Below are 72,089 nucleotides of genomic sequence, written 5' to 3' on the forward strand. Positions count from 1 at the left end.
ACCAGTTTCCCTCAGCTGATGAATCCGTGCTTCGCCATGTTGAGCACCAATTGGAGGAAGCACTGAGGGGAGCAAGGACACAGAATGTACTCTAGTTAGGGGAAGTTCAACGTCCATCGCCAAGAGTTGCTCGGTAGCACTGATCTGGCGGAGTCCAAAGGGCATAGCTGCTAGACTAGGATTGTGACAGGTGGTGAGGCAACCAACAAGAGGGCAAAACATATTTGACCTCGTGATCACTAATCTGACGTCACCAATCCAACACCTCGTTGGTTAGAGTCATACCCAGCGCAAAGGAAGATGGTTGTGATTGTTGGAGGTCAATCATATGAGCACATGGACATCACTGCAGGCGTTCCTCAAGGTCTGACCATCTTCAGCTGCTTCATTAATGACCTTCCTTCAATCATAATCTCAGAAGCGGCGATGTTTGCTGATGATTGCACAGTGTTCAGCATGATTCACGACTCCTCAGATACTGATGCAGTCCATGTAGAACTGCAGCAAGACCTGGGCAATATCCAGAGTTCGGCAGATAAGTGGCAAGTAACATTCGCGGCACACAAATGCCAGGCACCGACCATCTCCAACACGAGCGAATCTAAAAATCCCCTTGATTTTCAATGCTATTATTATCGCTGAATCCCCCACTATCAGCATCCTAGGGTCTACGATTGACCAGAAACTGAACTGGAGTAGTCAAATAAGTACCTGTGGCTACAAGTGCAGGTCAGAGGCTAGGAATTCTGCGGCGAGTAGCTCACCTCCTGATTCCCCAAAGCTTGTCCACCATCTACAAGGCACAAACCAGGAGTGTGATGGGATATTCTCCACATGCCTGGATTGGTGCAGCTCTAACAATACCCCAGAAGATCAACACCATCCAAGACAAAGCAGCCTGCTTGATTATCACCCCATCGACAAACATTCACTCCCTCCACCACATCCATCCACAGTGGCCACATTGTCTACCATCTACAAGATGCAGTGCAGCAACTCACCAAGGCTCCTTCGACAGCACCTTCCAAACCCGCGACCTCTACCAACTTGACAGGCAAGGGCAGCAGATGCATGGAAACACCACCACCTGCAAGTTCCCCTCCAAGCCACAAACCGTTGCTTCACTGTCACTGGGTCAAGAACGTGGAACTCCCTTACTAACAGCACTGTGAGTGTACATACCCCACATGGACTGCAGCGGTTCAAGAAGGTAGCTCACCACCACCTTCTCAAGGGCAATTGGGGATGGGCAATAAATGCTGGCCGAGCCAGTGGTTCCCACATCTCGCGAATGAGTGAATAAAAAGAAAACTGTGTTCAACTATAACTCTACAGCCTCAGACAGAATCAGTCAACAATGGGCAGTAGTGACTGCTGTCTCCAAACACAAAGCTGGATATCCCTGTTCTTGTTGGGATAAAATTGTAGGATTGAGTTTATTTTATTAAAGGACTATTAGAATTTCGTTATCATATCCTTCATTATAACGGTGAAAATAGTACTCTGCATATGATATAACCACAAAGCATTATGTTAGATAAACTTCTGGACAAATCATCAACTGCTGAGACATGTTATTTAAAAGTCGTTAAACTGTGGATTATCCCATGGAGTCTGTTATATCTTTAACTGGTATAAAACTGTAAGCAATGCCTTTGTGACCAGGAAGCTGTGAAATGAGATAAGCACATATCAATCCCATTAAGTGGTCACTGTGGTTGAAGAGACACAGCAGGATGTCACCGGGTCAAGATATGACCTTTGTAAAGGAATTCATAGAGTCAAGGCAGCTCGAATCTGGAGTCCCCTCCCCCCGACCCTCACTGAATGACAGTGACTTAAACCAAGCTCGAAATACCATCATGGAAGCGTAGCTAGCTGATGACTGAACAGTCCAATTAAAAGAAGCGGGCTTTTACCTAATCTGGCACATAACCAAGCTGGGAAAGGTGTATAACGTAAGAAATTGTAACACCCCAAAGGCACACATCATCATCAGGAAGAAGGCAGAAGATAGACTTCAATGAAGAGACAATGTTCCACAGTTAACCGGAGGTTAAAGACTGTGTTCTATTGTGAACACAACTGCTGGCCACTGCCCTTTGCTAAATATCAACATTTTGTGTTGATTGTGGAGAATTTCATTAAGTCTGTGAAGCTTGTGAAAGCAGCCTCGTACCCATGTGGTTTTATGGCTACTCTGAGCTGGAAGTCCCTTTTAGATCTAGTCTCCCAACATGGACTGTAATTGGATTTGACCTCAGTCTGACGATTAAAATAAATCAAACACCAGACCTTACAAGTGGGGCTGAAACCCAGGACTGTGACTTCTACCTAAACCAAGGGTGTTGGAGAAAGTTTCACATACATAAGAACATTCGTTTGACCAGCGAAAATTCTTGCAGGATAAACTCTGCTGAGGGGCAGCAGATTATACTGACCCAGTGGTGTCTCTTTAAATTGCATATTATGTCACAAAAAGAGAATTGGAAGAAGGGTCTCTGGGAAACATATGAGGAACAATTAAGCACTAAATGTAATATGGACAGCATCCAATCCCTGTTCGGAGAGTGTGTACGGAAGCATGAACACGTTCCATTTAAAAAGATAGTTCAGTTTATCCAGGCACAGGTCTTGGCTAAACATCGGAAGGGTGAAAAGGTTTTAAATCTGACTGCATGTGCAGCATCATACCGTGCACAGTGCGATGAGGAAGTGATACAATCACAGGTGAGAGAAATGGTAGCTCAAAGTGAACAGAACCAGCAGCAGCAAACACAGCTACATGAGTTACACACGAAGCTAGTGTCCTTTACTGATACTATAAAACAACAGACATTTAATGCAGTACAGGCTGGTGCCTTTCAGCAGCAGTTAGAGTTAGCAGAGAAACATATTGTCATTGTCACGCAGAATAATGTCCAGCTGACCCAGAAGTTAGAGGATTCTAGAGGTGCCCTTACGGAGTGACCCCACCGGGAGGCAGACCATGCACAGTACAGGTCAACCATTAAGTGACTGCAAACCCAGAGGGAAAACAGCACCCAGGCGGCTGCAGCAGCCATAACAAAAAACAGAGGATCATGCTGATGGCACTGAAACGGGGCAGGAGGCCTCGCAGGAGGACGATGATGGGGAGGAAGAAACCTTGCCAGTCTCTCCAGTTCAGGTAGCGCCCTTGCCTCTCTGTCCCGTTTAGGATGCCCACTTGCCTCTCTGTCCCGTTAAGGTAGCAACAACGCAGAAAAGAACAATTTGTTACTCCCAATCCCACAAAGTCACGACTGAGGTTGCGAAATAAAGGGAAAGGAAATGTTTAGGAGCCGCAGTGAGGCTAAAACACTGTGTGAGGAAAACAGGAGGAAAAAAATAACTAGCGTGTGAGTAAGTTTCTGTTTGTGTGTTTTAAGTTTCTTGTTTTATTTAATTGTATGTCGCAAGCCAGTGTCTAGTAAGGGTAAGTTAACACTCTATTGTCCTGTCCTGCATGTTATCTTAAAATCATTAGTAGTTTAACATGCGTGTATAGTTGGATTTTTAAGTTATGATAAAATGGATGTTGGAGTGTTAAAAAGCAATTGCTTTGTGCGGGGGGAGAGAGCGAGAGAGAGAGAGAACAGATCAAAACCACTGAAGTAAAGTATTTCCTTTGTTTTCCTTCTTTTAAAAGCAGATGTTATTTTATTAACTTAAGTTTTAAATTGTTAAGATCAGTGTTGTGAATGGAGAATACAAAGTACGGTATGCAATACTTCCAGTGGCAATTCTGACTGAAGATTGTTCCACATGCTTCTGCCTTATCTTTCGCTCTGATCTGCTGGGCTCCCTCATCAATGAGGATGGGGATATTTGTGAAGCCTCCTCCCCCTGTTAGTTGTTGAATTGTCCACCACCATTCACGACTGGATGTGGCAGGACTGCAGAGCTTAGATCTGATCCGTTGGGTATGGGATCGCTTAACTCTGTCGATCGCAGGCTGCTAACGCTGTTTGGTACACAAGAAGTCCTGGGTTGTAGTTTCACCAGGTTGACACCTCATTTTAAGGTTTGCCTGATACTGCTTCTGGCATGCCCTCCTGAACTCTTCATTGAACAGTATATGAAAGCATTAGTAATAGTATTCCCCTGTCAGTGATTCATTACAGCACTGAAGGTGTCCACTCGACCCATCGAATCCATGCCAGCTCTCTGTAGAGCAACCCAGTCAGTCTCATTCCTTGTTTTGTCCCCGTATTCCTGGAAGTTTATTCCCCTCACCTGTCCGGAGAAAATCCTTTTGAAGTCGTTCATTGTCTCTGCTTCCACCACCTCTGTGGGCAGATTTCCACGCCATTACCACCTGGTACATAGAAAGGTTCTTCCTCACATTCCCCCTGAATCACTTGTCCGAACCTAAACTCTAGTCCTTCTAATAACAGCGAATGGGAACAGTATTTCTTTCTGTTCCTTATCTAAACCTATTAACTTGTGCACCTCTATCAAATCTCCCTTCAATCTCCTTTTCTCCAAGGAAAACAACTCGAGGTTTCTGACCATACCTTGTAATCCTCCATCCCTGAAACTATTCTGGTAAATCTCCTCTGCAACCTATCAAGGAACCTCCTAAAATGCGGTGACCAGAACTGGAAGCCATATTGCAGTTGAGGTCGATCCAGAGCTTTAATAATGTCAGTAAAACTTTACTACTTTTGAACTCAATGGTTCTAATTAAGAATCCCAAGATCCCATATGCTTTACTAATGACTCTCTGAAGATATTCTTCCAACTTCCACCTTCTAAGGTCTATATGTATGAACCCCCAGGTCCCTCTATCCCTCCATAAACATTTGAACTCTGTTGGATTTGGTGCTTGGCAACCAACCAGGCCAGGTGGCAGATCTCTCGGTGGGAGAGCATTTCGGTAATAGTGATCACAACTCCCTAACCTTTCCTATAGTCATGGAGAGGGATAGGAGCAGACGGGATGGGAAAATATTTAATTGGGGGAGGGGGAATTAAAATGCTATTAGGCAAGTAATGGGGAGCTTAAATTGGGAACAGATGTTCTCAGGGAAATGCATTACAGAAATGTGGAGGTTGTTTAGGGAGCACTTGCTGCGACTGCTGGACAGGTTTGTCCCAATGAGGCAAGGAAGGAATGGTAGGGTGAAGGAACCTTCGATGACAAGAGATGTGGAACAGCTATTCAAGAGGAAGAAGGAAGCTTACTTAAGGTTGAGGAAGCAAGGATCAGACAGGGCTCTAGAAGGTTACAAGGTAGCCAGGAAGGAACTGAAGAATGGACTTAGGAGAGCTAGAAGGGGACATGAAAAAGTCTTGGCGGGTAGGATTAAGGAAAATCCCAAGGCGTTCTACATTTATGTGAGCAACAAGAGGATGGCCAGAGTGAGGGTAGGGCCGATCAGGGATAGTGGAGGGAACTTGTGCCTGGAGTCGGAGGAGGTAGGGGAGGTCCTTAATGAATACTTTGCTTCAGTATTCACTAGTGAGAGGGACCTGGTCGTTTGTGAGGACAGCGTGAAACAGGCTGATATGCTCGAGCAAGTTGATGTTAAGAAGGAAGATGTGCTGGAAATTTTGAAAGACATGAGGGTAGATAAGTCCCCGGGGCCTGACGGGATATACCCAAGGTTATTGCGGGAAGCGAGGGAAGAGTTTGCCGCGCCTTTGGCGATGATCTTTGCGTCCTCACTGTCCACTGGAGAAGTACCAGATGATGGGAGGGTGGCAAATGTTATTCCCTTGTTCAAGAAAGGGAATAGAGATAACCCTGGGAATTACTGACCAGTTAGTCTTACTTCGGTGGTGGCAAATTATAGGAGAGGATTCTGAGAGACAGGATTTATGATTATTCGGAAAAGCATGGTTTTATTAGAGATAGTCAGCATGGCTTTGTCAGGGGCAGGACATGCCTCACAAGCCTTATTGAATTCTTCGAGGATGTGACAAAACACATTGATGAAGGAAGAGCAGTGGATGTGGTGTATATGGATTTTTAGCAAGGCGTATGATGAAGTTCCCCATGTTAGGCTCATTCAGAAATAAGGAGGCATGCGATACAGGGAAATGTGGCTGTCTGGATACAGAATTGGCTGGCCCATAGAATTCAGAGGGTGGTAGTCGATGGAAAGTATTCAGCATGGAGCTCGGGGACCAGTGGTTTTCCACAAGGACCTGATCTGGGACCTCTGCTCTCTGTGATTTTTATAAATGACTTGGATGAGGAAGTAGAAGGCTGGGTTAGTAAGTTTGCCGACGACACACAGTTTGCTGGGGTTGTGGATGGTGTGGAGGGCTGTTGTAGGCTGCAACGGGACATTGACAGGATTCAGAACTGGGCTGAGAAGTGGCAGATGGGGTTTAACCTGGAAAAGTGTGAAGTGATTCATTTTTGAAGGTCGAATTTGAATGCAGAATACAGGCTTAAAGACAGGATTATTGGCAGTGTGGAGGAACAGAGGGATCTTGGGGTCCACGTCCATAGATCCTTCAAAGTTGCCACCCAAGCTGATAGGGTTGCTAAGAAGGCGTATGGTGTGTTGGCTTTCATTAACAGGGGGATTGAGTTTAAGAGCCACGTGGTTATACTGCAGCTCAATATAGCCCTGGTTAGACAACACTTGGAATATTGTGTTCAGTTCTGGTCGCCTCATTATAGGAAGGATGTGGAAGCTTTAGAGAGGGTGCAGAGGAGATTTACCAGGATGCTGCCTGGACTGGAGGGCATGTCTTAAGAAGAAAGGTTGAGGGAGCTAGGGCTTTTCTCATTGGAGCGAAGAAGGATGAGAGGTGACTTGATAGAGGTGTACAAGATGATGAGAGGCATAGATAGAGTGGATAGCCAGAGACTTTTTCCCAGGGCGGAAAGGGCTATCACCAGGGGGCATAATTTTAACGTGATTGGAGGAAGGTTTTGGGCAGATGTCAGAGGTAGGTTCTTTACACAGAGAGTGGTGGGTGCGTGGAATGCAATGCCAGCGGTGGTAGTAGAAGCAGATACACTAGGGACATTTAAGCGACTCTTGGATAGTTACATGGATGATAGTAGAATGAAGGGTATGTAGGTAGTTGGATCTTAGAGTAGGTTAAAGGTTCGGCACAACATCGTGGGCCGAAGGGCCTGTACTTTGCTGTACTGTTCTATGTTCTGTTGTTATGTCTATATTGCCTCTTCTCTGGCTTCTGCCAAAGTGCATCACCTCACAGTTCTCTGATTTAAATTGAAACCGTCACTGGTCTGCCTATTCTGTTTGTCTACTTATGTTTTGTTTCAGTTGGCATATAAAAGCAGTGTTCCCAGCACTGACCCTTCGGGAACACCACTATCTATTGCCCTCAGTCTGAAAACCTACGATTTCCTATGACTCGCTGTTTTCTGACCATAAGCGATTTTTTAGTCCAAGCTGACACAGATCATCAATTAACATGGACTTCATGAGTGTCTGTGGGCCATCAGCCGCAGCAGAATTGAATTCAACCACAATCTGTTACCTCAAGGTCCGACATGTCCCCCACTCTATCATTAACATCAAACCAGGAGACCAACCATGGTTCAATGAAGAGTGCAGGAGGGCATGCCAGGAGTAGCACCAGGCATAACTCAAAATGACGTGGCAACCTGGTGAAGCTACAACAGAGGACTACTTGCGTGCCAAACTGCCTAAGCAGCATGCGACAAACCGAGCAAAGCGATCCCATAATCAACGGATCAGACCTAAGCTCTGCAGTCCTGCCACATCCAGCCGTGAATGGTGATGGACAATTAAACAACCAACTGGAGGAGGTGTCTCCACAAATATCCCCAATCTCAATGATGGGGGAGTTCATCACATCCTTGCGAAGGATAAGGCTGAAGCATTTGCAACAATCTTCAGCCAGAAGAGCCGAGTTGATGATCCATCTCAGCCTCCCCTGAAGTCCCCAGAATCAGTGATGCCACATACCCCCTGCATCTCTTGTCCGGACCTAAACTCTAGGCCTTCTAACATCAGCGAATGGGAACAGACCCAGCCTCCAGTCTGTCACCACGGTGAACTGACCCGCCCTCCTCTATCACCACAGCTGCAGGTTCTGTCCCCGTTCTGACAACATAGCGACAGGCCCTCCCCCACCCCAACATCAGTCACTGCGGGGATGGGCTCCGCCCATGCTTAGTCACATCAGCGACAGGCCTGTCATCACTCTGTCAACACAGCGAAAAGACCCACCCTGCTCTATCACTATAGCGACAGGCCCCGCACCTGATTTGTCAGCAGTGTGGCAGGCTCTGTCCCCGGCTGCTGGAAATAGTCAGTGATTCAGTTGCTCACCACATCGAATACATTTAACAATTGCAGTAAAGGGATATTTCATCGCATTCTTCAACTGCTCTCTGAACTGTGTCTGGGTCACAGCATAAATCGCTGTGTTTGTGCAGCAACTCAGAAGCTACAGCATGAAGCCCACTTCTACCAGATAATCAGGTAGATAAACAGACCAAAACCCAGGCCCATACCCAAAATTCCACATCCGCCTCCATATTGCATACATGATTAACACTGCCCATAACAGGATGAAATTCCCCGAGATAACTAACAGTAAAATAATGGATTTCCTTCGGCTCTCCATCTCTGGGTCTCTGCGACTCTCCCCACTGCTGTGAGCCCGGAGTCTTCTGCGCGCACTGCTGCTCACTAAAATGTATCGGACAGTGAGGGCATTGAGCAATAGCATCAGCACAAATGGGACACATGGGGTTACAATATAATGGAGGAACTCGATTGTTGCCCAGAACGGAGAGAGCAGCACACCTGCTGATACATCACAAAACCCGGGGACGTTTTTCAGCCAATACCGACCTGTTAACATAAAATACCAGATGATGTTATTTAATCGGCTCAACACAGTCGCTGTTCCCAGAACCACAGCCGCTGTTTTTTCGCTGCAATATTTTCTTTTCAGCTTCTGGTAACAAATGGCCACAAATTGATCAAAGGTGAAAGTGATGGTGAACCAGACAGAACAGTCTGTGGCTGCGTAAAGCAGGATGGCGTGGATGTTACACAAGGGAATTGATTCCAGGAATTGAAAATGTTTCTGATAAACAATGGGAATGTGCCTCAATATCAGGTCGAGGATAATGACCAGTAGATCCGCCGCTGCCATGGCCACCAGGTAACGAGTGACACATTTGGAGAGACCACACTTTCCCCGGGACAGGATCCGAATCGTCAGCAGGTTAACTGTGAGGAAGGGAAATTATACATCAGGCTGGGAGAAAAGTTACCAGTTTGATTGAGGAATTATTGAGAATTATAAATGTGTTCCTGTATCCAGTGATGTACTGAAATGATTGGACCTGAAAGAACAAATGGGAAGGTCTGCGATACAGTAATAAACAGGAGAGATTAAATGACAAAAGGATGATACTGAAATTGTTAAAATCAACGTTGACCATAATCCCCCCCTCCCCTTATTTTGCCCAGTTTATAAACTGTTCCATCTCTAATCTCTCCCGGTTCTGATGAAGTGTCACCGACCTGAAACATTAACTCCGTTTCTCTGTCCACAGATGCTGCCAGACCTGTTGAATATTTCCTGCATTTCCTGTTTTATGTCATATGTATCGCATCTGCACCACTTTCCTCTTGTATAGAAAGTTAAATGTTGGACGACTGAGTGATTCCCTCACCTGTGAGAGGCTGCACTGAATTCTATTATTTCAAAGCAATAATGGGGAATGAGTCCACTGAGAAATCAATGAAACAAATAATCCCAATCGCCACTATGTTAACATCACCATTGGAAATTACTAAGGCATTTATACATCAGTTTGCAAATAAAAACAACAGATTGAAGGAGTTTAGAGTGACATTTGAACAATTGTTCATGCATTTATAATGGATCTAGTTGTTGTACCAGTGACAGGGATTTCTGCTGGAGACAGGGAGCTGAATTTAATGGAGCCAGCGGAATTCCTGACGGTGGGCTGAAAAGTTAGGGAAACCAATCAAAATTCGGAGCCCCCACCCAGCGCAATTCAGTGGTGCTCGGGCAATAAACTACCTGGCGCTCTGATCCCAGGCATTTTATGGATGGGTATTCCACCTGCCAAAGTTGCTGAACCTTGTTAGGACCTTGGCAGGAGGAGTGGACTGTAACTTCATTCCCACTTCTCCAGCGGTCACAGCATATCAATAAATCTTGCCAACCACAGAACAACAGCCAAGTTTCTCCTCTCTTTGTCCCCCAGAGTAAAGCACACCAGCCAGGTTTGTTTAATCAACTAAAAAAGTAACTATTTATTTAAATAAATCCTAAATCTTAACCAATAATGAGCCCTCCTGGTGGGAATGGAGGTGCAGATCGATTGGACATCCATAGTGAAGAGTTGGGGCCAGGAAACTGGAAATTGTCAAAATGACTAGGGCGACAGAAGAGTCATAGAAGTAGGTGGATGGTTTGAAGGTTCTCCGCTTCTTCCTTGAACAGAGGCCCAACCAGTCCCCATCACCACCACCCTCCTCCGCCTGGCTGAACTTGTTCTCACATTGAACAACTTCTTCTTCAACTCCACTCCCTTCCTTCAAGTAAAAGGTGTTGCTATGGGTACCCGCATGGGTCCGAGTTATGCCTGTCCTTTTGTGGGAAATGTCAAACATTCCTTGTTCCACTCCTACTCAGGCCCCCTCCCCAACTTTTTTCCGATACATTGATGACTGTATCGATGGCGTTTCCTGCTCCCGCCCCGAACTGGAAAACTTTGTCAACTTTGCTTCAAAAATCCACCCTTCTCTCACCTTTACATGGTCCATCTCCGACACTCCACTTCCCTTCCTCGACTTCTCTATCTGCATCTCTGGGGATAGGCTGTCTACCAATATCCATGATAAGCCCACCGACTCCCACAGCTACCTCGACGACATTTCTTCAAACATTGCCTCCTGTAAGGACTCTAATCCAGTCTCCCAGATTCTCCTTCTCCCACGCATCTGCTCTGATGAGGCTACCTGCCATGATAGCACTTCTGATATGTCTTACTTTTTCGTCAACCGAGGAATCCCCCAACACCCCCACTGTGGTTGACAGGGCCCTCAACCGTGTTCGGCCCATTTCCCGCACCTCTACCCTCACCCGTTACCCTCCTTCCCTGAACTGCGATAGCGTTCCCCTTGTCCTCACTTTCCACCCACCAGCCTCCATATCCAAAGGATCATTCTCCAGCAATTCCGCCACCTCCAGCGTGATGCCACTACCAAATGTAGCTTCCACTCCCTTCCGCTGTCAGCATTCCAAAGGGATCATTCCCTCCGCGACATCCTGGTCCACTCTTCCATTATCCCCACCACCTCCCCAGGGCACCTTTCCCTGCAATCGCATGAGCTGTAATACCTGCCCATTTACCTCCTCTCTCCTCACTATCCCAGGTGCCAAACACTCCTTTCAGGTGAAGCAGCGATTTGCTTGTACTTCCATACCTTATTCGCTGCTCACAACGTGGTTTCCTCGACATTGTAGAGACCAAACGCAGACTGGTTAATCGCTTTGCAGAACACCTCTGCTCAGTTCGAAAGCATGACCCCGAACTCCTTGCCATTTCAACACTCTCCGCTGCTCTTATGCTCACATTTCTGTCCGGGGATTGCAGCAGTGTTTCAGTGAAGATTAATGCAAGCTCGAGAAACAGCATCTCATTTACCGATTGGGCACACTACATCCTAACGGACTGAACATTGAGTTCAATAATTTCAGAGCATGACGGGTTCCGCTATTTACTTTTCTTATTAGTTATTAATTATTTTCTCTTTTATATTTGTTGTGTTTACTTAATCATATTTCATCTTAGTTTGTTCAGTTTGCTTCCTCGTTTTTTTCATCTTCCGACTTGTGGCTGTTCAGTTTTCAATCCGTTAACACCCTATCTGTGCTAATGCTGTATATTTCAACACACCATTAACATATTGTTTGCCTTTGCTCCATGACCTTCAGGTTGGTTATTCTCTGTGACCTTGCCCTATCTACACCTTCTCCTTTCTTATCTCTTGCTCCACCTCCGCGTTACTTGATTAAAACCTTTCAAATGTTTAATATTTGCCAGTTCCGAAGAAGGGTTACTGATGTGAAACTTTAACTCTGCTTGTCTCTCCACAGATGCTGCCAGACCTGCTGAGTATTCCCAGCATTTCTTGTTTTTATTATCTAAGATTTTAGTACAAGAATAAAACCCTTGTAACAGCAATCATAGGGCCAGCAGCTCAATAGTATCTGCAATTCCTTCGGGAACAATGGAACTTCCAGGACTACACCAGTTCTGGGAACAGGACTTCACTAGGGTTCGGGCTTCAGGTATGTCTGGTGGGGTAGCCGTGATCAGTCGGGGACGAAGGGTCACAGCTGGTGACCCATAGTTCACATAAGTGTGGCAGGGTCACCTGGGCCCGTAAGGAAACGTGGGTCACTGCCCATCGCTGGAAACCAGGTCCCCAAGTAAGTGATATGGGGTAGCTTCGGTCAGTCATGAACCGGAGGCCATTGTTGGTACGATACCAGCCCTGGGACCAGGAGCAGTCTTGGAGTTCCAGTGCCCAGGTAACTGTGGTAGAGTCGCCGGTTCAAGTCCAGTAACCCCTGGAAGGTAGGTCAGAGTGATTGTTGAGTGAGGGAGTGTTTAGCATAGAAGCGGTCTTTGCTGCCGTGTGTCCACCCATGGGTCACAGATTACCCACGGAGGAAGCCTCCCCAGATCCTATCCAGAGGCTGTATTGCTTTACTGGGCGGCCTGAACAAGTAGCGGGGCTCCCACCAACCGCTCGTGCGGTTTAATTGGCTTTAATTGGCTTCTTGACAGCAAGGTCGTCATATTCGCCATTTTATGGGCCCCTCCACCTTCTATCCCATCTCCTGTGGGCCCAGTAAATTCCACACAGGTTTTAAATTAAATATTCATGGTTGGATTTCGAAATATAATCAGAAAACAGGGATTTCAGCTGGAAAGAGCGGTGGATTGAGCAGCTAATAAAACAAGAGTAACTATTTCATGACTAATAGCTTTATAATATATCAGCTCCCCACGATTTACTGATGTGGACATCAACACAAATTATGAGGTATTTTATCAACATTGTGGTGAATGGCCGTTTTCTGAACTGGTGAGAAGTATACAGTACTGATCTGCATGGTTCAGCACCAGGACCACTGCTGTTTCTGACATACATTAAACACATAGACTTCGGGATTCAGGCAAAACATTTCAAAATGTGCAGAAGTCATGAAGGGTGTAAGTGCAGTGAAGATCGTTACATAATTCAACAGGGCATGGACAGGGGTTGTGGAATGGGCAGAATCACAGAAATCTTATCTCGCAGAAGGATGTAATTCGGTCCATCGTGCCCGTACTGGCTCTCTGAAATAGCATTCCCAGAAACAATAATATTTCCACAGCGCCTTTAATGTATTGCAGCCTACCAAGGTGCATTGCATGCGAAAATAAGAGATTGACTCACATAAGAATATTGTAGGTAAGATGGGTGAAGGGGCTAAGTTTTAAGCAGTGTTTTCAAAGGCAGACAGCGTGGTACAGAGTTGTGGAGAGGGTATCACAGAGCTTATGGGCCAGGCAACTGCAGGTACCGCCACCAATGGTGAAGATTATAAAATCGGAGTAGCACAAGAGGACAGTATTGGATGAGCTTGCGGGGTTGTGGGCCGGGGGTGATTACAGAGTTAAGGAGCTGGAGCTCTGTAAGAGGCGGGGCTCACAGCGCCAAGATGAACACCACCTCAGGCTTTTCATGCCAAACCCTCCCCGCCCCCAATGCCGAGTGATCCTGCGTTTTCTTTGTATAGATGTCCCGAGCCAGACTCCCTGTCTCTTTAAAAATGAGGGCCTGCCTCGAAGAGCCACCGGCCCAGCACAGGGCCAGCGGCTCAACAGTAGCAGCATTGTCACTGGCAGCGATGGCCACTGGTGAGATCCCAGCGGCGGCGGTAAGGAGCCCTTAAGCTGATCTTAATATGCCACTTAAAGGCTTCAAATGGATTCTGGGGAGGAAGGAAGTCAACGAGATGGTGACGAGCCGTTTGCACCCGCCAACTGTCGCAATTCTACAGGCCCCCGCCTCAGATATTGACTCAGGAGTGTCCAAAAAAGCCAGCCCAGGGAGTGCTGATACCATAGAGGAATTTGAAAAAAAGAAAGACATTTTAAAATCAAGGCATTTGTTAATGACTAGTCATTGTAGGTGAGTGAGCACAGGACAGATAGGTGAAGGGGAGCAGCTGTGAGTTGGTTAAGACGTCAGAAGCAGAGTTTTTTGATGAACTGATGTTTACTGATAGTAGAATGTGGGAGATGCGCAGGAGGGCATTGAATGGTCAAGTCCAGAGGTAACACATGCATGAATGAGGGATTTCAGCGGAGGAGCTGAGATATGGGCAGAGTGGAGTGATGTTACAGAGGTGGAATAAGCCATTTTAGTGAAGGTGTGTATATGTGGTCGGAAGCTCATCTCAGGGTCAAACAGCACACGATCCAGGGCTTCAGTTACGTGGAGAGATTGGAAAAGCTGAGATTTTTCTCTTTCGAGCGGTGCATGTTAGGGGGAGATTTAATATAGAAGGTCAAAATCGTGAAGGGTTTTGATGAGGTAATTAAAGCAAAACTGCACGCAGTGCCAGAAAGTTCCACTTTGAGAAGACACAGATTGACGGTATTTGGCAAAGAACCAAAGGGGGAGTGAGGAGAAATTTCTTATACAGTGAGATGTTGGGACCTGCAATTCATTGCCTGGAAAAAGGGTGGAAGCAGATTCAATAATACCTTTCAAAAGTGATTGTAATAAATATATGAAAAGAAAAAAAATGTAGGCGTCTAGGAAAACAGGAGGGGATTGAAACTAATTAGATAGCTCTTTCAAAGAGACAGCACTGACACTCTATGTCTCTATGACACAGTAGGCCAAATAGTCTCCTTCTGTGATGCATCCATCTCTGATTCTATGAACAAGAGAGAGAGAGAGAGAGACAGAGGTGAAAGAGAGGGAGGAAAATAGAGACAGAGAGTAACAGAAGTTTGCAGCAATTTTCAGGCACAGGGATTTTGATACGTGATCTGTCTGCGCCTATACTGTTGAGGCAAGCAGCATACAAACTCGTGCTGCTTCCTCATTTCTGCCTGCACTCTTAGCAGGGCCGAACTGCAAGGCTGGCCCACGATTCAGCGAGCTTCCAACTCTGACGATACAGCATTTACACCAAAGACCAAATCATTCTCTGATTCTATAAGCGAGAGAGAGCATGGAGAGAGAGAGAGATTTGTGCTGCTTTTTGAACGTCGGGTTGGCAATTTCTGATCTGCCTGTGCCCGTTCCTGTTGAGGCAGGTGACACACAAACTTCATGCTGCCTCCTCATTTCCATGAATTCTACGTGCCGCCCAGCGTGACCCGTGCTTCTGTCTGTCTGCACGCTTACCAGTGGCTTAACTGTGTGTGCGGTTGGCTCGTGTTTCAGCCAGGATCAAGCTCTTAAAGGTAGTCAGTCCCTCTTGTCGGGAAGCTGCACTGAAACACAGGAGGCTGCTGCTGCTGACTGTGAATGATGCAAATGTAGAAAAGGTTCAATGAATACCTGTGCAAATACAGGGCTCTTCGGTTTATGGATGAGGCACTGGAGGCCTTTGTCATGGACGTTGACAGAAGGAGAGAGGCAATGTTTCTGGGCAGGGGCAGAGGCCCTCAAGCAACGCTCTCCAAAGGGAATGGGAACAGGTGGCGAAGGCCCTCAATGCAAGATGTCTGGTCCAGAGGACCTGGCAGCAGTGCCAGAAGATTAATGAGGTCACACGGGTGGTCAATGTCAGTGATTGTATCTCCACCCATCAACAGTCCCTCACACTCAAGACGCACTTCTAACATTCATATGTTTCACATTGCCATCACAGAGCTTCCACTGTTGCCATCGTCTCACGGACATCTCACTGCCTCCACATACCGCCAGCTATTCAGTTATAGCAGGCACAGCACGCAAACACAGTGCAACACAATCACTGGTATCCTGCAACAAAAACAAGAAATGCTGGAATCACTCAGCAGGTCTGTCAGCATCTGTGGGAAGAGAAGCAGAGTTAACGTTTCGGGTCACTGACCCGAAACGTTAAATCTGCTTCTCATTCCACAGATGCTGCCAGACCTGCTGAGTGATTCCAGCATTTCTTGTTTTTGTTTCAGATTTCCAGCAGCCGCAGTATTTTGCTTTTATTTTACTGGTATCCTGCTCTGTGTTTTGCAGAACAAGGTGGCCCATCGTCGCTGGGAGCAGCAGTTAACTGGCGGGGGCCAGACATACCTTCATTCACTTAGCCTGAGGGAGGAGATGATTCTCCGCATTATGGGGCCGGCTGTGACTGAGCGAATATGGGCCAGAGTCACTGAGAGCATTCAGGATGATACTATGTTCCTGTTTTATGCTCCTTAGCTCCCACCACCCCTCATCCTGTTGCCTGGGATGATGTACAAGCTGCAGTTGTTGGGACCATGGATCTCCTGCTTTCCATCTCACCCCTAATCGCTCGAACCAATCGGTCCCTTCTGATTTTATACTTTCCAAAGTTGGCCAAAACATCTGACTTTCCAGTCACCGGACCTCCAGGCCACAGAGAGAGAACAACTGTGTAACAGTAATGATGAAACATGGTCACTTGGTCTGACATTCCCAAACACCAGATCAAACACTTGCACTGCATGTACCTCAGGGAGTGAGAAATGTGTATGTTACACAGGACTCTGATCGGCAATCTGATGGGGCAGCTTACAGGGAAATGCTCGTAAGAATGTATCCTGATATGCTTTTTGCAATGGCAGGCCTCTCAGGAAGTCTTAGATTAGATTAGAGATACAGCACTGAAACAGGCCCTTCGGCCCACCGAGTCTGCACCGAACATCAACCACCCATTTAGACTAATCCTACATTCCCAACAAACATCCCCACTTGTCCCTATATTTCCCGACCACCTACCTATACTGGTGACAATTTATAATGGCCAATTTACCTGTCAACCTGCAAGTCTTTTGGCTTGTGGGAGGAAACCGGAGCACCCGGAGAAAACCCACACAGACACAGGGAGAACTTGCAAACTCCACACAGACAGTACCCGGAATCGAACCCGGGTCCCTGGAGCTGTGAGGCTGCGGTGCTAACCACTGCACCACTGTGCCGCCCAGTCGATTGTCACTGTCAAGAAGCATGAGGTGTCTGGATAAAATGTGCAAGGCTGAAAGGGAATGTGTGATGGCCAGGCATAGTAGAAGAGCCAGGTAGGTAGTGCAGGAGTCCCCTGTGTCCATCTCCCTCTCGAACAGATATTCTGCTTCGATTAGCTTTGTGGGAGATAACGTCTCAGGGGACTGCAGCAAGGGCCTGGTCTGTGGCACCACTGGTCGCTCAGCTGCACTTCAGAGGAGGAGAACGAGTGGGAGAGCTATACTGATAGGGAATTCTATCGACAGGAATGCACATAGGCGTTTCTGTGGCTGCAAACGTGACTACAGGATGATATGTTGCCTGCCTGGTGCTGGGATCAAGGATGTACGAAGCGGCTGTAGGATATTCTGAAGAGGAAGGGTAAACAGCCAGAGGCCGAGGTACACATTGGTAGCAACGACAAAAGTAGACAGAAAGAGGAGGTCCTGCAACAAAAATTTCGGGAGCTAGGTCGCAGATTAAAAAGCACGATTACTCCCGGTGCCACGTGCCAGTCAGTATAGGAATAGGAGGATGTAGCAGATGAATGCTTGGCCTCGGAGATGGTGGAGGAGGCAAGGCTTTAGTATCATCCATCACTGGGTCTGTTTCTGGCGAAAGTGGGACCTGTACAAGTCGGACGGTTTCCACCTGAACCTGAACGGGACCAAAGTCCTTGCAGGGAGGTGGCGGAGCAGGGGGATGGGATATAGAGTGGAGGTACAATTTGCGGTCATTCACAGCCAAATATAGAAGAGAAACTAAGTCAGTCTGGAAGACAGAGCAAATGTTGAGTTGTTAAGGCACACACGAATAATGCAAGGCTGGATTACTTCTATTTTAAGGCAAGGAGTCTTAAAAGTAAGGCAAATCAATTGAGGACGTTGATTAACACATGGCAATATGATATTTTGCTATCAGGGAGAGACGGTTGAGGGAAGGGCAGGACTGGCAGCTGAATATTCCAGGGTATAGAATCTTCAGGTGGAACGGGGTGGGCTGGGGGTGGGGGTGTAAAATAGGAGGTGGCATTGCATTGTTGGTCAAGGAGTCAATTACTGCAGAAAGGAGGGATGATATCTTCGAAGGTTACTCAAATGAGGCCATATGGGTAGAAGACAAAAACAAATAGGGCCATCACTTTGCAGGGATTGTACTGCAGGCCTCCAAACAGGCAGGGAGAGATAGAGGAGCAGATATGTAGGCAAATCGCAGAGAGGTGTAAAAATAATTGGGTACTGATAGTAGGGGATTTCAACTTCCCCAATATCAACTGGGATAGTCTTAGTGTAAAAGGCTCAAAGCGGGCGGAATTCCACCTCTTTGCTCTCCGAAGGAGAGTTTTTTGAATCAGCACGTAGAATGACCGACAAGAGAAGGGGCCCAATCTCAGCAAATGAAGCCGGACAAGTGGCAGAAGTGTCAGTTGGGACGCATTTTTGGGATAGTGAACAAACCTCTTTAAGATTTAAGGTAGTTATGGTAAAGGACAAAGATAGACCGGAAATAAAGGTCCTGAATTGTGGGAAGGCCGATTTCAATATGATAAAACAGGATCTGGACAAAATGGAGCAGCTACTTGCAGGAAACTCGACATCAGACAAGTCATTTAAAAATAAAATAGTGATAATTCAGGGCCAACATGTTCCCGTAAAGGTTAAAGGTGGCACTAATAAGTCCATGGAACCCTGGATGTCAAGGGATATAGGGGATTAGATGAGGGGAAAAAGAGGCTTATGGCATATTCAGAGGGCTGAAAAGAGCAGAGGCCCGAGAGGAATATAGCAAGTGTAAGGGGGTACTGAATGAAGTAATTAGGAGAGCGAAGATGAGGCATGAAAAAACACCAGTGGGCAAGACAAAGGAAAATCCCAAGGAATTTCATAAGTATGTAAAGGGTAAGAGGATACCGAGGGAAAGGGTTGGGCCTATTAAGGGGCAAAGTGGCAATCTGTGTGTGGAGCTGGAGGACGTCGGTGAGGTTTTAAAGGATTACTTTTCATCTGTGTTCACTATGAAGATGGACGATATAGGTGTAGAGGTCAGGGTGGGGGATTGTGATATACGTGAACAAATTAGATTTGAAAGGGCGGTGGTATTACCAGTTTTAGCGGGCTTAAAATGGTTAAATCCCCAGGCCCAGATTAGAAGTATCCCAGGCTGCTATGTATCAGGCAAGCGAGGAGACAGCAAGGGCTATGGAAAAAAATCAAGTCCTCTCTGGCCATAGGATAAGTGCCAGTGTACTGGAGGACAGCGAATGTGGTACCATTATTCAAGAAGGGTATCAGGGATCAGCCAGGTAATGACATACCAGTGAGACTAACATGAGTGATCGGGAATCGATTGGGAAAACAGTTCTGAGGGACAGGATTAATCTCAAGTTGGAGAGGCAAGGATTAATCAAGGATATTTAGCATGGCTTTGTTAGGGTGAGATCATGTATAACCAATTTGATTGATTTTTTCGAGGAGGTGACGAGGTGTGTCGATAAGGGTATGACAGTTGATGCAGCCGACATGGACTTCAGTAAGGCTTTTGATAAGGTTCCGCATGGGAGATTGGTCAAGAATGTAAGAGCCCATGGGATCCAGGGCAATTTGACAAATTGGATCCAAAATTGGCTTAGTGGCAGGAGGCAGAGGGTAATGGTTGACGGTTGTTTTGGCGATTGGAAACCTGTGACCAGTGGTGTTCTGCAGGAATCGCTGCTGGGACCCTTGCTGTTTTAAGTGTCCATTTAATGATTTAAATATGAATATCGGAGGTATGATCAGTAATTTCGCAGATGACACGGAAATTGATGGTGTCGCAAACAGCGAGGAGGAAAGTCTAAGGTTACAGGACGATATAGATGGGCTGGTAAGATGGGCAGAGCAGTGGAAAATGCAATTCAAGCATGAGAATGTGATGTGATGCATTCTGGGAGGACGAACAAGGCAAGGGAATACACAATGAATGGTCGGACCATAAGAAATACAGAGGGTCAGAGGGAATTTGATGTATTTGTCCATAGATCACTGAAGGCAGCAGCACAGGTATATAAGGTGGTTAGGAAGGCCTGGAAGTGAGCAGAACGACATGGCACTATGCTAGATGGGAAATCTAGGCAAGTTAGGAGTAGTCACTTTGTTGAGCTCTGATGAAATGATTTAATGATTTAAAGCTTGAGAAACTGCAATGAAATAGTTAAAAGTAAAGGCTGAGAGTGTGATATCGTATAAACTTACAGGCACTGGTAATTGCAAGGACATTTGTTCATTCATGACTTGATTGTGTAACTCCTTGTGGTTTGGAACAAATGGATTCCTGTGAGACATGCTGGCCATCCCTGTGTGAGTGATGATAAGGAATGAAAGGCCACACTATCACTGTATACTGTTGCTGCTTGGTGTTAGTTCATGATGTGACTTGATAGAGATTACAGGATCCCAGGACTTATGACAATTGTGGGAAGCAAAAGCAGTATCTGTGGGAATCAAAATCAGTATCTTGTTTCTAACTCTTCTTCCTTTGCTAATTGTCTTAATGTCTGTTTTCTTTTAATCTTGCTGGTACAAAACGATATTTTATTAGTAACAAGTATGTATTGAGAATGGAGTGTATTGTAACCTCAATAACAGATGTACTGCATGTCACCACGTGGGTGAAGTCGAATTGTACCGCACTGATTGGTTAAACAAGGAGGTGCAGCATGAATCTTAATGTATAAACAGTAGTACCTGTATCACAAACTTCACTTACTCTGGGGGGGGGGGGGGGGGACCCGACAGACTCTGGTGGAGTCAGTGCCGCTGTTCTCAGAGTAAGTCCGCTGGCGACTGCGCAAATAAAGTAATCGATTTTACCTACACATCCGACTCGGTATATTTACTGAACCAGACTGAAGGCAAAAAGAACTCAGATTTACATTTTGGTGTCAGAAGTGGGATCTCAACAGACGACCGCCGATCATCAGCGAAATCAGAATCAGACTAGTAGAGGACGGAGAGAGAGGAAATGGGCCCCCGACGTGAGTAGTTGATGTGTGACTACGCCGGTTTTCCCCTGTCTCGTAGTCCGATAAAAGTTTGATCACTCGCTTATGGTCAGGTAAGATCGTCTGGACGAGATCAATGATCAGTCTGGTGGATTAGAAAAGATAAGGGTCAGTCGATGTAGGTACGACTGAGGTTAAGGTTAAAGTAGGTCGTATTAAGCTACGGCTGAAGGTTGATTAAAGTCAGTGTCGTTTTAGAACGACTGACGCTCAGGTTCAGTCTGTTTCTTTAGAGGACGGCTGATGGGGACTGAGGTAGAATTAAAGTAGGTTGTATTGACTACGACTGAAGGGTGATTAAAGTCAGTGTCGTTTTAGAACGGCTGACACTCAGGTTTAGTCTGTTTCTTTAGAGGACGGCCGATGGGGACTGAGGTAGAATTAAAGTAGGTCGTATTGACTACGACTGAAGGTTAAAGTCGGTCGCGACTGAAGGTTATGCGAGGTTGTTTTAGAACGACTGAGATTATGGTTTTATTTTTTTATTGTGAGTAACTGTTTAGATAATTTGTAAGTAATAATAGTTTGTAATAATAGTTGTAATTATAGTTTGTGATAATAGTTGTGAATATGGGAAACTGTTTAGATAATCCAAGTGATCCATCCTGCCCATTACAAGTACTGTGTGATAAATATCCGGAGAAAGGGAAAGACTTCAGACAATTATCGGCAGCCTTAAATAAGAAATTAATAGACCAATGGCCCTTAGGGGGGACAAAAGATTTGGAAGTGACTAAAAAAAACCCAAGAAAAAATCTGGAAACAAAATAAAGGCAATAGGGCCAAAGAATTAATTGGATTATGGATACAATATTGTCAGGAGAAAAAAAATAGAATCCTCCTATCAAGTTGGCACGAAAACGCCCTCAAATTAGGAATACCGATTAGTGAAGGGGGAAACCAAAAGACTCTAAAAATTCCCTGTCCCATGTTCGTCTCCTTGTGTGTGGTTCGTCCTTTGTTTGTGTTACTGTGTCTATTCGTTTTCTTGTGTCATTTGTTTTCTTTCGTTTTAATGCTGCTTGATTCATAGAAAAGAACTAGGGTTTGAGAAAGTAGAGGAAGAATGGGCTTGACGGCTTGTAAGGAGGAAGGGTTGCCCCCGGGGACAAGTAAATCATGTCCTCTGGAGAAAGGCGACCCACGTCCGTTTGCCCCCTTGAGAAAGACGCAGAAGTGCCACGGTAACTATGTGTTTTAAAGATAGGTATGTTTTTGAGTAAAAACAAGTTACTGTGTCTTTGTTCTGTACAACTTGTGTTCTGTAAAACTGACTGTCGTTAACTCTTTGTTGTCTGGCCTTAATGATGAGAGAATGAGTCTGTTACTTTTTCTATTTTTACAAGTGTATATTTTGTGGGAACCTTGAGTCATGTTTTGGTTGTGAATTAGTTGAATCTGTGTGTGTTCCTTGACATCGGGACAAGGGAATTTTGAAAGAGATTTGGTATTTTGAATTCGTAACCCATTACAGAAATCAATTTTCAAAGTTGTTTGGTATTGAATGAGTGTGAAAAGTGATTGTTGAGTGTGTTCATTTCGATTTAGTGTTGTGCACCCAGGAATGGGATATAAAATTGAATTATATTTTAAGTTAAAATTTTATTTTGATTTTAAAAGCTGGTTTTGCAACTGTGAAAAGGCAATGAACAATTTTCTAAGAGATAAGCTTCAGCCTTGAAGGTCTGAAGATGTTTGGCAGAAATCCAATTTGAAGTTTACAACTCCTGCTTTAATTGGAGTTCCAGTTTAAAATCTGTTCTAGTTTTTTTGGAGTTTAAATTAAAGACATGTTTTACTGACTGTTTTAAGTAGCAAATGTTAGGAATTGGATATTGGTCTAATGGAGAGAAGGATAAACAAAGGAGATATAGGAAAGAAGAAGCTGATGTTAAATATTTTGTGTTAAGAATGTTAAATAACTTTTACTTTAGTTTTTGGTTTTATTACAGTCATTTGAAAAGGCGCCTGAAGAACAAGAAAATGACGTAATTTACCTATCTTTTAAAATAAGCACGTGCTATGCTGTTCTGTGTGTAGTTAATAAGTAGTATAAGTTAATAAGTCTGAATTGAATTAATACTATTAAGGTTAATTGACCTGTTTAAGTTGAAGAGCAGGAAATTTCATTTGTTGCCACAATGAACTTTCAAGTTTATTATTTCATGTTTTGGAGGAGTCTTCGGTTCCGGACAGAGGACTCACTCATATAACATTGGCAGTTTTGATTTTAAATATTATTGCAGTGAATTGGAATTTGGAATCATCTTTGTTAAAAAAAAATCATCCTTGGATTAGAAACCTCTTATAAAAGATGCCAAAAAAATCAGTTTGGAAACAATTGAAGTTTAATCTAAAATGCTGTCTATCCTGATGGAGATGGTTTCCTTTGAAGTTGATAATGTTACTAAAGATTTTGTTGTTTGAAAATCCTAAGGATAAAAAAAAACATTTAAAAAGGTGTTTAGTTCTTTTCCATTAAAAAAAGGGTTACGTAAAGCGACACAGCGGAGAATGCTTTGCTCCGCCCCCTTGGAGACAAGCAAGAAATTAACCCTGCTGCAACCATCCTTATCAATGAGACAAAGTGCTTGAGAAGGAGAGATAGTTGCAAGCACTTCTGTCTTTAACGTACAAAACGTACAACCAAGTATGGGCATAAGAAATTGGAATCGATAAACTAAATTAAATTGATATGAGTGGTTATTTAAAGCATTCAAAGGGAAATTTACTGTTATTTGAATTTGGAATAATCTGAGATGTCAAAAATCCAGTTTAATTTGGCAAGTTATTTAAGGAATTAAAATGTCATCGAAGGTAAAAAAAAAACATAAACAATATACACTAATGTCTGGAATCAAATGGGAATGTTTGATTTCTGTTTTAAGGAATTATTAATATTAATTGTAAAGGTTCTCCAGGGCTCAAAATGAAATAGAATTATAATTAATGGGAATTGGCAATCAGATCTGGCTGATGCAAGCGCTAATAAAGGAATTCTGGGGATAAACAAATATTGAAATAAACAGCTAATTTCCAAGAAACCTCGAATTTTACAGTGAATATCAGGAAAGTGTAGATAAGACTAGCAATTGATAGTTTTCTCTTGGAGCTATGAGTTTTTAAGAGAGCTACATTTGAAAGTCTGGCCATAACCAGAGACATCAGGACCCTGCAGGGGGAGGTAAGCAAAGATCTCAGATAGACACCACCAGCCGCCCCCCTTTTTATCACCGCTGATATTTGATCTTTTGATAAGATCACCTGAGAGTTCAGAATATGTGGCATGACAGTGGAATACCAGTATAAGTGTGCAGATGTGATTTGTTATTTTGAAAGCAGCGGAAGCATTTGTGGCATTTTCAACTTCAAAGGCGAGCAACCCTAAGGATACCAAAAGGATTGAAAAAAAAATAGATTAAAATGGAGTGTGGTTTTTTCCGATCACAGAAGGAAAAGGTTTTGTAACGTGACGCAGCTGAGACGATTTTGCTCCACCCCTTGAAAAAAAAAGCCCCGCTGCAGCTGCTGTTTTTCCATTTAATCCACCACACAATTTTGCATTGCTGAGAGTAAAATTTATACATATTGGACATTGTTAAATTTTAAATTTCTAAATTGACAGATAGAATTGGACAAATTAACCCATTGGGCTCAGGGGCAGAGCCACAGTGGATTCTTTGTGGGTTGTTTTTAAGCAGGTGACGGCAGGCCATGTGAGAAATAAATGCCACGGCAAAAGATCCAGCAGCTTTGAGAATTTAAGACCTTAATTGCAGACATCAAATATCGCAGCATCTTTATCAATGAGACAATTTTCAGCATCTGCAGTATTTTGCTTTTATTTTAGTGGACAATTTAATCTACCAGGTGTGTCAGCTTTTGACAGCAAAGGCCCTCAAGGGACCTTTTGTGTCAAAATCATTGGGGGGGTGAACAAGGGAAAGAGCCAACAATCAAACCAGCATTCAAAATTTATCAAACGGACAACAAGCTCCAATCACCCCGATTACCCCCACATTTTAATTACTAACAAGTAAGGTTACGACCCAACAGCCACAAGTGACTGGTCTCCCTTGCCCAGCCTTGACTACAGAATGGACTTGCGATAATAAAAACTAATAAAATTGTATATGATAACATAAAACTTGAGTTGGTACTGGTAATATTGAATATCTCAGATATCCAGCTACCTGGCTGGTGCCCTAAGAACCGAGAGTTGTACAAGGTTACTGTAACAATTGCTGAAACAGGGGTTTGGTAATGAGGGAATAATAAAGTTAAAGAGACATAAACATAGCTTAGTGAATAACGCAGCCACTGTCCTTAATACGGGAACTTCAATTGTCAATACTATAGATTTTGAAAATGTGGACCAGAATGTTAGAACACTTAGTCAGCTACTAAAGGATATTTTGTAAAAGAAACAAAAAGGACAGAGTGGTGTAGCTAAAGTAGGAAAGACTTGATGAATACGGTGACAGGAAGGGTGATGAGACTGCCAAGGTATGACGTAGCAGGTAGTGAGGAAATAGGACCCGTAAGAGAAAGAGTTAAAGATTTGTGAAGGAGCTGTGCAGACAACTGCATAAGGTGAGGCAGGAGGTTCTATCGAAACATGATAGAGGAACAGACAAAGGTGCCTGTTGTGGGAGACAAAGTAATGGTAAAGGGAAGGGCCGATAGAAATACATGGTACCAACTAAAAAAAATACATAATCAAGGGAATAATGGTAGTATTAATAGGCATTTGGACTATTATTAGATGGGTTACTAATCGGCCAAGGATTGTGGGGAACGAATCCTGAGTACAACGGGACCATATAGATAATTTCAAAAGAGTAGAGATGATAAGAATATAAATTAACTCCTGGATTCCCCAGGACATGTTCGGTCCCCACAGGTAGACATGTATCCCTCATCGGGGGATACTCACAACATGGACAAGTACTAACACCTGGTGACCACCAGGGCAGTGTGTTTAAATTACAGATATAACCACTAGTGGCGTATGGCAAAGAACCGGACTGCAGTGGCTGTGGGGCCTGATACTAATATCCGGAGAGGAAGAACAAAGACCCGGTAATGGATGCACAACGGATTAATGAAAGGAATATTGATATGCACTATATGAACTATGGGGCATTGCACAACATGTTGGATGGGAAGTGTGTACGGTGTTCCACAGATGACCGTGCTAACTGCGTGATCAGACAGAAAGGGGAAGGGGTAACTGAGAGCTGTGTCTTTGGAATTATTTGTGCCCCTCCCATTGGGCAACAGATGATAAGGAAAGTTGAAAGGAACATGGATGTGTGTGGGTACATCGAGCCCAGGGGAAGCGTTGTATGATAATGTTAAACATGAGATTGTGCCTGCCCTGGACAATATCTCAAATGCCGGGATATTGTACGGAACAGGCAAGAAATATAATAGTGTATTAAGTAAGATTGTAATGCAGCAGGCTGCTGATGCCATGGGTGCCACCAGATTTAGAGGCCAGGATCAGCTTTATAGAACAAAGAGTGGGATAGTTAATGACGTTGCTACCAGATTCAATACCGGTGCCTCCATAGTAAAATACAGTTAATACTGGCCACAATATGGGGCATACTAGCATGCCATTCATACAGGCGCTATGTGCAGCGAAGGAGGATGAAAACCAGAGCAAAGGCAAGGGAGACAATTTCTCTACCTAGAAATATTATTTTAGTAACCAGTAACATATAATATTAGTGAACAGTGACATTTCAAATAATGAGAGTGTTTGTAGTACATACAGTTTGTGAATGTTAGAACAAATTCGAGAAAATTCGAGGCAAATTGATGCAAGACAGGTGCCAGTTTGGATCAATGACACCCAGTTGGAATACTTAACTAGTCACACACATGATAAAATTACCAGGTGCCAAATCAGAAAACTTAAAGTATGGAAAGATCAGGAATGTGTAAATACAGGATCTATGAGTATTGGAGTAGTGTTGGGAATACCTGTAATTCTGAGAGATAAGTTAGGGATGCAATTATACAAAGTAGAAAATACAGGAGTGATAAGTGGAAAGATTACATAAAATACAATGATATTTTACCCTATGTTATGGAAATTGGAAAAGAAAAAGAGGTAATTGGAACAATATTGTCCATTGTCTGAGTGTAGTCTGGAAAACCAGGTGGTCATACATCCTCATCCTAAATATAAAACGGCAGAATCAAAATGTGGGTTTAATGCCACTGTAAATTACACCATGGAGACTAGGAAAGCATTGTCAGAGCTAACCCATGTGGCCTATATGGGAAAGGGGAGATATTGCTTAACCACCACAGCGAAGGAGTACCAATATGGACATAAACAGACTTGGCCGGTGAGCAACAGTACATTTTGGTTCATCCCACAAATGCCAACCCGAGTAGGGAAGATGGAGTTGGTACAGATACATAAGCAAAAGACAGAAACAATAACTGTGACAGAAAGTATTAAGGAGGATTTGACTATTCAGCCATTGCCCACACGCTTGGGTAAAGAGAGACAGCAGCTAGAAGTCATTGCTGTAGTGTAATACAATTTGGAACAATAGTCGAAGATGCAACAAGATGAGATTGACAAGATAAATGATTCTACCTGGCAGGATGGCAGGAGGACTTATGGAACTGGGGGTCAGACGTGCAGATACACCCCTGATTTAGAATTATCTCCCATGTCCTGATAGTGGTTTTGGGTATCATGGTGTTATATGTGACCTACTTAAATTGGCAACTTTAGAAATTAATTGGGCGATGTAAGAGGATGTATGAACACAGGTTGGACAGCTACCCGAAAAAGCAATCTGTATTCGAACTTACTCTATAAATGGATAGGCAATTAGTTATGCCACACAAGGGTAAATGTATAACCTATTCATATATTGTTAAAATGAATTAGTGAAAGATCAGTATACTCTAAGAATGAAATTGCGACTGTATTATGTTCGCACAATTGATTGATTATGTAATAGTGATGTTTAAATTGTGCTTTCTTCAATATTACACTGCTTATGCTTTTGCTTTGCAAATGAAATTGTAATTGTACAAGTGTATCACCTTTTATGTTGTAAGAAAGTAGTTGAAGCCCCTGCAAAACTTATGCCTTGACAGAGTTCCCGCAGGCCCCTCTTATGGCACAAGCAGGCAACGTATTGAGTGCGACCCCTCTGGGTGTTGAAGGCTGTTTCCAGACAAATAGAGACCATTAAAGGCACCTAGGTGGGATCAAGGGATTGACTTTTTAAAATGTTTTGAAGAATCGAAGGGGGGACTGTAAGAACAGAATTTAGCTTTTATAATTTTTAAGAACAGAATTACATGGGAACATTTAAGATGAAACAATTAATCAGTCATGTATTGCTAACACGCTAGCTCCAGTGCTGTAGGGAGGGACAGCTTATCAGAAATGACTTCATAACTTCAGGTCTGCAGAGGCAACTTGGCCTTGCAGCTGGTACAGCGAGAGAGCGAGACATTGTACTTCAACAGCACTCTTCTTATCACCCAGACATGACAATCCTAGGGAAAGGCTAGAATGAAAAACATACCGACCAGGCTAATACACGCCCCCTTGTTAGAGGGTGGCTCAGCCTACCCTTCAGATTCAGCAGTTGCTGAGTTTTTTATATTTGCTTTTATATTATACTGTTTAAATGTTATTTGAGTAAATAGATCCATATAATCCTAGTGAATATATATAATCATATATAAGTTGATCAGTAGAGAGAAGGTTATCATAGAATGATAAAAGGGGGGAATGTGGAAGTGAGCAGAACGACATGGCACTATGCTAGATGCGAAATATAGCCAAGTTAGGAGTAGTCACTTTGTTGAGCTCTGATGAAATGATTTAAAGCTTGAGAAACTGCAATGAAATAGTTAAAAGTAAAGGCTGAGAGTGTGAGATCGTATAAACTTACAGGCACTGGTAATTGCAAGGACATTTGTTCATTCATGACTTGATTGTGTAACTCCTTGTGGTTTGGAACAAATGGATTCCTGTGAGACATGCTGGCCATCCCTGTGTGAGTGATGATAAGGAATGAAAGGCCACACTATCACTGTATACTGTTGCTGCTTGGTGTTAGTTCATGATGTGACTTGATAGAGATTACAGGATCCCAGGACTTATGACAATTGTGGGAAGCAAAAGCAGTATCTGTGGGAATCAAAATCAGTATCTTGTTTCTAACTCTTCTTCCTTTGCTAATTGTCTTAATGTCTGTTTTCTTTTAATCTTGCTGGTACAAAACGATATTTTATTAGTAACAAGTATGTATTGAGAATGGAGTGTATTGTAACCTCAATAACAGATGTACTGCATGTCACCACGTGGGTGAAGTCGAATTGTACCGCACTGATTGGTTAAACAAGGAGGTGCAGCATGAATCTTAATGTATAAACAGTAGTACCTGTATCACAAACTTCACTTACTCTGGGGGGGGGGGGACCCGACAGACTCTGGTGGAGTCAGTGCCGCTGTTCTCAGAGTAAGTCCGCTGGCGACTGTGCAAATAAAGTAATCGATTTTACCTACACATCCGACTCGGTATATTTACTGAACCAGACTGAAGGCAAAAAGAACTCAGATTTACATTTTGGTGTCAGAAGTGGGATCTCAACAGACGACCGCCGATCATCAGCGAAATCAGAATCAGACTAGTAGAGGACGGAGAGAGAGGAAATGGGCCCCCGACGTGAGTAGTTGATGTGTGACTACGCCGGTTTTCCCCTGTCTCGCAGTCCGATAAAAGTTTGATCACTCGCTTATGGTCAGGTAAGATCGTCTGGACGAGATCAATGATCAGTCTGGTGGATTAGAAAAGATAAGGGTCAGTCGAAGTAGGTACGACTGAGGTTAAGGTTAAAGTAGGTCGTATTAAGCTACGGCTGAAGGTTGATTAAAGTCAGTGTCGTTTTAGAACGACTGACGCTCAGGTTCAGTCTGTTTCTTTAGAGGACGGCTGATGGGGACTGAGGTAGAATTAAAGTAGGTTGTATTGACTACGACTGAAGGGTGATTAAAGTCAGTGTCGTTTTAGAACGGCTGACACTCAGGTTTAGTCTGTTTCTTTAGAGGACGGCCGATGGGGACTGAGGTAGAATTAAAGTAGGTCGTATTGACTACGACTGAAGGTTAAAGTCGGTCGCGACTGAAGGTTATGCGAGGTTGTTTTAGAACGACTGAGATTATGGTTTTATTTTTTTATTGTGAGTAACTGTTTAGATAATTTGTAAGTAATAATAGTTTGTAATAATAGTTGTAATTATAGTTTGTGATAATAGTTGTGAATATGGGAAACTGTTTAGATAATCCAAGTGATCCATCCTGCCCATTACAAGTACTGTGTGATAAATATCCGGAGAAAGGGAAAGACTTCAGACAATTATCGGCAGCCTTAAATAAGAAATTAATAGACCAATGGCCCTTAGGGGGGACAAAAGATTTGGAAGTGACTAAAAAAAACCCAAGAAAAAATCTGGAAACAAAATAAAGGCAATAGGGCCAAAGAATTAATTGGATTATGGATACAATATTGTCAGGAGAAAAAAAATAGAATCCTCCTATCAAGTTGGCACGAAAACGCCCTCAAATTAGGAATACCGATTAGTGAAGGGGGAAACCAAAAGACTCTAAAAATTCCCTGTCCCATGTTCGTCTCCTTGTGTGTGGTTCGTCCTTTGTTTGTGTTACTGTGTCTATTCGTTTTCTTGTGTCATTTGTTTTCTTTCGTTTTAATGCTGCTTGATTCATAGAAAAGAACTAGGGTTTGAGAAAGTAGAGGAAGAATGGGCTTGACGGCTTGTAAGGAGGAAGGGTTGCCCCCGGGGACAAGTAAATCATGTCCTCTGGAGAAAGGCGACCCACGTCCGTTTGCCCCCTTGAGAAAGACGCAGAAGCGCCACGGTAACTATGTGTTTTAAAGATAGGTATGTTTTTGAGTAAAAACAAGTTACTGTGTCTTTGTTCTGTACAACTTGTGTTCTGTAAAACTGACTGTCGTTAACTCTTTGTTGTCTGGCCTTAATGATGAGAGAATGAGTCTGTTACTTTTTCTATTTTTACAAGTGTATATTTTGTGGGAACCTTGAGTCATGTTTTGGTTGTGAATTAGTTGAATCTGTGTGTGTTCCTTGACATCGGGACAAGGGAATTTTGAAAGAGATTTGGTATTTTGAATTCGTAACCCATTACAGAAATCAATTTTCAAAGTTGTTTGGTATTGAATGAGTGTGAAAAGTGATTGTTGAGTGTGTTCATTTCGATTTAGTGTTGTGCACCCAGGAATGGGATATAAAATTGAATTATATTTTAAGTTAAAATTTTATTTTGATTTTAAAAGCTGGTTTTGCAACTGTGAAAAGGCAATGAACAATTTTCTAAGAGATAAGCTTCAGCCTTGAAGGTCTGAAGATGTTTGGCAGAAATCCAATTTGAAGTTTACAACTCCTGCTTTAATTGGAGTTCCAGTTTAAAATCTGTTCTAGTTTTTTTTGGAGTTTAAATTAAAGACATGTTTTACTGACTGTTTTAAGTAGCAAATGTTAGGAATTGGATATTGGTCTAATGGAGAGAAGGATAAACAAAGGAGATATAGGAAAGAAGAAGCTGATGTTAAATATTTTGTGTTAAGAATGTTAAATAACTTTTACTTTAGTTTTTGGTTTTATTACAGTCATTTGAAAAGGCGCCTGAAGAACAAGAAAATGACGTAATTTACCTATCTTTTAAAATAAGCACGTGCTATGCTGTTCTGTGTGTAGTTAATAAGTAGTATAAGTTAATAAGTCTGAATTGAATTAATACTATTAAGGTTAATTGACCTGTTTAAGTTGAAGAACAGGAAATTTCATTTGTTGCCACAATGAACTTTCAAGTTTATTATTTCATGTTTTGGAGGAGTCTTCGGTTCCGGACAGAGGACTCACTCATATAACATTGGCAGTTTTGATTTTAAATATTATTGCAGTGAATTGGAATTTGGAATCATCTTTGTTAAAAAAAAATCATCCTTGGATTAGAAACCTCTTATAAAAGATGCCAAAAAAATCAGTTTGGAAACAATTGAAGTTTAATCTAAAATGCTGTCTATCCTGATGGAGATGGTTTCCTTTGAAGTTGATAATGTTACTAAAGATTTTGTTGTTTGAAAATCCTAAGGATAAAAAAAAACATTTAAAAAGGTGTTTAGTTCTTTTCCATTAAAAAAAGGGTTACGTAAAGCGACGCAGCGGAGAATGCTTTGCTCCGCCCCCTTGGAGACAAGCAAGAAATTAACCCTGCTGCAACCATCCTTATCAATGAGACAAAGTGCTTGAGAAGGAGAGATAGTTGCAAGCACTTCTGTCTTTAACGTACAAAACGTACAACCAAGTATGGGCATAAGAAATTGGAATCGATAAACTAAATTAAATTGATATGAGTGGTTATTTAAAGCATTCAAAGGGAAATTTACTGTTATTTGAATTTGGAATAATCTGAGATGTCAAAAATCCAGTTTAATTTGGCAAGTTATTTAAGGAATTAAAATGTCATCGAAGGTAAAAAAAAAACATAAACAATATACACTAATGTCTGGAATCAAATGGGAATGTTTGATTTCTGTTTTAAGGAATTATTAATATTAATTGTAAAGGTTCTCCAGGGCTCAAAATGAAATAGAATTATAATTAATGGGAATTGGCAATCAGATCTGGCTGATGCAAGCGCTAATAAAGGAATTCTGGGGATAAACAAATATTGAAATAAACAGCTAATTTCCAAGAAACCTCGAATTTTACAGTGAATATCAGGAAAGTGTAGATAAGACTAGCAATTGATAGTTTTCTCTTGGAGCTATGAGTTTTTAAGAGAGCTACATTTGAAAGTCTGGCCATAACCAGAGACATCAGGACCCTGCAGGGGGAGGTAAGCAAAGATCTCAGATAGACACCACCAGCCGCCCCCCTTTTTATCACCGCTGATATTTGATCTTTTGATAAGATCACCTGAGAGTTCAGAATATGTGGCATGACAGTGGAATACCAGTATAAGTGTGCAGATGTGATTTGTTATTTTGAAAGCAGCGGAAGCATTTGTGGCATTTTCAACTTCAAAGGCGAGCAACCCTAAGGATACCAAAAGGATTGAAAAAAAAATAGATTAAAATGGAGTGTGGTTTTTTCCGATCACAGAAGGAAAAGGTTTTGTAACGTGACGCAGCTGAGACGATTTTGCTCCACCCCTTGAAAAAAAAAGCCCCGCTGCAGCTGCTGTTTTTCCATTTAATCCACCACACAATTTTGCATTGCTGAGAGTAAAATTTATACATATTGGACATTGTTAAATTTTAAATTTCTAAATTGACAGATAGAATTGGACAAATTAACCCATTGGGCTCAGGGGCAGAGCCACAGTGGATTCTTTGTGGGTTGTTTTTAAGCAGGTGACGGCAGGCCATGTGAGAAATAAATGCCACGGCAAAAGATCCAGCAGCTTTGAGAATTTAAGACCTTAATTGCAGACATCAAATATCGCAGCATCTTTATCAATGAGACAATTTTCAGCATCTGCAGTATTTTGCTTTTATTTTAGTGGACAATTTAATCTACCAGGTGTGTCAGCTTTTGACAGCAAAGGCCCTCAAGGGACCTTTTGTGTCAAAATCATTGGGGGGGTGAACAAGGGAAAGAGCCAACAATCAAACCAGCATTCAAAATTTATCAAACGGACAACAAGCTCCAATCACCCCGATTACCCCCACATTTTAATTACTAACAAGTAAGGTTACGACCCAACAGCCACAAGTGACTGGTCTCCCTTGCCCAGCCTTGACTACAGAATGGACTTGCGATAATAAAAACTAATAAAATTGTATATGATAACATAAAACTTGAGTTGGTACTGGTAATATTGAATATCTCAGATATCCAGCTACCTGGCTGGTGCCCTAAGAACCGAGAGTTGTACAAGGTTACTGTAACAATTGCTGAAACAGGGGTTTGGTAATGAGGGAATAATAAAGTTAAAGAGACATAAACATAGCTTAGTGAATAACGCAGCCACTGTCCTTAATACGGGAACTTCAATTGTCAATACTATAGATTTTGAAAATGTGGACCAGAATGTTAGAACACTTAGTCAGCTACTAAAGGATATTTTGTAAAAGAAACAAAAAGGACAGAGTGGTGTAGCTAAAGTAGGAAAGACTTGATGAATACGGTGACAGGAAGGGTGATGAGACTGCCAAGGTATGACGTAGCAGGTAGTGAGGAAATAGGACCCGTAAGAGAAAGAGTTAAAGATTTGTGAAGGAGCTGTGCAGACAACTGCATAAGGTGAGGCAGGAGGTTCTATAGAAACATGATAGAGGAACAGACAAAGGTGCCTGTTGTGGGAGACAAAGTAATGGTAAAGGGAAGGGCCGATAGAAATACATGGTACCAACTAAAAAAAATACATAATCAAGGGAATAATGGTAGTATTAATAGGCATTTGGACTATTATTAGATGGGTTACTAATCGGCCAAGGATTGTGGGGAACGAATCCTGAGTACAACGGGACCATATAGATAATTTCAAAAGAGTAGAGATGATAAGAATATAAATTAACTCCTGGATTCCCCAGGACATGTTCGGTCCCCACAGGTAGACATGTATCCCTCATCGGGGGATACTCACAACATGGACAAGTACTAACACCTGGTGACCACCAGGGCAGTGTGTTTAAATTACAGATATAACCACTAGTGGCGTATGGCAAAGAACCGGACTGCAGTGGCTGTGGGGCCTGATACTAATATCCGGAGAGGAAGAACAAAGACCCGGTAATGGATGCACAACGGATTAATGAAAGGAATATTGATATGCACTATATGAACTATGGGGCATTGCACAACATGTTGGATGGGAAGTGTGTACGGTGTTCCACAGATGACCGTGCTAACTGCGTGATCAGACAGAAAGGGGAAGGGGTAACTGAGAGCTGTGTCTTTGGAATTATTTGTGCCCCTCCCATTGGGCAACAGATGATAAGGAAAGTTGAAAGGAACATGGATGTGTGTGGGTACATCGAGCCCAGGGGAAGCGTTGTATGATAATGTTAAACATGAGATTGTGCCTGCCCTGGACAATATCTCAAATGCCGGGATATTGTACGGAACAGGCAAGAAATATAATAGTGTATTAAGTAAGATTGTAATGCAGCAGGCTGCTGATGCCATGGGTGCCACCAGATTTAGAGGCCAGGATCAGCTTTATAGAACAAAGAGTGGGATAGTTAATGACGTTGCTACCAGATTCAATACCGGTGCCTCCATAGTAAAATACAGTTAATACTGGCCACAATATGGGGCATACTAGCATGCCATTCATACAGGCGCTATGTGCAGCGAAGGAGGATGAAAACCAGAGCAAAGGCAAGGGAGACAATTTCTCTACCTAGAAATATTATTTTAGTAACCAGTAACATATAATATTAGTGAACAGTGACATTTCAAATAATGAGAGTGTTTGTAGTACATACAGTTTGTGAATGTTAGAACAAATTCGAGAAAATTCGAGGCAAATTGATGCAAGACAGGTGCCAGTTTGGATCAATGACACCCAGTTGGAATACTTAACTAGTCACACACATGATAAAATTACCAGGTGCCAAATCAGAAAACTTAAAGTATGGAAAGATCAGGAATGTGTAAATACAGGATCTATGAGTATTGGAGTAGTGTTGGGAATACCTGTAATTCTGAGAGATAAGTTAGGGATGCAATTATACAAAGTAGAAAATACAGGAGTGATAAGTGGAAAGATTACATAAAATACAATGATATTTTACCCTATGTTATGGAAATTGGAAAAGAAAAAGAGGTAATTGGAACAATATTGTCCATTGTCTGAGTGTAGTCTGGAAAACCAGGTGGTCATACATCCTCATCCTAAATATAAAACGGCAGAATCAAAATGTGGGTTTAATGCCACTGTAAATTACACCATGGAGACTAGGAAAGCATTGTCAGAGCTAACCCATGTGGCCTATATGGGAAAGGGGAGATATTGCTTAACCACCACAGCGAAGGAGTACCAATATGGACATAAACAGACTTGGCCGGTGAGCAACAGTACATTTTGGTTCATCCCACAAATGCCAACCCGAGTAGGGAAGATGGAGTTGGTACAGATACATAAGCAAAAGACAGAAACAATAACTGTGACAGAAAGTATTAAGGAGGATTTGACTATTCAGCCATTGCCCACACGCTTGGGTAAAGAGAGACAGCAGCTAGAAGTCATTGCTGTAGTGTAATACAATTTGGAACAATAGTCGAAGATGCAACAAGATGAGATTGACAAGATAAATGATTCTACCTGGCAGGATGGCAGGAGGACTTATGGAACTGGGGGTCAGACGTGCAGATACACCCCTGATTTAGAATTATCTCCCATGTCCTGATAGTGGTTTTGGGTATCATGGTGTTATATGTGACCTACTTAAATTGGCAACTTTAGAAATTAATTGGGCGATGTAAGAGGATGTATGAACACAGGTTGGACAGCTACCCGAAAAAGCAATCTGTATTCGAACTTACTCTATAAATGGATAGGCAATTAGTTATGCCACACAAGGGTAAATGTATAACCTATTCATATATTGTTAAAATGAATTAGTGAAAGATCAGTATACTCTAAGAATGAAATTGCGACTGTATTATGTTCGCACAATTGATTGATTATGTAATAGTGATGTTTAAATTGTGCTTTCTTCAATATTACACTGCTTATGCTTTTGCTTTGCAAATGAAATTGTAATTGTACAAGTGTATCACCTTTTATGTTGTAAGAAAGTAGTTGAAGCCCCTGCAAAACTTATGCCTTGACAGAGTTCCCGCAGGCCCCTCTTATGGCACAAGCAGGCAACGTATTGAGTGCGACCCCTCTGGGTGTTGAAGGCTGTTTCCAGACAAATAGAGACCATTAAAGGCACCTAGGTGGGATCAAGGGATTGACTTTTTAAAATGTTTTGAAGAATCGAAGGGGGGACTGTAAGAACAGAATTTAGCTTTTATAATTTTTAAGAACAGAATTACATGGGAACATTTAAGATGAAACAATTAATCAGTCATGTATTGCTAACACGCTAGCTCCAGTGCTGTAGGGAGGGACAGCTTATCAGAAATGACTTCATAACTTCAGGTCTGCAGAGGCAACTTGGCCTTGCAGCTGGTACAGCGAGAGAGCGAGACATTGTACTTCAACAGCACTCTTCTTATCACCCAGACATGACAATCCTAGGGAAAGGCTAGAATGAAAAACATACCGACCAGGCTAATACACGCCCCCTTGTTAGAGGGTGGCTCAGCCTACCCTTCAGATTCAGCAGTTGCTGAGTTTTTTATATTTGCTTTTATATTATACTGTTTAAATGTTATTTGAGTAAATAGATCCATATAATCCTAGTGAATATATATAATCATATATAAGTTGATCAGTAGAGAGAAGGTTATCATAGAATGATAAAAGGGGGGAATGTGGAAGTGAGCAGAACGACATGGCACTATGCTAGATGCGAAATATAGCCAAGTTAGGAGTAGTCACTTTGTTGAGCTCTGATGAAATGATTTAAAGCTTGAGAAACTGCAATGAAATAGTTAAAAGTAAAGGCTGAGAGTGTGAGATCGTATAAACTTACAGGCACTGGTAATTGCAAGGACATTTGTTCATTCATGACTTGATTGTGTAACTCCTTGTGGTTTGGAACAAATGGATTCCTGTGAGACATGCTGGCCATCCCTGTGTGAGTGATGATAAGGAATGAAAGGCCACACTATCACTGTATACTGTTGCTGCTTGGTGTTAGTTCATGATGTGACTTGATAGCGATTACAGGATCCCAGGACTTATGACAATTGTGGGAAGCAAAAGCAGTATCTGTGGGAATCAAAATCAGTATCTTGTTTCTAACTCTTCTTCCTTTGCTAATTGTCTTAATGTCTGTTTTCTTTTAATCTTGCTGGTACAAAACGATATTTTATTAGTAACAAGTATGTATTGAGAATGGAGTGTATTGTAACCTCAGTACAGATGTACTGCATGTCACCACGTGGGTGAAGTCGAATTGTACCGCACTGATTGGTTAAACAAGGAGGTGTAGCATGAATCTTAATGTATAAACAGTAGTACCTGTATCACAAACTTCACTTACTCTGCGGGGGGGGGGGGGGGGGGGGGGACCCGACAGACTCTGGTGGAGTCAGTGCCGCTGTTCTCAGAGTAAGTCCGCTGGCGACTGCGCAAATAAAGTAATTGATTTTACCTACACATCCGACTCGGTATATTTACTGAACCAGACTGAAGGCAAAAAGAACTCAGATTTACAAAGGCATATGGGATACTTGCCTTTATTAGCCGAGGCACAAAATATAAGAGCAGGGAGGGTATGATAGAGCTGGATAAAATGCTAGTTCGGCCACAGTTGGTGTACTGTGACAGTTCTGGACGCCACACTATAGGAAGGATGTGCTTTCACCGGAAAGGGTGCAGAGGAGTTTCACCAAGAATCCTGCCTGGGCAGGAGAATTGCAGATATGAAGAGAGACCGGATACGCTGTTTCTTATTTTCTTTACAGCAGAGAAGGCTGAGGAGGGACCTGATAGAGGTACACACAATAATGAGGGGAATATACTCTGTAGATAGGAAGAAAACTGTTTCTTTCCCATTGTGGAGGTGTCAATAACCATGGGCTATAGACTCAAGGTAACAGCTAGGAGGTTTATTGGGGATTTGAGGGGGGAAATCACACAGAGAGTGGTTGGAAACTGCAACACACCGGCTGAAGTTGTGGTAGAGGCAGGGATCCTCACAACAATCTAGAAGTATTTAGATAAGCTCTTAAAACGCAATATCAAAAAGGGCTACGGAAAAAGCGCTGGAAAATTGGATTAGAATATATAGGCTTGATGGCCAGTGCAGACACGGTCGGTCGAAGGGCCTGTTTCTGTGATGTATAGGACTTGAACACACTCTTACCCCCGTGGATGTGGTCACGAACTTCATGACAGTAACTGGTGAGCAATAACCTGCTCACTGATGGTCAGTTTGGGTTCTGCCAGGGCTAGTAAGCCTCATTACAGCCTTTGGCCAAACATGGACGAAAGTGCTGAGCTCAAGAGGTGAGGTGAGAGTGACGGCCCTTGACATCAAAGCAGCATTTGACCGAGTATGGTATCAAGGAGCCCTCGTAAAATTGAAGTCAATGGGAATCAGGGATAAAACTGTTCACTGGTTGGCGTCGTACCTAGCACAAAGGAAGATGGTTGTGAATGTTGGAGGTCAATCATCTGAACACCAGGACATCATGCAGGAGTTCCTCAGGGTAGTGTTTTGGCCCAGCCATCTTCACCTGCTTCATTAATGACCTTCCTTCAATCATAACCTCAGAAGTGGGTTATTCGCTGATGATTGTACAATGTTCAGAACTATTCACGACTCCTCAGATACTGAAGCAGTCACTTTAGAAATTCAGCATGAGCTAGACAATATCCAGGCTTGGGCTGAAGTGGCAAGTGGCATTCACGCCACACAAGTGCCAGACAGTGATCATCTCCAACAAGAGAGAATCTAAGCATCTCTCTCGACTGTCAATGGCATTATCATCTTTGAATCATCCACTATCAACATTCGGGGGGTTACCATTGACCAGAAACTCAACTAGATTAGCCATATCAATACCGTGGCTACAAGACCAGGCCAGAGGCTATTCTGTGGCGAATAACTCACCTCATGTCTCTCCAAAGTCTGACCAACATCTACAAGGTGCAAGTCAGGAGTATGATGGAATAGTCTCCACTTGCCTGGACGTGTGCAGCTCAAACAAAGCAGCCCGCCTAAAATTCACTAAAATTCACTCCCTCCGCCATCGACGCACAGTGCGAGGAGTGTGTACCATTTACAAGAGGCATTATGGCAACGCACCATGGCTCCTTAGACAGCACCTTCCAAACCGCGTCCTCTACCACCTAGAAGGACAAGGGAAGGAGATGCATGGGAACACCACCACTGACAAGCCATACATCATCCTGACTTGGAATTATATCGCTGTTCCTTCACTGTTGCCGGGGCAAAATCCTGGAACTCCCTTGGAAACAGCAATGTGGGTGTAGCTATGCTATATGGACTGCAGCGATTCAAGAAGGCAGTTCACCAAGACTTTGTCAAGGGCAATTATTGATGGTTAATAAATGCTCTCCTAGCCAGCCACACCGCCATCCCAGGAACGAATTTAAAAAGCACGAGCAGACCCAGCCGAAAGACAGCGTCTGGTGGCCATTGCCTGAGCTTCCAATGTAGCACAGGCGGCAGACATCCAACGTGGAAGCTCATACTGAGGTCATGAGATCCATGCTTGCTGCCATGCAGGATCAGACTTCTGCCATCAGGGCTGTGAATCTAAGAGCTCAAAGGGATTTGCAGGCTGTCCCAGCAGTACAGCAATCTGTGATCCAGTAGATTACTAGGATTGCTAAATTGTCGTCACGTGGGCTCTTTGGAGCATGAACCTGCTGTTCTCTCTCAGGATGTCAGCCTGTTCTCCCTTCATTGCCACTCCACCAGTGTCCTTGCTGCTGCCCGTCAGCCAGCCCAGGCTGCAGCTGCCCATGCTGAGGTGGTGCAGTCCGAATCTGGGACTTCAAGGCCCAAAGCTGCTCGAAGGCATCCTGCAAGGCAAACTGCAGTGAAAGTCAGTAGGCTCCCACCAGCCGTGCTGCAGCCACTGGGGAAGAACGAGGCAAGTTGAGGGAACGCACAAGGTAGACAGTAAGGGAATAAACGAAGGTGAATAGGTCAATTTTGTTTGTACAATTGGACGTGTTGTTGGATAAAGATATTAATAAATATGTTTTTGTTGGTGGTCGTTTTTATTGCAGGATAGTGACCAAAGGGATGCTGTGATGGGTGTAACAGTGAAGAGTGGGGGATTCATGTTGCTGAGGCAAGTTATCCGATGGGAACTGGAATCTTAGCAGGCACTCTCCGACAGGCTGTCTGCGTCAAAGGTGCGCAGGAGCTATTCTTCCTGCCTTCTCTTCCTTCTCCTCTGGTGGCCTCCGGATTCCTGGCAGCAATGCCTCTGTCCCCGTGATGGTGATGATATAAAGGGTGCAGCAGAACATCATGAACTTGGACACTTGCTCCAGTGTGTATTGGAGGACTCCCCCCGGAGCGGTTCAGACATCGGAAGCATTATTTCATGATTCCAGGATCTTTCTGGTGGCTACATTGCTCACGTTCTACACGTGGTTGGTCAGTAGTAGGGGTGTAGAGGGAGGGGAGTTTGTGGAGATAAGAGGTCATCAGCCGTGTATAGAGGGGGTAGCCTTCTCCTCCAGGAAGCCACATTCTGTTTCTCTATGGAGGGATGAAGATTATGGAACTGGCTGTCTGTTTCACAATGCTTGCACATTAACAAGAACATAAACTTTGGGGCAGTAGTAGGGCAGTTGGCTCCTCAAGACTGCTCCACTCTTTAATACCATCACGGCTCATCTGATTGTGGCTTTAACTCCATTTTCCTGCTGGTCCCCAATAACCCTTGACTCCCTTGTTGATCAATGGAGTGAGAGTTCGCTCTGCACCGCTCTCCCTTGCCATGGGGACCCTATGGAGTCGCCTACACCACCGTAAATCCCACGATCCTGACAAAGCCACGGGACCTCTCATTCTGCTCCTCCCTGCTGAGGGAAAGAATATATATTCTCCTAACCCAGCATAAATGGGCTCTGTCACCTAGCGGATAGATCGATGGACACCATACCGGGAGATGACGGATGTGTCACCCGCTCCTTTCTCGAAAGATCAAAATCCACAGAAGTTAAATGAAACTGTAACCTTAACGGCCACTGACAGCTTCGTCCTCATCCTGGTGTGAGGCTCCATGTTGTGTTGCAGGAGGTGCCACAGCTGTGTGACCACATCCTTATTGAATCAGAGTCACCTCACAGACTGCTCCTGGGTTAGGTGTAGGTAGGAGAATTGTTCTTGGTAAACCCGGGGTGGGTAGGGCAGAGCCCCCTTCCTCCTCCCTCTTTACAGAGCTTCCCCTCTCTGAAGCCTCTGTTCCACTTGTTGGTCATGTTACAGTCCCAGAGACTCTGTAACTTAAGTCCCCATATCTAGTACAGAGTTGAATCATCAAATCCTCTGGCCTCCCTGATCGTCTGCCTCCCTGAACGTCTGCAGCAGCTCACAACACAATCTATAATAGAAACATCCACAGTACCTCCATTAACTTCACAATAGCATACGTAAGTCAAAATCCCCTCACCTGTAAGTTGGATTCCTTGTCCTTGTCCTCAGGTTCAGTTGAGAGTAAGTAACACGGCGGTCAATGGACATGCACCGACTAAGTTTAGTTTAGTTTATTTTTGAGATACAGCACTGAAACAGGCCCTTCGGCCCACCGAGTCTGTGCCGACCATCAACCATCCATTTATACTAATCCTACACTAATCCCATATTCGTACCACATCCACACCTGTCCCTATATTTCCCTACCACCTAGGGGCAATTTATAATGGCCAATTTACCTATCAACCTGCAAGTCTTTGGCATGTGGGAGGAAACCGGAGCACCCGGAGGAAACCCACGCAAACACAGGGAGAACTTGCAAACTCCACACAGGCAGTACCCAGAATTGAACCCGGGTCGCTGGAGCTGTGAGGCTGCGGTGCTAACCAATGCGCCACTGTGCCGCCCCTAAGTTTGAAAGACGTGCAACAAAGTAGTTGGAATGGTCACTGACGTCAAATTGAGACGCCTCCTCACACCTTTTTTATTATTTTATGCGATGTGGGCATCACTGGCTCAGGCAGCATTTGTTGTTCATCCCTGATCGTCCTTGACAACTGAGCGACTTGCTAAGCCATTCCAGAGCGCAATTAAATGTCAACCACATTTCTGTTGTTCTGTAGTTACATGTAGGCCAGACCAGGTAAGGATGGCAGATTTCCTATCCTTAGCGATATTAGCGAACCTCCTGGGTTTTAACGTAAATTGATGATAGTTTCATGGCACTATTACTGAGACAAGATTTCAACTATAGACGTTTTATTAACTAATTTAATTAATTACAACCCACGAGCTGCCATGGTGGGATTTGAACTCCTGACCCCAGTGAATTAGCCCTGGCCTCTGGATTACTAGGCCAATCATATTACCACTATGCCATCAAACCGCTTAACATCATATGTATGGTCCTCCCAGGCTGGAGTACTGACAGTATAGCGTATTGTGCTGGTCCCCCAGTAGTGGCTGACAGTGTGGCTCGCATCATTTTATGGATCCAGGCTTCTTTATTGTTGGCACCAGTGGCACGGTAGGTCAAAAACCACTGCCAACTGCGACAGATCCTTGAAAGCAAAGTTTTGCAGGAATATGGAGATGGACAGGTGACATTAAGGCAGCATTTGACCAAGTATGGCATCAAGGAGCCCTGGCAAAACTGAAGTCAATGGGAATCAGGGGGAAAATTCTCCGCTGGCTGGAGTCATACCTAATGCAAAGGAAGATGATTGTGGCTGTTGAATATCAATGCTCTGAGCTCCAAGATATCACTGCAGGGGACCCTTATGATAGTGTCCTAGGCACAACCATCTTCAGCTGCTTCATCAATCATAATGTCTGAATTTGGGCTGTTAACCGATGATTGCACTATGTTCAGCACATTGACGACTCCTCGGATACTGAAGCAGTCCATGTAGAAATGCAGGAAGACCTGGACTTATCAGCTTGGGCTGATAAGTGGCAAGTAACTTCCGCCCCAAACAAGTGCCAAGCAATGACCATCTCCAACAAGAGAGAATATAACCACCTCCCCTTGACATTCAATGGTTTTACCATCGTTGAATCCCCCACTCTCAACATCCTAGGGGCTAGCGTTGACTAGAAACTGAACTGCAGTAGCCATCTAAATACCATAGCTACAAGAGCAAGTCTGAGGCGAGGAATCCTGCGGCGAGTAACTCATCTCCTGACTCCCCAAAGACTGTCCAAAATCTATAACACACAAGTCAGGAGTGTGATGGAATATTCTGCACTTTCCTGGATGGGTGTAGCTCCAACAACACTCAAGACGCTCGACACAATCCAGGACAAATCATTCCACTTGATTGTCACCCCATTCGCAAATATTCACTCACTCCACCTCTGACGCACATTGGCAGCATTGTGTACCATCTACAAGATGCACCGCAGCAACGCACCAAGTCTCCTTAGACAGCACTTTCAAAACCCTCGACCTCGACCAACGAGAACGACAATGGCAGCAAATGCAAGGGAACACCACCACCTGCAGGTTCCCCTCCAAGTCACACACCATCCTGACGAAGAACTATATCGCCCTTCCTACACTGTCGCAGGGTTAAAATCCTAGAAATCAATTCCTAACAGCACGGTAGGTGTGCCCACCCCACATAGACTGCAACGGTCAAAGAAGGCAGCTCACCACCATCTTCTGAAGGGTAATTAGGTCTGGGCAATAAATGCTGGCTTAGCCAGGGACGCCCACATCCCATGAAGGAATTTTTTTTAAAGGATGAGGGTATTTGGAGGGGTGAGACCACGGAGAGATTCAAACACAAGAATGAGAATATTACAATTGGGTTGCTGCCAGACTGGGAACCAATGTAGATCAGTGAGTAGAGGGGTGATGAGTGATTCGGATTTGTTGTGAGTTGGGATGCAGGCACCAGAGTTCTGCACGGGCTGTGGTCTATGAGGTGTGTAGCTGGTGACCGGGATAGAATTGGAATGATCAAATATCGATTGAACAAAGGTATGGAAGAGGTTTATGCAACAGCTCTGCTGAGGCAGAGGTGGTGACGAGCGGTATTGCAGAGCTGTTAGGACGCAGGGTAAGTGATGGAGACAATCTGAGGATGGACTCAGCTCAGCATTGACTAGATACCAGAAGTTGTAAACAGACTGGTTGAGCTCCACAGAGAAGGATGCAGATTGTGGATAAAGAATGGTGTTTGTGATGGAGACTGAAGATAGTAGCTTCAGTCTTCCCATGACTTAAATGAACGAACATTAATTCAATGAAATATAGTTTCTAGATCTAATAGTTGGATACAGAGACTTACCGGGCACACCAACAATAGCGAGGATTGGATAGTAAATCGCCTGAATCATCTTCAGTACATAAAAGATCCGGTCATCTAATTTTACCCAATAATAATCTGCAATAAAATAGTAAAACCAATGGGATAAACTCCTATCCATTATTGTCACATTCCAATCGATTGTCCTCAGATTCTGGCCCATTGTTGTAACATTCCAATGTCTTGTTTCCAGATTCTGATCCATTATGTAACATTCAAATCTATTGTGCTCAGATTCTGATCTGGCCTATCACTCTCGCTGGAGCTTCTAATCTCTGTTAGTACCGGGGTTGATGTTCCCACTGACACTATGGAATGACACAATGAAAGTTATTTCTTATTAAGAGAAGAGAAAATCCCTCCAGTGACACAATTAGGGTCCATGGAGACTGATGTTAATCACGATCACTAAACAAACAGGTTCGGTTAACTACTTTCAAGCGAACATTTTTTTCTGTATTTTAATAAAGTAGAACATTTACCTATTCTGGATGAGATGTATGAGGAATGCTGAAGGAAGGAATGGTGGAAAAAGCAGATGCACTGTCCAGACTTTTCAATACTCCTTGGATATGGGAGTGGTGACAGAGGACTGGAGGTTGTAAATGTTGCATCCTCTTTATAAAAGGAGAGACTGAATTAACCCTGCAGTTTCAGTCTAACATCTGTGGCAGTAAATTTCTAGACACTATAAACCTGCACTAAATAGATCTTGCTTGGAAGAACGTGGGTGAATAAATGACAAGCAGCATGATAGATTATTGGCAAAGCATGTCTGATAAACTTGATAGGGTTCTTTGATAATGTAGCAGCGAGTGCTTATGAGGGTAGTGTGGTTAGTTGTATGTCTAAGGATTTTCAAAAGTCCTCTGATGATATGGCATTTCATACACTTGTTCGGAAAAATGAAAGTCACGGTTTAATGGGACAGTGATAGTGTGAATATGATGCTGAATCAGGGACAGAAAGTAGAGCGAAATGGTGAAAAGTTATTTTACAGATTGGTTGTGGAGGGTGGAGTATACAGTGCGGTTCCCCAGGGTACATAGGAAAATAGGAGTAGGAGTAGGCCATTCAACCCATATAGCCTGCTCTACCATTCAATACAATCATGGCTGATCATCCACTACAATGTTTTTATTTCCACATTATCCTCATATCCCTTTATGTCACTGGCATTTGGAAATTTTTCAATCTCTGCTTTAAACATAGTAAATGACTGAGCTTCCACAGACATCTGAGGCAGAGAATTCCAAATATTCACAAGCGTCTGAGGAAAAAAAAACATATTTTCATATATCTACTAAGTGGCTTCCCCTTAGACACCTTAACCAGGTGGAACATCTGAGCTGTATCTACCCTGTCTATCCCTTTAAGTATTTCATAGGTTTCAATGAGATCGTCTCTCATTTTTCGAAACTCCAGAGAATACTAGCCCAGCTTACTAACCTTTCTTCACAGGACAGGCCCGCCATCCCAGCAACAAGTCTTGTGAAGCTTCGTTGCACTCCCTCTATGGCAATAATATCCTTCCTAGGGTAAGGCAACCAAAATCAAACACTGTACTCCAGGTGCTGTCTAACCAAGATTCTATTCTACTGAAGCAAGACTTCACTACTCCTGTACTCAAATCCTCTTGTAATAAAGGCTACAATACCATTAGCCTTCCTAATTGCTTGCTGCAATTGCATGTTAGCTTTCAATGACTTATTGACAAGGGCACACAAGTGCCTTTGTCCTTCTCCATTTTCTAACCACTTACCATTTAACAAATACACTGGACATCATTTCCTCCTGTCAAACTGCATAATATCAATTGTTTCCACCTTATATTCCATGTGACATATCCTTGCCTACTCCCTGCACTGGATTTTATTAGCATGCCGCCCATCACAGAGACACGCTTTAAAATCTGTGACATACCAACTCTGAGCACCACCCGCCGAGCCCTTGCAATATTACATGCGGGGGCTCATAACCATTATGGTGATGCGCTGCCGAGCTCCCTCACCACCCACCATAATACTGGGCAGAGGCGGGGCATCCATCGCAGTGACGAACCTTTTGACAGCTGTACATCATGTGTATGCACTATATTTAAAGCCCCCCAGCACTTAATTCCTGGCACCCTTCAAAGAAATTCTTCCCTCACTGTTGAAGAGTGGGGCGGCTGTCAATCTGGCAGCAAAGCAGAAAGTGCTGGGGAGACTCAGCAGGTCAGGCAGCATCTGTGGAGAAAGAAACATCGTTAATATGACCAAGTTCACAGACTTGAAAATTAACTCTGCTTCTCTCTCCAAAGATGCTGTCAGACCTGTTTAGTTTCGCCATAACTTTCTGCTTTGCTGCCACAAACATACCTTGCTGTGCCCCACTATCCTGTAAAGTTGTGATCCTCTTCTTCCACTCAAGTGTTACATTCCTTCTTGTCCTGCACTGGGTGAATAATCTGAATGTTGCACATGCCAGGGCGTGAGACGTAATTGTATCATATATGGCAAATACACAACAGAAATAAAACCATAATGGAAGAATATCGACATACTATGGGCTTTAATCATCTGACTATGAAAAGACACTGACTATTATGCATTTGAAATCGGTATTCATTTCTCTGCTAACCGTTCTATGAAAAGACATATCACACCAATTAAAGGATCGGTTCAAACAACCAGGAAAATATGTTTATATTCTGGGTGCATCGGCAGCTAGAAATATTACATCAATAATTTTGATTAGCTGCTGCAGAAGCAAAGTGTACGTTAACACGTGATGATCTGTCCGAGATGATAAACGATAACAACAGTACAGGTTTCCTCAGCAGTCCTGCATTGGTTTTCAAACATGTGCAAGAAGAACCTTGCAGCCAGAAATTAGAGCAATTACACTGTGGAATCACCTTTGCATTTAAAGGATCAGAGCAAAAGCTGAAGACGGCAGAGGGGTACAATAGGGTGGCCCTACCGTTCAGCAAAGCTTCTCTGGTCACTGTCCTCCAGGCTGTGCGGGCAAGGCGGGATGTAATTTTCCACAGCGATGGTAATAAGAGGCCTTCCCGCCTGACCAAGGCAGCCTAACTGGAGATGGCACAGAAGGTGAGTAGTTTCGGGGCCATCCCGCATCAAAGGGTCCAATTCCAGAAGAGGGAGAACAAGCACTCCCCCAGCCAGCTGGGGTTCTCTATGCCTCATGTACAAAGGTGGCGACCATCAAAGTCAGCCACAGCCAAACGCAATCATATCAGCAACCTTCCTACAGCCAGGCTGCTAGCAGAGAGGTGGCACCACGTAGGAGCATCCACAAGCATCTCCAAAAACAACATGACACAAATGGGTCTGCACGCGTGAAGAAAAGTTCAGAAAGGCTGAAATCAAAGTCTTCTTCACTAAAATGTGTGTTGCTTTTACTGTGTGAACGAAGTGTGCCAACGATCGTGTCTCCTCGCACTACATCATTGGCTTTTCAGAACTGCCAATGTATGGAATAACATCACTGTCTTTTCAGTATTACTCCTGTGCGTTTCCACGGATACAATAACATGGACAGTGGCTCAATATGCTGCTCCCAGTAATGGTAGATGCAAAAATGTTGCATCTGCGAACTGCTGCACAACAGGGTGCCGTGTGTTTTCCTGAGCCCATGGTAGTTCCTATGGTGTGGAGAACCTTTGATCAAGAAGGCACTGCTCTATATCCCTAGCTAGCTGCTAGCCTTGCATGGGGCGCCTGAATGATATTTGTCCTCCCAAGCGCCTTTCCTATCGTAGGTTTCAGCGTCCTCATAAGCCGAGCAGGAATCCTGCTGAAATCTCTCCTAATCATGTCAGGCCTCTCCCCTATTGGGTGCATAGTTGTGCACAAAATAGCGAGCATCAAAGAAAGGCGATGCCCTTTTCGGCCCGGAGGACAGGACATTACCCTATTTATCTAGGCATTGAAAGTGCTTTTTCAGCATGCAGATGGCCTGTTCAATAGTGGCTGTTGTCGCTCAGCGGCAGGCATTGTGTTACCCGTCTGCAGCAATGGCGGGGTCTCTCACTGCTGTCAGAAGGCTTGTCTGCTAGGAATAGCCTATGTCTGCAAGAAAGCACCCCTCTGTCTGAGCCAGTTCACTGAACAGCAGCAGCAGCTGGGACTGGCGCAAGACCCATGTGTCCTGGCAACTGCCTGAGAGGAGGGCCTGGTTTTGCCTGAAGCGTACCCGCTGATCACATACCAGATTCAGCTACATTCAGAGGGTTCCTTTTATGGTGACGTCTGCACGGGATGGCATGGTGGGAGGCTCGCTGGCCACATGGGTGCAGTGTATGAACCCTAAAACCTTTGGTGTCTGGCAATGGTGCCAAAACGAATGGCCCTCTGGGACTGGCTATGAGGGTCCGTCCAGAAGTGGACTTACTCACTGACCCTCCACTACAGGACATCGGCAACCTCCCTGATGCAGTGGTGCAGTGCCGACTCTTTTATCTCCGCTGGGCTTCTGAAATCTGCAGAGGTGTCAAGCTTAAGAGCCACTGCCACTATGAGGACCACAGGCATAGGATGTAGAGCAAAGTCCATGGGCTTCAAGTTGACAAGGAGCTGGGCACAGCGACATGTCACCACCCTCTCTCCATGCGCAAATGCCTCTGACACTGGTGCTCTGACATCCACTGACATGTCATGTGGTGTCTGCAGAAGCGAGCAGTCCTTGGGGGATGCTGCTTACGACCGGGGGCCCCTACATAGAACATAGAAAGAACATAGAACAGCACAGCACAGGACAGGCCCTTCGGCCCACGATGTTGTGCCGAACCTTTAACCTACTCTAAGATCAAACTAACTACCTACTCTTCATTCTACTATCATCCATGTAACTATCCAAGAGTCGCTTAAATGTCCCTAATGTATCTGCTTCTACTACCACAGCTGGCAGTGCATTGCACGCACCCACCACTCTCTGTGTAAAGAACCTACCTCTGACATTTCCCCAAAACCTTCCTCCAAACACCTTAAAATTATGCCCCCTGGTGATAGCCCTTTCCACCCTGGGAAAAAGTCTCTGGCTATCCACTCTATCTATGCCTCTCATCATCTTGTACACCTCTATCAAGTCACCTCTCATCCTTCTTCGCTCTAATGAGAAAAGCCCTAGCTCCCTCAATCTTTCTTCGTAAGACATGCCCTCCAGTCCAGGCAGCATACTGGTAAATCTCCTTTGCAATTTCTCTAAATCTTCCAAATCCTTCCTATAATGAGGCGACCAGAACTGAACACAATATTCCAAGTGTGGTCGAACCAGGGCCTTATAGAGCTGCAGCATAACCTCACGGCTCTTAAACTCAATCCCCCTGTTAATGAAAGCCAACACACCATACGCCTTCTTAACAACCCTATCAACTTGGGTGGCAACTTTGAACGATCTATGGACATGGACCCCAAGATCCCTCTGTTCCTCCACACTACCAAGAATCCTGTCTTTAAGCCTGTATTCCGCATTCAAATTCGACCTTCCAAAATGAATCACTTCACACATTTCCAGGTTGAACTCCATCTGACACTTCTCAGCCCAGCTCTGCATCCTGTCAATGTCCCGTTGCAACATACAACAGCCTTCCACACTATCCATAACTCCAGCAACCTTCGTGTCTTCGGCAAACTTGTTAACCCAGCCTTCCACTTCCTCATCCAAGTCATTTATAAAAATCACAAAGAGCAGAGGTCCCAGAACAGATCCCTGCGGAACACCACTGGTCACAGAGCTCCAGGCTGAATACTTTCCATCTACTACCACCCTCTGAATTCTATGGGCCAGCCAATGTTGTATCCAGACAGCCAAGTTTCCCTGAATCCCATGCCTCCTTACTTTCTGAAAGAGCCTACCATGGGGAACCTTATCAAACGCCTTGCTAAAATCCATATACACCACATCCACTGTTCTTCCTTCATCAATGTGTTTTGTCACATCTTCAAAAATTCAATATGGCTTGTGAGGCATGACCTGCCCCTTACAAAGCCATGCTGACTGCCTCTAATCAATATGGACTTCAATTGCCTGTTCATTTTGACCGCGGCGCATACAGATACTCAGAAGAAGCGCATCACACAACCGAAGATGAGACATACCCATTTGCATGTTATAAATGCAGTTGTTTCCTTCACGTAGGTTCTTGAACAGAAGGGCACATGACAGCCACCTATTTCAACGTAAAAGGCAGAACTGTGAATCGGGAGGCGGCGGGATGCAGAATGAGGAGGAGAAGGAAGCGTTTTACAAATGGTAATTGGGGTGATGCTGCCGAGCAGTGGGAAGGTTGCACCGAGGTCCCGCCGCAGCTGATATCATGCACCGGTGCCTGCTTGGCACCGAGGGTCGAGGCAGGTCTCCTCCACAAGCATTTTACGCCTCCCCGCCCCACCCTACCCTCTCGCCATCACCCACAGCATCGATGGGTAGGTAAAATCCAGTCCGTTTCGTCTGCCAACATCCCTTGAAACCACGTTGCATCGTCGTCACAAAATACATTCCCACCTAGTTTTCTGTCCTCCAAGAACTTAGAAATATTAAGTTTGGTCCCCACATCCAAATCATTAATATGTATTTTGAACGGCTGGGACCCAAACTGTGATTCCTGTGGGACTCCACTAGTCACAGCCTGCCAATGCGAAAATGACCTGTTTATTCCTACTCTCTGTTTTCTGCCTGTTCACCAATCTTTAATCCATGCCTCCTCTGCCATGTGCTATGTGTTTTAATTTCGTTAATTCTTAGTTTTGTTTAATTTTAACCAAACTCCTGTGGTCGACTTTATCAAAAGCCTTCTGGAAATACAAGTACACCACGTCCATCGACTCCCCTTTATTAATTCTGTTAGTTATTAATTCTCGGAAAACTCCAACGGGTTCGTCAAACATGATTTCCCATTCATAAATCCATGTTGACCATACCCAATCATATCATTATTATCCAAGTGTACATTTATCACATCCTTTAGAATAGATTCTGGCATTTTCCCAACGACTGATGTAAGGCTAACAGGTCTGTAATTCCCTGTTTTTCGCGGCCTCCTTATTTTTTAAATAGTCGAGTAGCATTTGCGGCCTTTCAGTCTGCAGGAATCGCTCCAGAATCTATACAATTTTGGAGGATGATCACCAATGGATCCATAATTTCCATAACTGCCTCCTTCAACATTCTGGGATGCAGCATATCAAGTTCCGGGGTCCTATCGACCTTCAGATCAATTAAGTTCTCCAAAATAACCTTCTGACCAATACTACTTTCCGTCAATTCCTCATTCTCCCTTGTCCCTTAGATCTCTAATTCTGTCAGATTTCTTGTATCTTCCTCAGTGAAGACACATACAAAGTTATCATTTAGTTTATCTGCTATTTCTCTATTCGCCATTATAAATTCTCCTGACTCTGCCTGCAAGGGACCCACATTTGTCTTCGCCAAACTTCTTTTTACCTATGTGTAGAAGCTTTCACAGTCCGTTTTTCATGTATCGCTAGCTTACCATTATATTATAATCTCCCTTTCTTTATCAGTTTCTTTGTCCTTTGCTGTATTCTAAAATCCACCTAATCCTCAGGTTTACTACTATTTCTGGCAACTGTATCGGCCTTTTCTTTTAATCTTATACAATCCTTAACTTCCTTTGTTAGACACGGTTGACTGCCTTTACTTTTTGGGTGTTTGTGCCTTGAAGGAATGTGTAGTAACAGTAAAGTAAATAACATTTCTTAAAAGACTATGCATTGCCTGTGTACTGTCATACCTTTTAACGTTTTTTTCCCAATCCACCTCAGCCAATTTGCCCCTCACAGATTCATAATTTCCTTTGTTCAAATTTAACACCCTGGCTTAAGATTGAACTACCTCAGTTTCAAACATAATGAAAAAATTATTTCATATTATGGTCACTCGTTCCTAAATTTTGTTTTACAAGACGTTTATTAATCAGCCTTTTCTCATTTCGTAATACTGGATCTATAATAGCCTGTTCTCTTTGCTGTTACTCAATAAAATGCTCTAGAAAACTATCTGTAACCAATTCCAGAAGCTCCTTATCCAGAGCATTTGTGTTCATTAGGTTTGCACAGTCTATATGCAGATTCAAAGCACCCGTGATTACTGTATTACTCATGATACATGTTTCTCTAATATCCTGACTAATGCCCTGGCCCACAATACCACTACGGTTTAGTGGCCGCTAAACAACTCCGATTGATGCGCTAACCCTTGTTATTTCTTAGCTGCAACCAATCAGATTCCATATTTTGTTCTTGTGAGCTGAGATACTCCCTTACTAATGTATTGACCCCATCAGTTATTATCAGTGCAACACAACTTCCTTTTCCTTTTTGTCTGTCCTTCCTAAATGTCGAGCATAGTGGTATATTCAGTTCTCAGTCTTGGTCACTGTGTAGCTACGTTTCCGTTACGGCAAAGAGATCATACCCACTTACCTCCATTAGGGCCTCTAAATCATCTACCTTGTTGCGAATTCTGCGTACATTCTGGTAGAATGCCCTTAACTTTTTCTTCTTGACATTCTGCATTCTAAGCCTAGTTATTGCTCACTTTTGTTTCAACTACGTTCTAATGTCACGTGATACTTTTCTACCTCCTGTTACCAGCTTTGCTTCCTTCCAATTTGAGCTGCTCCTCAGGCTGCCATCGCCCTGACAAGCTAGTTTAAACCTATCCCAACAGCACTGGCAATTCTCCCTGTGGGTATGTTAGTTCCTGTCTTGTTCAAGTGTAGACTGTTCATCTTGTACAGGTCCCACCTGCCACAGAACCGGTCCCACGACTCAGAAATCTGATGCCCTCCCTCCGACACCAATTCTTCAGCCACGTGTTCAATTGATCAATTCGTCTATTACTATGCTCACGAGCACGTGGGACTGGGGGTAATGCTGAGATTACTGCTTTGGAGACGGTGCTTTTTAATTTCCTTCCAAACTCCCTAAAATCTGCTTTCAGGACCTCGTCACTTTTCCGACCTGTATCATTGGTACCAATGTGGACCACGACCTCAGGCTGTTCACACTCCCCCAGAAGGATATCCGGCAGCCGCTCCAGGACATGATTATGATTTTAGATTTTTAGATTAGAGATACAGCACTGAAACAGGCCCTTCGGCCCACCGAGTCTGTGCCGAACATTAACCACCCATTTTATACTAATCCTACACTAATCCCATATTCCCAACAAACATCCCCACCTGTCCCTATATTTCCCTACCACCTACCTATACTAGTGACAATTTATAATGGCCAATTTACCTATCAACCTGCAAGTCTTTTGGCTTGTGGGACGAAACTGGAGCACCCGGAGAAAACCCACGCAGACACAGGGAGAACTTGCAAACTCCCGGAATCGAACCCGGGTCCCTGGAGCTGTGAGGCTGCGGTGCTAAACACTGCGCCACTGTGCACTGGCACCAGGGAGGCTACACATAATCCTGGAATCACATTTACTGCCGCAGAAACACCTGTCTAATCCTCTGACTGTTGAATGGCCTGTCACCATTGCTCTTCCACTCTTCTTCATCCCCTCCTATGCCGCTGAGTAACCGTGGTATCACGGACTTTGCTGTGGCTGCACTCTCCTGAGGAACCAATGCTCTCACCAGAATCCAAAATGGAAAACCTATTAGCATTCAAGATAGACCCAGGGGTCTCCTGCACTGCCTGCCTGGTTCTCTTCGACTGCCTGGTTGTCACCCCTTCCCCAACTGCATGCATGTTCCTAAGCGTGCTATCCACGTAGTCCTCCACCTCTTGGAGTCTTAAAGCTTAAGATACTCCAACAAACTCAAGAGTTTTGCCATTTATTTCCTTAGTGGGTCGAATCTGCAGTTAGGTTGGACTCGACTTGTGATGAAATCTTTTTAAATTGTTTGTCCTACCGTATGTGTGCAACTCGATTTGCAGCATCCCATCATATAATCTACGTTGCTGTCCATGTTGTCAGAATACAGACATAAAATATCCACAAATTTTGCTATTTATGCTGGGGCGGATAGGTGAAGTGTTTATTTTGTCTATGTTTTAACTCGGCTCCTAATGATACCTAACATGGCGGGAGAGACTGATATACAGAGAGAGAAGGGCAGAGGTAGAGTAACAGAGAGATAGGGTGGGACAGAGACTGAAGCAGAGAGATAGAAAGTTCCAGGACACCCTGAGACACTTTAGAAGCAGAGGGACGGGGAGGCAGGCTGTGTAGAGAGTCTGGGGTAACGTTATAGAGAAACAGGGTAGATGCAGGGAAGATGTTTCTCTGGTTGTGGAGTCTAGAACTAAGGAACACAATTTCAAAATAATTAGGAAAGAGACGAGGAGAAATTTCTTTACTCAGAGGGTTGTGAATCTTTTGAATTCTCTGCCCCAGAGGGCTGTAGAAGCTCAATCATTGAATATGTTTAATGCATAGAATAACAGATTTCTAAATACCAGTAACACAAAAGGGTATGAGGATAGTTTGGGAACATGGCATTGAAGTGGATGATCAGCCATAATCATATTGAATGGCGGAGCAGGCTCGATGGACTGAATGGCCTTCTCCTGTTCCTACGTTCCAAAGCTGCTGAAATGGCTTCTCCCAAACTACCCCATCAGTTGCCCGCAATATCACAACATCTTTGAACAAATCACCACTGATCCTCCTAAATTCCAAGGAATAAATCCCTATTTTGTGTAATATCAACTCATAATTTAACACTTGGCGTCCAGTTATCATTCTGGGATATCTATGCTGCACTCAAATAGACATGGAACCTCTCCCAAGTCTCTTAGGACCTCCAGCGTCTCTAGTTTTTCACCATGTATAAAATACTCTGTTCTACTCTCTGTTACTCTATGAATGCCAGTCTTTTTTGTTGACATTGAAATCCAACTACCACAGTTTTGCCCATTAACTTATGATAGTAATAGCTCTTTGTAATTTGATGCTTCCAGCTACACTGCTTGCAATGCGGCCTATTTTTGTGCCATTGGCAAACTTGGATATGTGGCATTCTACCCCATCACCTTAAATCGTTAATAAATACAGCAAAACTGCGACACACACGGGCTTTGCACGAGCAGAAAGGAGTGAATCATTCTATCCTCGAGGTTTTTTTTAAATTCCAGATTTATTTTTTTTTAGCAGAAAAGTACAAATTCACAGCAGCCCAGTGTGGGATTTGAACTCCTGCTTTTTCAATCATCAGATCAGGCCTTCAAATGAAAACCCATAAAAAGAGATTTCCCTTCCGACTGCTGTTGGCTGACTATCTCAGGTTTTCTATATTGTTCCGTTGGTCTCTTCTTCCATGTGTCTCAAGTCTGTAAACTTTGTCAGACATTGGTAAACTACTTCATGTGGTGTTCTGTAAATACCTTCAATTCTGTGTACCTTCAAGAGAAACAAATCAAATTCTCACCTTATTACATCAACCAAAACTTGCAGGTCCATTCAGCATGTCCATATCCTGCCTCTGCAAAGATAGCTCACACTTCCACAATGCAGGAATGTCTGAATGGAAACAGCTTATGACACATTTCTCAAAACATTTGCTAACACTTTTCAGGATGAAGCTAAATTCAACTGACAAGATTCCAAGCACCAAATTGAATCCTTAAGTTACAACAAGTGAAGCAATTGAATTTCCAGATCTCTCTGTACCCGCACCCATTTTAACATCGTATCATTTAGTTTATATGGCTTGTCTTCAGCCTTCCTTCCAAAATGCATCATTTTACATTTCTCAAAATTGAAGTTAACCTGCCATGTGTCTGACCAGTTCACCAGACTGCCTCCATCCTCCTCAAGTCTACTTTTATTCCCTTCCCTGTTTATTCCCTTGCAGATGGCACAATGGTGAAGTTATGCCCTGTAAACACAAGTCCAAATCATTAATATATATCAAAAATATCAGTGGTCCGAACGCAAACCCATGGGGAATACCACTGTACCACAATGTACACTGTATACAGTGAGTGCAAAAGCAGGGAGGTTATGCAGAACATTTATAACGCTCTGGTTAGGTAACAGAGAGGGTGGAACTGGGATTCAGAAGGGAAACAAGAGGGAGGGACTGGGATTCAGAGGATAACAGAGAGGGACACACTGGCATTCAAAGGGCAACAGAGATGGCGAGACTAGGATTGAGAGGGTAACAGAGAGGGAGTGACTGGGATTCATATGGCAAGAGAGAGGGAAAGATTGGGATTCAAACGGTAACAGAGAGGGAGAGACTAGTATTCCGAACATAACAGAGAGGGAGAGACTGGGATTCAGAAGGTAACAGAGAGGAAGAGACTTGGATTCAGTGGGTAACCGAGAGGGAGAGACTGGGATTCAGGGAGTAACAGGGAGGGAGAGACTGGGATTCAGAGCGTAACAGAGGGAGAAATAGAGATGGAGAGGTCATTATAGATGGTTAAGGGATAATTTGGCACATCGTGTCTGTGCCAGTTGAAAATCGGTCCACCTATTCCAATCCCACCTTCCAGCATTTGGTCCGTAGCCCTACAGCTGATGTCACTTGAGATGCCTATCAAGACTCCTTTTGAACATTTTAATCAGATCTGTCTTCAGCCCTTTCTGTTCCAAGGAGAACATGCCCAGCCTATCCTCATAGCTACATTTCTCCAGTCCTGGCATCGTGCTAGAAAACGGGAGAGAGACAAAGTCCTGTGTTCAAAGCACAGGGATAAAGAGGAACAGAGAGGTGAGAAAGGGGTTGAGAGAGTAAAAGACAGAGGAAGGACGGATAGAGATCGAGAGATTTCCAGAAAGAGTAAATCTCCAGCACTCTCTTCCTGCTTATCACTCCTTTTTATCTGTTACGCCCTCTCCATCTATATTTCTCCCTTTGTCCCGTTATTTCACAGGAAATCGAGAGAGTGAGGGAGAGAGAGTGGGAGAAAGAGTGGAAGGAGCTGTACTCTATGTAATGCATGCTGAACCTGCCTTGGGAGTATTTAATGGGACATGCTAATCTGTCATGCACAGTCCTGTACCAGGTTGTGAAGTGGATAACACAGCAGGTAAAACAGAACCGTTCACTCTTGTCTGCTATTCTATGGCCCGTATGCATTTCATATTATCCAATGGATCAGAAAATATAATGAAAATAACTGCCCTTAACCATAATGTAGCATTTGACGGAATATGGCATCCTCGAGCCTGAGTGGAGTTGAAGTCAATGGGAATCAATGGGAAATCTCTCCAATGGCTGGAATCATACCAAGCACAAAGGGAGATGGTTGAGGTTGTTGGAGGTCAATCATCTCAATCCCAGGCCATAACTGCAGGAGTTCCTCAGGGTAGTTTCCTAGGCCCACCCATCTTCAGTCGACAGTTGTCCTTGCTATCCAGTGAGAACGTCCATAAGACACATTGGGATGAAGTCAAAGTGGTCATTGTTGAATTTGAGATTTGCAGGATCGCAAGAGTTAAGTAAGTTAAAAATATTAAAGGGTCAATTCACTTGTACAAGCACACACTCAACAGAAATGGATACTGAATGTCCTATGTGTTGCATTCCTACTCCAACATCTACTCTGTCAGGGCCCCTCATGATTTTGAACACCTCCATTCAATCTAATCTCAAGTTTCTCTTCTCAATGGAGAACAACCCCAGCTTCCCCTATCTATCCACGTAACTGACGTCCTCACCCCTGGAACCTTGCTTGTGAATCTTTTCTGCACCCTCATGAATGCCCCACATCCTTCCTAAAGTCCGGTGTCCAGAATTGACAAAATATTAGTTGAGGCTGAACCAGTGTTTCATAAAGCTTCATCATAACCTCCTTGCTTTTATACTCGAAGCCTCTCTTTACAAAGCCTGGGATCCCATATCGATGATCAGTCATGATAGTGTTAAATAGCGGAGCAAGCTTGACGGGCTGAAAGGCCTACTCCTGTTCCTTTGCTCCAAAGCTGCTAAAATATTTTCTCCTAAATGCTGCTACCAGTTCCCCTTAATATGTCATCAACATTGAACAAACCACCTTGATCCTCCTAAATTCCAGGGAATAAATCCCGAGTTTGTGTAACATCACCTCATAATTTATCCCTTGGAGCCCATTTATCATTATGGTAAATCTATGCCGCACTCAAATGGACATGGCCCTCCCAAGTCTCTTTAGACCTCCAGTGTTTCTAGCTTTTCACCATTTATTAAGTACTCTATTCCAGCATTTTTATGCTGACATCGAATTCTATCTACCGCAGGATTGCCCATTCAATTAAGATATCATCATCTTTTTGAAATGGTATGCTTCCAGCTACACTTCTTTCAATGCTGCCGATTTTTGAGTCATTGGCAATTTGGGTACCTGGATGTCTACCCCATCATCTGAAATCGTTAATAAATACAGCAAAACTGTGATGCAAACGGGTTTGCACGAGTTGATGGCAGCGAATCATTCCATCCTAGAGGTTATTTTTTTTAATTCAAGATTTATATATATATTTTAGACAAAAACAGAATTCAAATTCACAACAGCCCAGTGTGGGATTTGAACTCCTGATTTTTCAATCATCAGTTCAGGTCTTCAAATTAAAACCCATAAAAAGAGATTCATTTTCCTGCTGCTATTGTTTGACTGTATCAAGTTTTATATATTGTTCCCTTCTCCTCTTCTTCCATGTGTCTGACGTCTTTGACGTTTGTCCGACATTGGGAAACTACTTCATGTGTTGTTCTGTAAATACCTTCAATTCTGTGTATGCACACGGGACACAATTCAAATTCGCACCTGATTGCATCAACCAAGGCCTGCAGGTCCATTCAAACAACCTTATTTCCTGTCTCTGCAAAGACAGCTCACACTTCCACAATGCAGGAATGTCTGAAAGGAAACAGCTTTTGACACATTTCCCAATACGTTTGCTGACATTTTTCAGGATGAAGATAAATTTTACTGACAAGATTCCAAGCCTCAAATGGAATCTTTAAGATATAAAAGGTGACACAAATGAAATCCCAGATCTCTCTGTCCCTGCACCCATTTTAACATTGTACCATTTAGTGTATATAGCTTCTCCTCAGGCTTCCTTCCAAAATGCATCATTTTACATTTCTCAGCATTGAAGTTAACCTGCCATGTGTCTGAGCATTTCACCAGACTACCTCTATCCTCCTGAAGTCTACTACTATTCCGTTCCCCGTTTCTTATATTATAGATGGCACAATGTTGAAGATATTCCCTGTAAACCCAAGTCCAAGTCATTAATATATAACAAAAAGATCAGTGGTCCTAAACCAAGCCCCTGGGGAATAGCACTGTACCCGAATGTACACTGAAAACTGTGAGTGCAAAACCAGGCAGGTTATGTGGAATATTTTAAAAACCCTGGTTACGTAACAGAGAGCGAGAGAGTGGGATTCACAGGGTAACCGAAAGGGGGAGCCTGGGATTCAGACGGCAACAGAGAGGGAGAGACTGGGATTCGGAGGGTAACAGAGAGGGAGAGATAAGAATTCACAGGGTAACAGAGAGGGAGAGACTGGGATTCAGATGGTAGCAGGGGGGGGGGGAGAAACTGAGATTCAGAGGGTAACAGCGCGAGAGAGACTGGGATTCAGAGGGTAACAGAGAGGGAGAGTCTGGGGTTCAGAGGGTAACAGAGAGGGAGAGATAGGGATTCACTGGGTAACAGAGAGGGAGAGACAGGAATTCAGTGTGTAACAGAGAGGGAGAGACAGGAATTCATAGGGTAACAGACAGGGAGAGACTGGGATTCAGAGGGTAACAGACAGGGAGAGACTGGGATTCAGTGGGTAACAGAGTGGGAGAGACTGGGATTTAGCTGGTCACAGAGAGGGAGAGACTGTGATTAAGGTAGTAACAGAGAGGGAGAGACTGGGATTCAGATGGTAGCAGAGGTAGTAATAGAGTAGAGAGGGCATCATGGAGAGTCTAAGGCACAGAAAGATGCCATTTTGCCCTTCGTATCTGAGCTAGCCGTAAATCGATCCACCGATTCAAATACCACCCTCCAAAATTTGGGCCGTAGCACTGCAGCTGACGGCACTTTTGGTGCATATCCAGACTTATTTTGAATGAGATAAGGGTCTCTGCTCAACTATCCTTTCAGGCAGTGAGTTCTACGCCATCACCACCCTCTGGGTGAAAAAGATTTTCCTCATCTCCCCTCCAATTTTTCTACCAATCACTTTAAATTTCTGCCCGCTCAACAGTGACCTCTCTGCCAAGATGAATGGACCCTTCACTGCTCTCTGGCCAGGCCGCTCAAAATCTTGTACAATTCAATCAGTTCTCCCCTCAGCCTTCTCTGTTCGAAGGAGAACAACCCCAGACTGTACAATCTTTCCTCATATCTGCATTTGTCTCGTCCTGGCAACATCCTAGAAAACGGGAGAGAGACAAAGTCCCGTGTTCGGAACACATGATTTAAGAGGAATAAAGAACATAGAACATAGAACAGTACAGCACAGTGCAGGCCCTTCGGCCCACGATGTTGTGCCGACACTTGAAACGACTCTAAGATCAAACTATCTACATACCCTTCATTCTACTATCATCCATGTACCTATCCAAGAGTAACTGAAATGTCCCTAATGTATCTGCTTCTACTACCACCGCTGGCAATGCATTCCACGCACCCACCACTCTCTGTGCAAAGAAACTACGTCTGACATCTCCGCGAAACCTTCCTCCAATCACCATAAAATTATGCCCCCTGGTGATAGCCCTTTCCGCCATGGGAAAAAATCTCTGACTATCCACTCTAGCTATGCCTCTCATCATCTTGTACCCCTCCATCAAGTCACCTCTCATCCGTCTTCGTTCCAATGAGAAAAGCCCTAGCTCCCTCGACCCTTCTTCATAATACATGCCCTCCAGTCTGGGTAGCATTCTGGCAAATCTCCTCTGCACCCACTCTAAAGCTTCCACATCCTTCATATAATGAGGCGACTAGAACTGAACACAATATTCCAAGTGTGGTCTCACCAGGGCTTTATAGAGCTGCAGCATAACCTCGCAGCTCGAAAACTCAATACCCCTGTTAATGAAAGCCAACACACCATAAGCCTTCTTAACAACCCTATCAAGTTGGGTGGCAACATTGAGCGATCCATGGACATGGACCCTAAGATCCCTCTGCTCCTCCACACTAACAAGAATCCTATCTTGATGCCTGTATTCTGCATTCAAATTCGACCTTCAAAAATGAATCACTTCACACTTTTGAAGGTTGAACTCCATCTGTCACTTCTCAGCCCAGCTCTGCATCTTGTCAATGTCCTGTTGCAACCTACAACAGCCTTCCACACTATCCACAACTCCAGCATCCTTCGTATCAACGGCAAACTTACTAACCCAGCCTTCCACTTCCTCATCCAAGTCATTTATGAAAATCACAAAGCGCAGAGGTCCCAGAACAGATCCCTGTGGAACACCACTGGTCACCGAGCTCCATGCTGAATACTTTCCATCTACTACCACCCTCTGGCTTCGATGGACCAGCCAATTCTGTATCCAGACACCCAACCTTCCCTGTATCCCATCCCTGCTTACTTTCTAAAATCCATATACACCACGTCCAATGCTCTTCCTTCATCAATGTGTTTTGTCACATCCTCAAAGAATTCAGTAAGGCTTGTGAGGCATGACCCACCACTCACAAAGCCATACTGACTGTCTCTAATCAAACTATGTTTTTCCAATTAATCATAAATCCTGTCTTTTAAGATTCCTCTCCAATAATTTGCCCACGACCGACGTAAGACTGACTAGTCGAAAATTCGAAGGGTTATCCTTTTTCCCTTTCTTGAACAAGGGAATAACATTTCCCACCCTCCAAGCATCTGGTCCTACAGCAGTTGACAGTAAAGACGCAAAGATCATCGCCCAAGGCGCGGCAATTTCTTCCCTCGCTTCCCGTAATTACCTTGGGTATATCCCGTCTGGCCCCGGGGACTTATCTGTCCTCATGACTTTCAAAATTTCCTGCACATCCTCCCTCTAAACATCAACCTTTTCGAGCATATCAGCCTGTTTCACGCTGCCCTCACAAACGACTGGCTGTTCCACAGCTCTTGTCATCCAAGGTTCCTTCACCCGACCATCCCTTCCTTACCACATTGGGAAAAACCGATCCAGCAGTCGCAGCAAGTGCTCCCGAAACAACCTTCACATTTCTGTCGTGCATTTCCCTGAGAACATCTGTTCCCAATTTATGCTCCCTTGTTCCTGCCTCATAGCATTGTAATTCCCCCTCCCCCAATTAAATATTTTCCCAACCCGTCTGCTCCCTGCCCCTCTCCATGACTGCAGTACAGGTCAGGGAGTTGTGATCACTATCACCGAAATGCTCTCCCACCGAGCGATCTGCCAACTGGCCTGGATCATTACCAAGCACCAAATTCAACATAGCCTCCCCTCTAGTCGGCCTATCTGCATATTAAGTCAGGAAACCTTCCTGGACACACCTGACAAAAAACTGCTCCATCCATACTATTTGCAATAAGGAGGTTCCAATCAATATTGGGGAAGTTGAAGTCACCCATGACAACAAGCCTGTTACTTCTGCACCTTTCCAAAATCTGCCTCCCAATCTGTTCCTCCGTTGCTATTGGGGAGTCAAGAGAAAACTCCCAATCAAGTGACTGCTCCTTTCCTGTTTCTGACTTCCACCCATAATGACTCAGTAGACAAACCCTCCTCGACGACGTCACTTTCTGCAGCTGTGATACTATCCCTGACTATAAATGCCACTCCCCCACCTCTTTTACCTCCCTCCCTATTCCTTTTGAAACATCTAAACCCCGGAACATCCAACATCAATTCCTGCCCCTGTGATATCCAAGTCTCCGTAATGGCCACAACATCGTAGCTCCAAGTACTTATCCATGCTCTAAGTTCATCAGCTTTATTCCTGACACTTCTTGCGTTAAAATAAACAGACTTCAACCCACCATACTGGCTGCAACTTTGCCCTGTGAACTGTCTAACCTTCCTCAAAGGCTCTCTGCACTCTGTATTTGCCTGTTCAACACCTACCCCATCCACTAATCCGTAGCTTCGCTTCCCATCCCCCTGGCAAACTAGTTTAAACTAGTGCTGAGACAGGGCTTGTGCGATTACAAAAGGAGGAAGGAGAGATAGAGATGGAGAGATTACCAGAAATAGTAAATTTCCAGCACTCCCTTCATGCTTTTCACTCCTTTTCTCTGTTAATCTCTTTCCATTTACATTTATCCCTCTCTCCCGATGTTGCTACCACATCCCCACCTGTCCCTATATTTCCCTACCACCTACCTATACTAGGGGCAATTTATAATGGCCAATTTACTTACCAACCTGCAAGTCTTTTGGCTTGTGGGAGGAAACCGGAGCACCCGGAGAAAACCCATGCAGACACAGGGAGAATTTGCAAACTCCACACAGGCAGTACCCGGAATTGATCCCGGGTCGCTGGAGCTGTGAGGCTCCGGTGCTGGCCACTGCGCCACTGTCCCAGCGCCGTGTCCTGGGCAACCATCTATAACCGCTTCCTCAATGAACTGCCCTCCATCGTCAGGTCAGAGTGGGAGAGAAATTGGAATGATCTGTACTCTATCTAATACATGCTGAACCTGCTCTGCGAGCCTTTAATGAGACATGTTAATCTGTTGTGCACTGCCCTGTACCCGGCTGTGGAGTGGATAACCCAGCAGGCAAAACAGAACCATTCACTTGTGTCTGCTATTCCATGGCCCGTCTGCATCTCATATGATCCAAAGGATCAGAAAGTGAGGTGAGAATAACTGCCTTTAACCTCAAAGGTCGCATTTGATGGAATATGGCATCATAGAGCCTGGGTGGAGTTGATGTCAGTGGGAATCAGGGGGAAATCTCTCCGCTGGTTGGAGTAATAGTGAGCACAAAGGAAGATGGTTGTGGTTGTTGGAGGTCAAACATCTCAGTCCCAGGACGTCGCTGCAGGAGTGCCTCATCGTCGTGTCCTGGGCCCAACCATCGATAACTGCTTCCTCAATGACCTGCTCTCCATCGTCAGGTCAGAAGTGGGGATGTTCACTGATGATTGCACAGTGTTCAGTTCCATTCACAGACAAGGCAGCATCTGTGGAGAGAGAAACAGAGTCAACCATTCAGCTCGATGGTTTCATGATTTCCAGCATCCACAGAATTTTGCTTCAGATAATGCAGCATTTCCTAGCCGCATGCACCAAGACCTGTGATGCAGGTTTAGTGAGAGTGTTTTAGGGTTTGAGTGTTGGATCAGTGTTCCTTATTTTCAAACTGCAGTGAAATTCCCAACAAGGCAAGAGTTAAAGGTTCAAACTTAATCAAGAAATGGCTGAAATCATTGCTGTCCTGGGAGAGAGGGAGGAAGGGACAGATGAAAAGAGAGAGAAGGGGAAAGAGAGAGGGAGAGATGGTATACTAGAGACACAGACAGAGTCATGGACAGAGACAGGGAAAGTGAGAGACGGTGAGACAGAAAGAGAGAGAGAGAGAGAAAGTGAGAGAGAGAGAGAGGAATAGGCATAGACCGAGGGAGAGACATAGAGAGGGATAAACAGAGAGAGAGGCAGAGACAGACGCACAGATAGAGGCAGAGATAGAGACACTGATAGGGAAAGACAATGAGAGACACAGCGATAGGAGCAGAGACAGAGAGAGAGAGACAGACAGACAGACAGACAGAGGGAGTTTGGGCTGGAGAGTGTCGGTCAATGTTCCCACAAAGCTGTATGCAGCATCGTTGAAGGTATGACATCGCGAGTGATTGAGATTGAGAGGGTGTAGAGGGAGATAGAGATAGAGAAAAGAGGAGAGAGATCAAAATGGAGAGAATAGCAGATAGGGGAATTAGTGATTGACTGAGTAAGAGAGAGGGGAAGACAGAGATGGCGAGAGATTACCAGTCAGAGTAGCTCTCCACTTCTCTCTCCATGCCTATCTCTCCCTTTCTCACTGTTACCCTCTCTCTATCTGTATTTCTCCCTCTCTCCTGTTGTTTCACACTCTATGCATATTTCTTGTACGTCTATGTACAGAGGATTACATCAAACAATGATTATATTTGACATTTGCCTTTTCGATCTAACCTAACAACGTGGCTGTCTCCAACATTATCTCTGTGTCTGTGAACAACGGGACCTTGGAGTGAATGTTCACTGATTCCTGAGGCTGTCAGGTCAGGTGGATAAACTGGTTAGGAAGGGATAAGGGAGACTTTCATTTCCCGACCAGCTGAAATAATCTCTCAGTGTCGACCCTACCTGGTCCCTTTATAATCTGATATGTTACTTGAGATCACCTCTCATTCTTCTAAACACCAGAGAATACAGGCCCAATTTACTCAGCCTCTTATGGACAATGACAGTGAAACTAAATAAATACTTTGTGTCTGCCTACATGTCCTCTATCATCTGTAATCTTCCTTGAATCATAGAACACTGCAGTTTATGGATCATTTCACTAATTGCTGTTGAGCTGATAAAATTGTTTGAGTGGCAGTGATAATAATTTTGAACCATTGTATTGAGTCCAATGGGTTGCAACCAGGATTATTGGGTGATTTCTCTCTGCAACTTTTAATCTATAATAAAGCCTTTCTGGGCATTAATCTGCATTCTGAGAGAGGAAAGTCTCCCTCTATTTCTCACCATCTCTTGCTCTCTCACTCTCTCCCGATCACCTATTTTCTCTCAGTCTCTCCATCTCTCTATTATTCTTTCAATCTCATTTTCCTCTCTCTTCTCTCCATCACACTCTCTTTTCTATTTCCCTCTCTCCTACTTGCTCTCTAATTCTCTTGCTCTGTCTGTCCATGTTGGGTCCTTTTAAGAGGTTGCGACAGTTTTGGCGGTGCAGTGTCCCTTTAAAAGTCTGGAGACAGGCGCTGGCCCCTCCCCCACCCCGGGGTGGGGGGTGGTTGTCACATGACGCCCAAACTGCGGCTGCGCGGAGGCCGGAGGCACTTGTTGACCTCTTTGACCTCCAAACAAGTGGTTCGACGCAGACAAACAGAGCTCGGGAGACAGTGGTTGGGAATGAAGCGTCATCAGCCTCCATGTTTGCGTGAAGTCGCCCGCCGGCCGTTTGTTTCTGCAACAAGCACCTGAAGGGAAAAGGAGAAACGGTTTCAGTTGTCGATCTCAATGGAGGAAACTTGAAAGTCTGAGCCGCGGGAAAATGAAAAAAATGCCGCGGTTAACGTGGCTGTGGAGATACACATGTGCAGAAACCCCTCCCAGAGTGCAGAGCGGCCTGTCCCACAGATAGGGGCCCTTCCCAATCGCGGGGCACTGTAGGAGCCGCCGGAAACCATTGCCCGTCCCCCCCCCCTCGTTAATTCAGCCAAAATCAAATCATTCCCTCTCAGCTCCCACTCTCTCCCCTTTTCATTTTGCAGGCTGAAACGGGCTTTGTTGGTAACAATTATAGCATCCCAGGTGTGATCGGATACTCTGTCCCTTTGTAAACGATTTCCCGTCCCTCCAAGAATTTGTGCTTATCAGTGTGATTTTTCCCCCTTCTGTTGCTGTTGCATTTGTTGATGCTTCTGTCCTTTTGAGGTTGTTGTTGGATTTGTTGCAGTTTTTCGACTGTTGAAGTTGTTGTTGGATTTGTTGGAGTTTTTCTCCTGTTGAGGTTGTTGTGGCAACAATGTGGCACTCCTTCGGTCCTGACCCTCCAACAGTGTAGCACTCTCTCAGTACTGACCCTCTGACAGTGCAGCACTTTCTCAGTACTGACCTTCCGAGCAGAGTAGTAATCTCAGGATTGTTACCAGTGCCACGTGCTAGTGAGGCAAGAAACAGAGAGCGAGTGCAGCTGAACACGTGGCTACAGCACTGGTGTAGGAGGGAGGGATTCAGATATGTGGATCATTGGGATACCTTCTGGGGAAGGTGGGACCTGTACAAGAAGGACGGGTTACATCTGAACTGGAGGTGCACCAATATCCTGGGGGGAAGGGTTGCTAGAGCTCTTTGGGAGGGTTTAAACTAGTTTGGCAGGGGGATGGGAACCGGAGCTACGGATCAATGGATGGGGTAGCTGATGAACAGGCAGATACCGAGTGCAGAAAGTCTGTGAGGAAGGTTAGACTGTTGACAGGGCAAAGTTGCAGCCAGTATGATGGGTTGAAATGTGTCTATTTTAACGCAAGAAGTGTCAGAAATAAGGGTGATGGACATAGAGCATGGGTCAGTACTTGGAGCTACGATGTTGTGGCCATTACGGAGACGTGGATATCACAGGAGCAGGAATGGATGTTGGATGTTACGGGGTTTTGATGCTTCAAAAGGAATAGGGAGGGAGGTAAAAGTGGTGGGGGAAGTGGCATTGCTAATCAGGTTTAGTATCACAGCTGCAGAAAGGGAGGTCATCGAGGAGGGTATGTCTACTGAGTCCTTATGGGTGGAAATCAGAAACAGGAAAGGAGCAGTCACTTTATTGGGAATTTTCTCTTGACCCCCAAATAGCAAGAGACACGGAGGAACAGATTGGGAGGCAGATTTTGGAAAGGTGCAGAAGTAACAGGGTTGTTGTCATGGGTGACTTCAACTTCCCTAATATTGATTGGAACCTGCTTAGTGCAAATAATTTGGACGGAGCAGTTTTTGTCAGGTGTGTCCAGGAAGGTTTCCTGACTCAATATGTAGATAGGCCGACTAGAGGGGAGGCTATGTTGGATTTTGTGCTTGGCAACGAACCAGGCCAGGTGGCAGAACTCTCGGTGGGAGATCATTTCGGTGATAGTGATCACAACTCCCTGACCTTTACTATAGTCATGGAGAGGGACATGAGCAGACAGGATGGGAAAATATTTAATTGGGGGAGGGGGAATTACAATGCTATTAGGCAGGAACTGGGGAGCATAAACTGGCAACAGATGTTCTCAGGGAAATGCACGACAGAAATGTGGAGGTTGGTTCGGGAGCACTTGCTGCGACTGCTGGATTGGTTTGTCCCGATGAGGCAAGGAAGGGATGGTCGGGTGAAGGAACCTTGGATGACAACAGATGTGGAACAGCTTGTCAAGAGGAAGAAGGAAGCTTACTTAAGGTTGAGGAAGCAAGGATCAGTCAGGGCTCTAGAGGGTTACAAGGTCGCCAGGAAGGAACTGAAGAATGGACTTAGGAGAGTTGAAGGGGACATGAAAATGTCTTGGTGGGTAGGATTAACGAAAATCCCAAGGCGTTCTACACCTTTGTGTGGAACAAGAGGATGGCCAGAGTGAGGGTAGGGTCGATCAGGGATAGTGGAGAGAACTTGTGCCTGGAGTCGGAGAAGGTAGGGGAGGTCCTAAATGAAATCTTTGCTTCAGTTTTCACCAGTGAGAGGAACCTGGTCGTTTGTGAGGACAGCGTGTATCAAGCTGATATGCTCGAACAGGTTGAGGTTAAGAGGGATAATGTGCTGGAAATTTTGAATGAGATGAGGACAGATTAGTGCCCGGGGCCAGACGGGATATACCCAAGGATATTACGGGAAGCGAGGGAAGAGATTGCTGCGCCTTTGGCGATGATCATTGCATCCTCACTGTCCACTGGAGTAGTACCGGAAGATTCGAGGGTGGCAAATGTTGTTCCCTTGTTCACAAAAGGGAATAAGGATAACCCTGGGAATTATAGACTAGTCAGCCTTCCGTCGGTAGTGGGCAAATTATTGGAGAGGATTCTCAGAGACAGGATTTGTGATTATTTGGAAAAGCACGGTTGATTAGAGACAGTCAGCATGGCTTTGTGAGTGGCAGGTAATGCCTCACAAGCCTTATTGAATTCTTTGAAGATGTGACAAAACACATTGATGAAGGAAGAACAGTGGATGTGGTCTATATGGAATTTAGCAAGGCCTTTGATAATGTTCCCCATGGCAGGCTCATTCAGAAAGTGAGGACGCATAGGATACAGGGAAAGTTGGGCGGCTGGATACGAAAATAGCTGGCCCAGAGAAGACAGAGAGTGGTAGTAGATGGAAGGTATTCAGCATGGAGCCCGGGGACCAGTGGTGTTCCACAAGGATCTGTTCTGGGACCTCTGCTCTTTGTGATTTTTATAAATGACTTGGATGAGGAAGTTGAAGGCTGGGTTAGCACGTTTGCCGATGACACGGAGTTTGCTGGAGTTATGGATAGTGTGGAAGGCTATTGTAGTTTGCAACAGGACATTGACAGGATGCAGAGCTGGGCTGAGAAGTGGCAGATGGAGTTCAACCTGGAAAAGTGTGAAGTGATTCATTTTGGAAGGTCGAATTTGAATGCGGAATACAGGCTTAAAGACAGGATTCTTGGTAGTTTGGAGGAACAGAGGAATCTTGGGGTCCATGTCCATAGATCGTTCAAAGTTGCCACCCAAGTTGATAGGGTTGTTAAGAAAGCGTATGGTGTGTTGGCTTTCATTAACAGGGGGATTGATTTTAAGCACCGTGAGGTTAAGTTGCAGCTCTCTAAGGCCCTGGTTCGACCACACTTGGAATATTGTGTTCAGTTCTGGTCGCCTCATTATAGGAAGGAGGTGGAAGCTTTAGAGAGGGTGCAGAGGAGATTTACCAGGATGTTGCCTGGACTGGGGGGCATGTCTTCCGAAGAAAGATTGAGGGAGCTGGGGCTTTTCTCATTGGAGCAAAGGAGAATGAGAGGTGACTTGATAGAGGTGTACAAGATGATGAGAGGCATAGATAGAGTGGATAGCCAGAGACTTTTTCCCAGGGTGGAAAGGGCTATCACCAGGGGGCATAATTTTAAGGTGATTGGAGGAAGGTTTCGGGGAGATGTCAGAGGTAGGTTCTTTATGCAAAGAGTGGTGGTTGCGTGGAATGCACTGACAGCGGTGGTAGTAGAAGCAGATACATTCGGGATATTTAAGCGACTCTTGGATCGGTACATGGATGATAGTAGAATGAAGAATAGGTAGTTAGTTTGATCTGAGAGTAGGCTAAGGCTTCAGCACAACATCGTGGGCCGAAGGGCCTGTACTGTGCTGTACTGTTCTATGTTCTATCTTCTACTGACCCTCTGGCAGTGCAGCACTCCCTCAGTACTGACCCTCGGCCAGTGCAGCAATCCCTCAGTACTGACACTCTGACAGTGAAGCATTCTCTGTGTATTGACCTTCGGACAGTGCAGCACTCTCTATTCACTGACCTTCCGACAGTGCAACACCTCCTCAATACTGATCCTCCGACAGTGCAGCCCTCCCTCCGTACCGACCATCTGACAGTGCATCACTCTCTCAGTATTGACCTTCGGACAGTGCAGCCCTCCTTTCGTACTCACCATCTGACATTGCGGCATTCCTTCAGTACTGACCCTCTGACAGTGCAGCACTTTCTTAGTATTGACCCTCCGACAGTGCAGCACTCCCACAGTACTGACGGTCTGACAGTGCAGCACTCTCTCTGTACTGACCTTCCGAAGGTGCAGCACTTCCTCAATACTGACCCTCCGACAGTGCAGCACTCCCTCAGTATTGACCTTCGAACAGTTCAGCACTCCTTCAGTACTGACCTTCTGACAGTGCGGCATTCCTTCAGTACTGACGCTCTGACAGTGCAGCACTCTCTGAGTACTGACCTTCCGACAATGCAACACTCCCTCAGTACTGACCCTCTGACAGTGCAGCCCTCCCTCAATACTGACCCGCCGACAGTGCAGCACTCCCTCAATACTGACCCTCTGACAGTGCAGCCCTCCCTCAGTACTGACGCTC

General features: G+C 44.2%; 1 protein-coding gene and 2 long non-coding RNA genes across 3 annotated transcripts; 2 read left to right on the forward strand and 1 right to left on the reverse strand.

Annotated features, from left to right (window-relative positions):
* Positions 1 to 8,427: 8,427 nt before the first annotated feature.
* LOC137366674 (probable G-protein coupled receptor 139) lies at positions 8,428 to 45,530 on the reverse strand. The gene is made up of 2 exons (XM_068028352.1): positions 45,392 to 45,530; positions 8,428 to 9,221 (listed from the first exon to the last, which is right to left on the reverse strand). Exons 1-2 carry the CDS (start codon positions 45,528 to 45,530, stop codon positions 8,428 to 8,430), a joined length of 933 nt encoding a protein of 310 aa, XP_067884453.1.
* Positions 20,982 to 26,340, forward strand: LOC137366676 (uncharacterized). The gene is made up of 3 exons (XR_010973521.1): positions 20,982 to 21,021; positions 23,208 to 23,243; positions 26,227 to 26,340. It is a non-coding gene; the product is annotated as an uncharacterized lncRNA (long non-coding RNA).
* LOC137366675 (uncharacterized) lies at positions 29,726 to 35,085 on the forward strand. The gene is made up of 3 exons (XR_010973520.1): positions 29,726 to 29,765; positions 31,953 to 31,988; positions 34,972 to 35,085. It is a non-coding gene; the product is annotated as an uncharacterized lncRNA (long non-coding RNA).
* Positions 45,531 to 72,089: the final 26,559 nt, after the last annotated feature.

The sequence above is a fragment of the Heterodontus francisci genome, unplaced genomic scaffold (assembly GCF_036365525.1).
Source record: "Heterodontus francisci isolate sHetFra1 unplaced genomic scaffold, sHetFra1.hap1 HAP1_SCAFFOLD_590, whole genome shotgun sequence".
NCBI classification, from domain to species: domain Eukaryota; kingdom Metazoa; phylum Chordata; class Chondrichthyes; order Heterodontiformes; family Heterodontidae; genus Heterodontus; species Heterodontus francisci.

Excerpts from the sequence above, each read along its gene's own strand:
- LOC137366674 (XM_068028352.1), bottom strand. The coding sequence starts at position 45,530 with ATGGATAGGAGTTTATCCCATTGGTTTTACTATTTTATTGCAGATTAT. Across the intron at positions 9,222-45,391 it reads CGCTATTGTTGGTGTGCCCG|TTAACCTGCTGACGATTCGG; the intron begins GTAAGTCTCTGT and ends CCTTCCTCACAG.